We start from the raw sequence: 72,089 nt of genomic DNA, 5'->3' as shown, positions 1-72,089 counted from the left end.
GGTCTCTGCACTGCTTTTTGCAACACCGTTGTTTTGAGTGTTCACAAATGAGTCAGATGCAAGTTGGATAGAGTGAAAAATAACCGTCTCTGATTTTTTAAACTCATTTTATCAACAGAATGTTCAGACCAAACATCCTTAAAGACACAATCTATGTCAATGTGGGAAATAAATTGGTGAACTCTATGTCACTATACATCTCCCTAGGTAATTTCCAAATGGAGAATCCCTCCTACATGGACAAGAGGGAAATACTATCCATCCTGCTTACTTTAAAGTCCTGCAGACCCTATGGTTTACAGATAGACCGTTAACCCTAAAATTGCAAAGTCTGTATTTGTGAGAATGCCCTCAGACTCTCATAAACCTCAATTCTTCCAGTTAATGAGTTTCAAGTTTGGTTTGAGGATATGACCTCAGGGAATACCACTCTCTTCTGAGCTCCATAAGCTGAATTACTGGCTTTTCTTCTTTTTTAAAAAAATGTTTATTTATTATTGAGAGACAGAGAGAAACAGAGCATGAGCATGGGAGGGGTAGAGAAAGAGGAGGAGACACAGAATCCAAAGCAGGCTCCAGGCTCTGAGCTGCCAGCACAGAGCCCGATGTGGGGCTTGAACCCACAAACTGTAAGATCATGACCTGAGCTGAAGTTGGATGCTCAACCGAGCCACCCAGGTGCCCCTCCTGGCTTTTCTTCTGCTAGATTATATCTGAACCTGATCTGATATTCTTTGTCCAGTACATAGAATCACAAAGGCAGCTAAATGAAGAGAAGCCTCTGTGATTGAGTCTGGGATGACATGAGAGAAGTCTCTCTTGTGTTCCTTTCAGGATCTGGATGTCTCCCACTGTATTTTGTGAGTGACAGATTTCAGTTGATTAAGTGTGCTTAAGCTTCTCTATCTGCCTTCACCCACTGTGACTTGCCAATAGGTCAAATTTATGTCTGTGCTTTCTCTAGTTAAGCTATAGAAAAAATGGTTTTCTTGTGCATAGAGATCCCCAGACCAAAGACAACTTCTTATACCATGGTAAGACCAAAACCAAAAGAGTACTTTATTCCAGAAAAAGTTAGACCTCCATTGTTTCTCTAAAGTTTCCCCTTGTTCCCACCTAGAGACTTCTAGGTCTGGATTCCTTTTTCTGAGCTAGGCTTTTTTTTTTTTTTTAAATGCCTGGATCTTCTAGGGAACTCCTTTTGCCTTAAGTTCTCAAATCATCTTTTCCTTGTGCAAGGGTCTGAGTTCTGGACCCTTAGGGCATAATGATTTTTTTAATCTACTGTGAGGCTTTTATTTCTAGTTGTTCTTGGAATCCACTAAATAAATCTTTATGCTCTCTTAGAAGTGTTGAGTATACACTGACTATAAAATGTGCATTGATCTGGGAAGCTAAGACCAAGAGCTAAGAGGTTCCTAGTCGGAGAAGATAGTGAGATTTAGTGACCTAGGAGGGTCCTCCTCCTCTTCTAGACCCTAAATGCATGAGCTAAAAATAGTTTATTTTTCTACTATTATTATTCATACCATCGTCTCTGGTCAACAGAATTATTGATGAAAGAAAGAAGGGGAAGACCACACATCAGGGAGGTTTCTGGGGACAATATTGAGTTATATGGAGTTTGTTTTTCATGCACACAGATTGCAAGCATGTGGCCCTTCTCTCCACTCATGTGTTTGTTCCTGGGATACCCAGAGTCTTTATCTGCTGACTGACTTAATTTCTTCATACTAGTTGCCCGGAATATTTCTGTCTTCTAGCACTAGCCCTATCTTTTATCAATCTACCCATCCATTCATTTATGCAATTAACTAACATTCTCTGTCTGATTGCATGTAGAATAGGTAAATTGTGTGACATTTCTCCTTGGAATGTCTTCAGTCACCTATTTCCATGGAAATTATATAAGATTATTGGATCTAAAGAAGGTAATAATTTATAATCATTAAATGCACGTTGCCATCAGAATTGATTGAATTTGGGCACGTATTAATTTAAGTGGAATGAATTCACAGTAGTATAGATTTAGATATAAATCATAGGGTGGAGACTGATGATTATTTTGGATTATTCTTAAAATGATCCAGAAAATGCCATCTCTTGTTCCAGTTCTCTTTAAGATGAGATCTGACAAACATATAAGATACCAACAAGTGATCTGTTTGACAAGTGCTCGAACACAGCTGCCAGAGTTAATTGGTAAGTTTGCACACCTTAGTAAGAGGATCTCATTTGGGCTCCACTTTATTTTTCATTGTTTTGTCAGTGTAAGTTCCCAAACTTCCCTTCTCTTTTTACTGGGTTTAGAAATAGGCATTTGACTTCAATGTATATTGAAGCAGCAGTATGTCCTCTTGCAAGTTAAGAGAGCAGAATTTGAAATCAGTGATTGTCTTTAATTGCAAGGTTTAAATGATGCCTCTCTCTTCCTTGTCTCTAGTCAGAGACATCCCTGTGCCGGGGGCAGGGCTTGCAGATCATGGAAGCTCACATTGTGCAGGATTAGCATGGGGAAGAGGTTTTCAAATATTGAATCTCTAACTCACAGCTTCTTGAACATTCTTTGGATATGCCGGGGTTTACTGAAGCTGAGTGTTCTGGAACAAAAATGGAATACCATTCAGGCTTATACTGAAAGTTAAATATGGAAAAACTGGGGCAAATATCTAGCCCAAACTAGACAGTATCAGACCTGTAAACACAGAGAACACACTGATGCTTGTCAGAGGGTAGGGGGGTAGGGGAATGGGCAATATGGGTGAAGGGGCATGGGAGATACAGCATTCCAGTTATGGAATGAATGAATCATGGGAATAAAAGGCACAGCATAAGGAATATAGTCAATGATACTGCAATAGTGATGTGTCGGGACAGATGGTAGTAACTACACTTATGGTGAACATTGCATAATGTATAAACTTGTTGGATCACTATCTTGTACACCTAAAATGAATGTAACATTGTCAATGACAGTAGGAAAAAAATAGCTGAAGCTTTATGTTTAACATTAAAAAAGTCCCGAGGCTTAGATTGATAAATCTTGTTTGGGTCTCCAATTTGAACAGCTAGAATTTATATCAACTCTACCTGACTCTGTGTCCAGAGCTTATTCTATTATTGTACAGTGCTGTTTCCAAGTTCCTCCTGAAAAAAGTAAAACTTCTGTGCCCAACATTTAAGGATTAACCAATCTTTGTAGTAATACCTACATGTGCAGATACCGTGTTTCACTTGGTCTTGTTTGGGTCCATGGTGCTGGGTAGTTTGGAAGTTCCCTGGATGGTTCTAGCATGCCTCCAGGCTGCAGAATTCAGGGAACACATTTGTCTGACCTGACTTCTCCAGATGCCCTCATTACTCTTCTCCCTGCCTTGACTTCAGCTGATACTTGGCTAAAATTTTTAGCCTTCAAATTCTGACCCAAATGCTACTTACTTTTCAACCTTCACCTTAATTTCTACTTCCTCCATTATATGCATCTTGATTATTTCCTTCTATGCCTGCTTGGGTTATGGAAATAAATGATATCATGGTTCTTGCTTTTCCACAGTTTTCCTTTCTTTGGTTTCAGTTCCTATGGTCAACCATGGTGCAGAAGCAGATGCTTCTCCTTCTGACCTATTGTCAGAGGATCCACAGGCGTTCATTTTGTAGTGGTTGTGAAGGGCTGGCAGGAGGCTTCTCCTCTGCCACACTCACTGGCACCTAAATATTCCTCTCTCTTCCCTAGCAGGTGTGAGCCAGTAGCACATTTCTGTCCTCATGTGGAGGGTTGCTTAAATCTGTTCATCTACACACATATTCATCTCAGTTAGATAATTTATCAGTTTGTCCACTTAATTAGTCATATATTCTTTCATTTACTCATTCATTCATCTGTTCTACCTGTGAACTCATTCATCAGTTCGCCTATGTCTCCATTTGTTCTGCTGGCTGAATACACTTCTGTGTCCTGGTTTTCCAAGCATATTTCCCAACATCCAGAACTAAATTCCCTTGCTAGTTTTTTTCAAACCCAGCTTGAAACCTGACCATCACTGAACACTCAGACTCTACTCCTCCATAAGCCTTCCTGCTTGGCAGGAAGCCTTCTTACTTGGCAACTCCTTACAGTAATCATGACCTATCCAGCGAACTCTTAATCTACCCATCTCCCCCAGAGTTTACCTGATGTCATGGTCTGATGATAGTATTGCGAACAGAATTCACCACAACAGATTCTACTCTTGTGGGGCCCATGAATGTCTTGGCTCCTGCTCATCCAGGGTTTCCCCTCTTTCCCTTTTAAGTATTTAGACAGGTTTCCATACTCCAAGTTCTTCTCAGAACCTAACTTCAAATGATCTCTTAGTTTTGTCTGGTGTAATCCTCAACCTAGGGTGGTGGCTCCAATTAATTCATATTCTGCAGTGATGGATAAGCAGATGAGGTCTTTTTTTTTTTTCTTATATGTAAGTTTGTTTGTAAAGTTTTGTTGAAATAAACAGTTTATTGCGTTCTTCAGTAGCAAAGGCTTTTCTCTGCATTTGGAATTTACTGTGTTAAAATTTTTTTTTAATTTGAGTATAGTTGATGCACAGTGTTATATTAATTTCAGGTGTACAACATAATGATTCAACAAGTTTATACATTATGCTATGTTCACCACAAGTGTAGCCACCCCTTGTCCTGATACATTTCTATTGCAATATCATCTACTATATTCCTTATGCTGTGCCTTTTATTCCTGTGACTTGTTTATTTCATGACTTGAATCCTGTATCTCCCTCTCCCCTTCACCCATTTTATCCAACCATCCTCTGGCATAGTTTTAGGAATTTTAATCTCCTTTTTTATCTCTGTTCCTCAACATACATAATCACTTGCACACTTGTGCACAACGCCACCCCCCGGCTACCTACATTGCACATTTCAACTGGTTTCTTGAATCAAATAATTAAATATATCAGGGACATGTGATATGCAGAATAAAATAAATATAGGAGTTTTTTGGTTTTTTTCTCATTTAAAATTTAAGTATGTGTTTGTTTGTTTAATTAATTAATTAATTTATTTATTCCATTTTATTTTTTAAAATTTACATCCAAATTAGTTAGCATATAGTGCAACAATGATTTCAGGAGTAGATTCCTTAGTGCCCCTGACCCATTTAGTCCATCCCCCCTCCCACAACCCCTCCACTAACCCTCAGTTTGTTCTCCATATTTATGAGTCTCTTCTGTTTTGTCCCCTTCCCTGTTTTTATATTATTTTTGTTTCCCTTCCCTTATGTTCATCTGTTTTGTCTCTTAAAGTCCTCGTATGAGTGAAGTCATATGATTTTTGTCTTTCTCTGACTGACTAATTTCACTTAGCATAATACCATCCAGTTCCATCCACATAGTTGCAAATAGCAAGATTTCATTCTTTTTGATTGCCGAGTAACATTCCATTCTGTGTGTGTGTGTGTGTGTGTGTGTGTGTGTGTGTGTGTGTATACATACATATACACACCACATCTTCTTTATCCATTCATCCATTGATGGACATTTGGGCACTTTCCATACTTTGGCTATCATTGATAGTGCTGCTATAAACATTGGGATGCATGTGCCCCTTCAAAACAACATACCCCTTGGATAAATACCTAGTAGTGCAATTTCTGGGTTGTAGGGTAGTTCTATTTTTAGTTTTTTGAGGAACCTCCATACTGTTTTCCAGAGTGGCTGCACCAGCTTGCATTCCTATCAACAGTGCAAAAGAGATCCTCTTTCTCCACATCCTTGCCAACATCTCTTGTTGCCTGAGTTGTTAATATTAGCCATTCTGACAGGTGTCAGGTGGTATCTCATTGTGGTTTTGATTTGTATTTCCCTGATGATGAGTGATGTGGAGCATTTTTTCATGTGTCGGTTGGCCATCTAGATGTCTTCTTTGGAGAAGTGTCTATTCATGTCTTTTTCCCATTTCTTCACTGGATTATTTGTTTTTTGGGTGTTGAGTTTGATAAGTTCTTTATAGATTTTGGATAGTAACCCTTTATCTGATATGTCATTTGCAAATATCTTCTCCCATTCTGTCGGTTGCCTTTGAGTTTTGCTGATTGTTTCCTTTGCTGTGCAGAAGCTTTTTATTTTGATGAGGTCCCAGTAGTTCATTTTTGCTTTTGTTTCCCTTGCCTCCAGAGACATGTTGAGTAAGAAGTTGCTGAGGCCAAGATCAAAGAGGTTGTTGCCTGCTTTCTCCTCAAGGATTTTGATGGCTTTCTGTCTTACATTTAGGTCTTTCATCCATTTTGTGTTAATTTTTGTGTATGGTGTAAGAAAGTGGTCCAGGTTCATTTTTCTGCATGTTGCTGTCCAGTTTTCCCAGCACACTTCTGAAGAGACTGTGTTTATTCCATTGGATATTCTTTCCTGTTTTGTCAAAGATTAGTTGGCCATACACTTGTGGGTCCATTTCTGGGTTCTCTATTCTGTTCCATTGATCTGAGTGTCTGTTCTTGTGCCAGTACCATACTGTCTTGATGGTTACAGCTTTGTAGTATAGCTTCAAGTCTGGGATTGTGATGCCTCCTGCTTTGGTTTTCTTTTTCAAGATCGTTTTGGCTATTTGGGGTCTTTTCTGGTTCCGTACAAATTTTAGGATTGTTTGTTCTAGCTCTGTGAAGAATGCTAGTGTTATTTTGATAGGGATTGCATTGAATATGTAGAATTGCTTTGGGTAGAATCGACATTTTAACCATATTTGTTCTTCCTATCCAGGAGCATGGAATCTTTTTCCATTTTTTTGTGTCTTCTTCAATTTCTTTCATAAGCTTTCTATAGTTTTCAGCGTATAGATTTTTCATCAGTTATAGCATTTTAAATTTCATTCTGACTATTTTTTATTTATTTTATCTCTGCAGAAAGGGATTCTAATCTATTTTCGACTCCAGCTAGTATTCTTATTATCGTGATTCTACATTCTGGTTCAGATATCTTGCTTGTATCTGTGTTGGTTAAATCCCTGGCTGTCATTTCGTTGTGCTCTTTCTGTTGGGGTGAATTCCTTCATTTTGTCATTTTGAAGGGAGAAAAGGAATTAATGAGGTAGAAAAATTAAAATTAAAAAAATTAAAATTAAAAAATTAAACACACACACACACACACACACACACACACACACACACAAATCTAATAAATGATGCTAGATCCTAGGTGTGTTTTGGTCTGGGTGTTGAAAGTGGTCTGACAGATTAGAGGGAAAAAAAGGGCAGGGGAAAAAAAGGAAATTGAGAATTTGAAAAAATGAATACATTGAAGTAGACTAAAATGAGACGATGGGAGGAAAATAGAATTTGAAAGAATTTACACAAAAGTAAAGAATATAGTAGAAAAAATTAAAGAAAAATCTTTTTAATAAAAATTAAAAATAAAAGTGAATTTTTCTCTTCCTGTATTCAAGAAAAAGAAAAGAAATGAAAAAGAGAAAAAGGAAAAAAAAGAAATCATTTGAAAATTTGAAAAAGTGAATACACTGAAGTAGACTAAAATAAAATGATAGAAGTAAGATAGAATTTGAAAGAATTTACACAAAAGTAAAGAACATAGTAGAAAAATTAAAGAAAAATGTTTTTAATAAGAATTGAAAGTAAAAATGAAGTTTTTCTCTTTCTGCATTAAAGAAAAAGAAAAGAAATGAAAAAGAGAAAAAAGAAAAAAGGAAAGAAAATTGAATGGATGCACCTGCTAACAGATGGAAATAGGACTGAAATTACTTCGTTTTCCCCTAGAAGTCAGACTATGTAGCGCTTTATAGTCCATAAACTAAGTAGGCAGTGAGACTTGTGGTCTTGAAGAGGGAGGTTGGCCCAGTTGGGCGGGGCTCAGTGTAACAGCTCCGTTCTCCACTAGATGGCGCTGCTAGCTTATTGGGGTGGATTGTTGTGGTGCTCGTAGGTGCATGTGCGCATGTGTGGGAGTGGTGAAAATGGTGTCACCCAGCTATCCAGTCTCTAGTATCGGAACTCTGTTCTCCCTATCAGCAATCGTGCACCCGTCCTCTGTCTTCAGCTTTCATCCACTCCCCGCTTCTTCACTGTCTATGAAGCCCCAGGCAGTACCTCTCTCCTGAGTTTTGTCTCAGATGCGGCTATTTTCCCCGGCCCCTTACTTCTGAAGGACTGCAGTTTTGACCTGGTCTGCCCCTCTGCGGGAGGGTCTCACCCAGCAATGGCTGAACAATGGCCAAATGTTGGTTGCACCCAGGAACACTTGCTGGAACCTGCTGCTGCCAGAGCCCTGAGACTGCAGCCAGGTGCCAGCCTGCCCCAGAAAAAGTTCGCAAGAGAGTGTAGCAGCAGCTTTTCAGGGATTATGGAAAATCACAACACACATCTGGCACCAGACTTCAGCCTTAATGGCCTTGTTCCAGCACCAGCAAATGTGGCCATTTTCTGGGATCTGCTGGGACCAGGTGGCTTCAACAGTATCTACCAAATGTCCTTCCAGCAATGGAACCTCTTTTCTCCGTGTGTCCTGAGAACCTCCTGGACCTCACTCTGTTCCTGGGGATTCGCCCTTCCCACCAGAGCACCTCCAGGTATTGAGCTGCAGAGTTGCAGACTTTGTGCTTCCCTTGTTTACAGTCTTAATGAAATTTAAACCCTCTCCTTTCTCCTTTCTCCCTTTTTAGTTTAGTCCCTGTGGCTGTTTCCAATTTTCCACTTTCTCTCCTGCTGCTTTTGGGGAGGGGTGCTTTTCCAGTATCCTCCCCCCTATCCCCCCCACCCCCTGTCTCCATCCTCTCTCTGCCTGCAAAAGCGGCCCCCTGCCCACCACCGGCTTCTCTCACCCCAACTTCACCTCTCTGTGCCACGTACCTGCTGAATTCTGTGGTTCAGGTTGTGCAGATTGTTGTGTTAATCTTCCAGTCAGTTTTCTAGGTGTGTAGGATGGTTTAGTGTTGGTCTGGCTGTATGTCATGGATGCGAGACACACAAAAAACGTCCATGCTGTTCCGCCATCTTGGCTCTTTTGAGAAAGAACCAATTTCTCACATGATCCAGGCTTCAAAACAAATGGCAATTAAAGGAGTAAGAAAATTTATATGGGCTAGTAAGAAAAATTATATGAATTTCTCCAGAGCCATTGGGTCAGACGAGTCACATATGGAAAGAACATAGATGTGCTGATTCAGGGTTCAGAAGTTGTTCATGAGGCACTGGATGATGGAAAGGTTCTAGGGAGGGGAGGGTGAGTAGATAAGAAATCTCTGAAAAAGACAAGCAGGCTGAGGAGAGAGAGAGACATATACAGAGGATGAGATACAAACTCTGAAGAAGAGATGGCACAAAGGGTAGGTGAATATGTCATACTTCTGTGTTTATTCCATGGGAGTATCTTCTATCACGGCTGTAGGAAACCACACCCCACCACTGAGCCCATCCTCTTGGGACTGTCTGCTGAACCCCATATCCAGGTGCTGCTGTTTGTGAATTTCTTGGTGATTTACCTTCTGACTTACATGGGGACCCTGGTGATGCTCCTGGTGATCCTCCCCTCCCTGCCCCCAAGAAAGAAAGTACTTCTTTCTCAGTCACCTCTCTTCCCTAGACCTTTGTAACTCCTTTGTCACCATGCCCAAAATGCTGGAGAATCTCCTGTTTCAGAGGAAACCAATCTCAGTAGAGCTGACTCAGGGTGTGTGTGTGTGTGCGTGTGTGTGTGTGTGTGTGTGTGTGTGTGTGTTTTGCACTCAGGGATCAAAGCCTTTCTGCTCTTTGTGATGACCTATGACCACTATGCTGCCTGCCATCTGCCACCCACTGTTCTCTGGTCAGCTGATAAGTAAAAATTGTGTGTGGGTCTGGTTTGGGTCTCATGGAGACTGAGATTTGGGATGCTCATGTTCTGCCTTACTTGAGCTGCGAGCTGCCTTCTTTATTCCCTCTGTCCTGCTCTCATATCTCTGCCAACTTTGCAGTCCTGGTATGTTCTGCCATCATTCATACCCTTTTGACCATCCTCCTGATCCTCTTCTCTTACTCCTGCATTATTGACACCATCCAGAGCATCAGCTCGACCTCAGGCAGAAGCAAGGCCTTCTCCACCTGCTCCTCCCACCTTACCTCAACGATCTTCTCTTATGGTTTAGGTTTTCCTTACTGTCTTGTGCTAACCTCTGGTTGCCCACTGGAGGTGGTTTTCTCTATGCAGTACAGTGTGGTCACTCCCCTAGTGAATTCCTTTCTTTACAGCCTGAAGAACAAGGAAGTAAAAGCAGCTCTGAAAAGAATGTTTCAAAAAGGTTTGTAACAGCTCAGAGAACAGAGAAGAGTCAGAAGATGACTGGGAAATAGGGCAGAATTGCATCTAGATGGTTGGCTAACAAGCATTAAGAAAATTTTTCTTTCCTAATGTCAGCCATAACAAAATATCTTGAACAAGCCTCTTTGCTTTAGGAGGCTTAAGAAAAGGCCAAGAGCTATTTGCTTACTTTAGCTCATATTTAATTTGTTCATGCACAGTACAATGGATCAGATAATTATTTCCATCAAGAAAATTGGTACATACTTGTTCTTTCTTCATCTGTGGAACATTCTCAGTAGATTTACTACTGATAAAAATGTCTGTGACCTGAATTCTTATTTAAATCCACAGTGGTTTGAGATGTAGGGGCAAGCTTTGCTAGAAATAAAAGACCCAGTGCCTCTGGTAGTGACATAAACTTGAAACTCAGGAGTTGGGAGTCTGTTTGGGGATGAGCATGGACTGGAGAGGCTCCTAGAATGACTGGGAGAGGGAGCATCCAATTAGGGTGAAGTCAGATGCAGACATTTTCCATACTCTGTACATCTCCCAACACCTTTACCTGGTGGCAACTGGGAGAGAATCCACTCTTTCTGGGGTGGCCATCAGCCCCGCTGTGTCCCTGGGGCACCATTGTTGGGATGCTGAGGAGGTGCTGAGGCCAGGTGGCAGGTCATCACCAAAATGCTGGGATACTGCCTTGCCTCCCCCGGAATCAGATTAGCTGCTTCTTTTAGTTTACATTTACACTTCCAGTTGGCTGAGCCTAATAAGAAGCCACCAGCCTGGAAATCTGGGAAATGGCTCTGCAAGCATCTAGTCAAAGTAATAGAAAACCAAGTACATAGGACAAAAATGGGGTTGAGCGTCATCTGAAAATAAATTGGTGAAATAGATAAACTTGCAAACGTGACCCTCCTCAAGCAAGAAACAGAAACTAGTATGGATAAAATCAGGAGTGAGAAGAGAGGATGGAAGGGAAAATGGGAATAAGAAGGAGAATTTAAAGAAGGCTTCAATATGGGTCAGAAGAAAGAGGGAAGGGGGGAACTATCCTTGGGAAAACAGTAAATAGAAAACTCTGGTCTATAGATGTACTGGCGCCCTCAGGTGGCCTGAGGGATTTACTACACCAGTGAACACAGGAGTTTAAGGGGAGGTAGGATCCTCTTACTCTGTGCTGATACAAGATATGATGTGGGGGCCGTGGCTTCTTCCCCAATATCTGGAATCCTCAGAAATTTCGAAGGAACTTCAAGGCACAGTCTTCATTTGGTGGACTTTTCTTCCATTTTTATACCCATCCCATCTCATGGTGTCTCTGTTCCCACTTGTGCACTGCCCTCTACAGACCTCTTCCAGAACTAGGATATGCTCCAAATTCATCTAGATTCTTTTTTCTAAAGGAGATTGACTTAAAATAATTTTATATAATAATCAAGTGAGACATTAATTGAAAATAGACACTCATCTAATTTTAGAATTACATATAAGACTTGTTTCAGGTCTTTCCACAGTTTGCCTTATTGCTTATCCGTTTTCCTATTTTATCTACTTTGGGAATCTCATGCATTTTTAGCCAATATCCTTTTTCCCTTCAGTGGCGTTATTGTCTTCAAAAGAGCAACAGTTAATTTCTCCAACTGCAAAAAATGGAAGCCAAAGGGCGGTGGAACAATATCCTCAATGTGCTCTAAGAAAATGATTATCATCATAAAATTTTACACTCAATAAAATAGCTGTGCTATGCAAGGCAGATTTAAAGGCATTTCAAACAAAAAATAAGAACATCTGCCACCAGAACTTCATCAAAGGAGATCTTTAAAAGTGTTCTACAGGCAGTAAGGTTAAAATCGCAGATGTAATTTTCAAAATGCAGAAAGGAATGAAGATAAGACATTGTACACATATGGGTAAATCTAAAAGAATATTGACACCAAAACAACAATAATATCTTATAGGGCCTTATATGTTTGTACAGGAATGTAATTAAAATTAGTAGAAAAAATAACATTTACATTGGGAGGTATTGAATTAAAAGTGGTCTAAGATAGTTTAATTGACAAAATGAAAGTAAAACTATCAATTAATATTAGGTTTTGATAATCCAATGAACTGTAATTTCTAGGGTGGCCACCAAAATTAGAGAAAAAAGACTGTAAAACTTCTAAACAAATGATTGGAAAAGAATGGAATGATAAAGCATCCACAGAAAGGAAGAAATAAAATGTTAAATAACTTAATTGACAGAATAGAAAAAAATAGTAATGATATAGAAAATTGAAACATGATTAGCAAATTTGCCTAATGTACATATTACCCTACTGCACTGTGCTACACAGAAGCAAAATAGTATATGTTTTCTTAAATTTTATTTTAATTCTAGTGTAGTTAATATGCAGTGTTATATTAGGTTCATGTGTACAACATAGTGATTCAACAGTTCCATATATTACTCAGTGGTCATCATGATAAGTGTACTCTTAACCCCTTTCACCTGTTTCACCCATCCCTCCACCCACCTCCCCACTGGTACATCTGTTTGTTCTCTATAGTTAAGAGTCTGGTTTTTGGTTTGTCTTTTTCCTTTGTTCATTTGTTTTGTTTCTTAAATTCCACATATGAGTGAATTATATGGTATTTGTCTTTCTTTGACTTATTTCACTGAGCATTATATTCTCTAGCTCCACGCATGTTGTTGCAAATGGCAAGATTTAATTCTTTTTTATGGCTGAATAATATTCCATTGTATGTATGTGTATATATATATATATATATATATATATATATATATATATCACATCTAGGCACTTGGGTTGCTTCCATAATTTGGCAATTGTAAATAATGCTGCAGTAAACACAGGGTGCATATATCCTTTTGAATTAGTGTTTTCATGTTCTTGGGTAAATACCCAGTAGTGTGATTATTGGAGTTGAATCATTCTTGATATCAGTGTTTCTCAGTGGTCAATCAATTACTTTCTTCAGGATTACCTCAACATGCAGAATATAGGACATATCCTCTATTCAACTGGAACATTTGCCTTCAGCTTTATTATGCACAAAATCATGACACAAAACACAGAAATACGGTCCTGCACATGGTCTATGGTATTTTCTGTCATTTATGAAGATCCCAGATGAGTTCTGGGACACCTGTAGTTCAGGTTCAGTATGGGACTGCTTTCCTCTTCTTCCTTTTATTCTGCACATCTCCTAACTCTTGGTGGCTCTGTGCCTACCCAGCACCTTCAAACTACCTTCTACAAAACTCCTTTGACTTTTCTTCTACAGGATATTTGGCTAAAAGCCATAATTATTATGATTATTATTATTTTTTCAACATTTATTTATTTTTGGGACAGAGAGAGACAGAGCATGAACGGGGGAGGGGCAGAGAGAGAGGGAGACACAGAATCGGAAACAGGCTCCAGGCTCTGAGCCATCAGCCCAGAGCCTGACGCGGGGCTCGAACTCCCGGACCGCGAGATCGTGACCTGGCAGAAGTCGGACGCTTAACCGACTGCGCCACCCAGGCGCCCCTATGATTATTTTTAAAATCAATCTTATGGATAAAGGACCTAAATGTGAGACAGGAAACCATCAAAACCTTAGAGGAGAAAGCAGGAAAAGATCTCTCTGACCTCAGCCGTAGCAATCTCTTACTCGACACATCCCCAAAGGCAAGGGAATTAAAAGCAAAAGTGAATTACTGGGACCTTATGAAGATAAAAAGCTTCTGCACAGCAAAGGAAACAACCAACAAAACTAAAAGGCAACCAACGGAATGGGAAAAGATATTTGCAAATGACATATCGGACAAAGGGCTAGTATCTAAAATCTATAAAGAGCTCACCAAACTCCACACCCGAAAAACAAATAACCCAGTGAAGAAATGGGCAGAAAACATGAATAGACACTTCTCTAAAGAAGACATCCAGATGGCCAACAGGCACATGAAAAGATGTTCAGCGTCGCTCCTTATCAGGGAAATACAAATCAAAACCACACTCAGGTATCACCTCACGCCAGTCAGAGTGGCCAAAATGAACAAATCAGGAGACTATAGATGCTGGAGAGGATGTGGAGAAACGGGAACCCTCTTGCACTGTTGGTGGGAATGCAAATTGGTGCAGCCGCTCTGGAAAGCAGTGTGGAGGTTCCTCAGAAAATTAAAAATAGACCTACCCTATGACCCAGCAATAGCACTGCTAGGAATTTATCCAAGGGATACAGGAGTACTGATGCATAGGGGCACTTGTACCCCAATGTTCATAGCAGCACTCTCAACAATAGCCAAATTATGGAAAGAGCCTAAATGTCCATCAACTGATGAATGGATAAAGAAATTGTGGTATATATACACAATGGAGTACTATGTGGCAATGAGAAAAAATGAAATATGGCCCTTTGTAGCAACGTGGATGGAACTGGAGAGTGTAATGCTAAGTGAAATAAGCCATACAGAGAAAGACAGATACCATATGGTTTCACTCTTATGTGGATCCTGAGAAACTTAACAGGAACCCATGGGGGAGGGGAAGGAAAAAAAAAAAAAAAAGAGGTTAGAGTGGGAGAGAGCCAAAGCATAAGAGACTGTTAAAAACTGAGAACAAACTGAGGGTTGATGGGGGGTGGGAGGGAGGGGAGGGTGGGTGATGGGTATTGAGGAGGGCACCTTTTGGGATGAGCACTGGGTGTTGTATGGAAACCAATTTGTCAATAAATTTCATAAAAAAAAATAAATAAATAAATAAAAATAAAATAAATAAATTTCTGAAGGACAAAAAAAAAATAAAATCAATCTTAATCATGGTTGATTATTTTTGCCAGTATCAATTCTTCTTTTAAAATATTTTCTTAAGATCTTTAATTGTAAAACTCAAGAATTTCATATAAGATAAACATGTTTAGGCCTCTTGCAACATTTTATTTCATTTTCAATCTATTTTCCAGTTATGATTCTTTAGGGGGATTTTGGCCAATTTATCTCTTCCTTTTATTGGCATGTTTTAACAAGTTTTATAAACTATGCAACACTCATTTGTGATTCATTTCCTTTTTGAGGATTCTTGTCTTCCTTTTGCTATTTTCATCCATACTTTATATGGTTTTATGAAACAAAATGGTGCCTACTCAAATCTTGTTCCCATATGTTAGTAACATTTTTCTCATTAATTTAAATTAAGAATAAAAATGTGTGATGGAGATGCCAGAGCATTTAAAATTTTTGTTGCACTTCATTATTATAATTTTTTTTGTAATCAAAGATTGTTAAATATTATATAAATAACACTAACTTTTAAATTTGTAAAATGCATTTAAATAATGCATTATTTAAAAAGAACAACCATTGGGGTGTCTTGGTGGCTCAGTTGGTTAAGCATCCAACTTTGGCTCAGGTCGTGATCTCACAGTTGGTGGGTTCGAGTCCCGCGTCGTATTGGGCTCTGTGCTGACAGCTCAGAGCCTGGAGCCTGCTTCAAATTCTGTGTCTTCTACTCTCTGTCCCTCCCATGCTCATGCTCTGTCTCAGTCTGTCTTTCAATAATAAATAAACGTTAAAAAAAAAAAAAGACAACCATCTAAATAAAGCTAGCAACACAGAAATAGTTAAAATTATTTCCCTCTAAATTTGTCCACAGAAAATCTTTTTATAATGGATTCTTAGATGCATTTATTAACATACCATAATTATACCTAAAATTATATCATGAACATTTTCTCATGACTTCTTATTTTATTTTTATTTTTTTAAAGTTTACTTTTGAGAGAGGGAGGGGGAGAGAGAGAGGGAATCAGTGCTGGCCCAATGGGGTAGAACTAGGAACCATGAGATCAGGACCTGAGCCGAAACCAAGAGTCAGACACTTAACTGACTGAGCCACCCAGGTACTCCATGACTTCTAATAAAAAAAGCTCCATATTTAATTATCATCCAGTTCCATTAAGCACACAATCAAATTTGATATAATAATCCTACTGTCATTAACATGTCTTCAGCCTTTTACTATGATACCAATTTCTTTATTTATGCTAATAATTATTCCAAATTATATTTAGGATAGGTCCAATGAAATGTTCAATACTACATTAAACAATTTTAGCATGAAGTTTCCCTATTAGTGGTTATTTCAAGAACCTGAGCCCTGCCCAAAGTTTATGAACACCATTAAGATTTCTGATACTATTCAATTTAAATGAGACATATTAAATCAGTCCAATAGTAAATCAAATAGATTTGTTGGTTTTTGTTTTTTCCCGTTTTATTGAGGTATAAGAAACAAATAAAATTGGATATATTTAAAGTATATAATGTGATGATTTGATATATGTGTACATTGTGAAATGACTATCAAAATTAACTTAATCAACATATTCATCACCTCATGCAGTCATCACTTTGTGTGTGTGTGTGTGTGTGTGTGTGTACAGAATGCTTAAGATCTGCTTTAAGTGTTTTCATGCATACAATTCCATATTACTAACTATAGTCACCATGCTGTACATTAGGTCCTCAGAACTTATTTGTCCTACAACTTAAAGTTTTCATACGCTTTGATCTACAACTCCCATTTCCCTTCTGGCAACCAATCACCATTCTAATTCTCCATTCCTATGAAAGAGGTTTTTGCTTTTGTTGATTATATTCCACAAACAAATGATACCATACCATATTTTTCTTTTTCTCTCTGACATTGTTCATCTTGCACAACGCCCTCCAGCTCCATCCATGTTGTTGCAAATAGAAGGATTTCCTTCTTTCTCATGGTTGAATGATATTCCATATTTCATATATATCATATCTTCTCTATCCATTAATTGGTAGATGAACACTTAGTTTATTTCCATATCTAGGCTATTGTGAATAATGCTGCAATGAGCATGGAAGTGCAGATTATCTCTTTGATATCCTGAGTTCATTTACTTTGGATACATAACCAGAAGTGGGGTTCCAGCATTGTATGGTAGTCATTTTTTAAAATGTTTATTATTATTTATTTTGAGAGAGAGTATGTGTGTGCATGTGCGTGAGCAGGGGAGGAGCAGAGAGAGACAGAGAGAGAGAGAGAGAGAGAGAGAGAGAGAGAGAGAGAATCCCAAGCAGGCTCTGTGCTGTCAGCACACAGCCGGTCGGGGGAACTTGATCTCATGACTGTGAGATCATGACCTGAGCCAAAATTGACTCAGATGCTTAACTGACTGAGCTACCCAGGTGCCCCATGCTAGTTCATTTTTTTTTCTCTTTTTTTTAAATTTTTTAAAAAAAAAATTTACATCCAAATTAGTTAGCATACAGTGCAACAATGATTTCAGGAGTATATTCCTTAATGCCCCTTACCCATTTAGCCCATCCCCCCTCCCACAACCCCTCCACTAACCCTCTGTTCTCCATATTTATGAGTCTCTTATGCATTGTCCCCCTCCCTGTTTTTATATTATTTTTGTTTCCCTTCCCTTATGTTCATCTGTTTTGTCTCTTAAAGTCCTCATAGGAGTGAAGTCATATGATATTTGTCTTTCTCTGACTAATTTAACTTAGCATAATACCCTCCAGTTCCATCCACGTAGTTGCAAATGGCAAGATTTAATTCTTTTTGATTGCCGAGTGAAACTCCATTGTGTATGTGTGTGTGTGTGTGTGTGTGTGTGTGTGTGTGTGTGTGTGTATACCACATTTTCTTTATCATTCATCCGGCAATGGACATTTGGGCTCTTTCCATAATTTGGCTATTGTTGATAGTGCTGCTATAAACATTGGGGTGCATGTGTCCCTTCAAAACAGCACACCTATATCCCGTGTATAAATGCCTAGTAGTGCAATTGCTGGGTCGTAGGGTAGTTCTATTTTTAGTTTTTTGAGGAACCTCCATACTGTTTTTCCAGAGTGGCTGCACCAGCTTGCATTCCCACATGCTAGTTCATTTTTAATATTTTGAAGAACCTGCATATTGTTTTCATAATGGCTAAACCCATTTACATTCTCACTAATAGTGTACAAGGGTTCCCTTTTCTCCACATCCTCACCAACACTGGTTATTTTTTGTCTTTTTTTTTTTTAACGTTAATTTATTTTTGAGACAGAGAGAGACAGAGCATGAACAGGGGAGGGGCAGAGAGAGAGGGAGACACAGAATCTGAAACAGGCTCCAGGCTCTGAGCTGTCAGCACAGAGCCCGATGCAGGGCTCGAACTCATGGACCGTGAGATCATGACCTGAGCCAAAGTCGGACGCTTAACCGACCAAGCCACCCAGGCACCCCTATTTTTTGTCTTTTTGATAGCAGCCATATTAACAGGCGTGAGGTGATATGCATATGGTGACAGACTTGTGAGTGATATCTTCCAGGGAATCACCAGACAGGTAAAGTGTAATGACTGTTCTCTGGGAATGGGTGTGTGTGTGTGGGTTCTTGAAGGGGCTCCATTCCTGCCCCTCCCCTGCTCCTCTAGTCTGTTGATTTTTACCATGATTGAGGGATGTTGTTTTTCACATCTATTGCAGAGCTGGGGAGGGTGGGATGGGAGTTGGGCAAACAAATCAAAGCACCACAAAGGTCTCTGCTGTTACCAAGATTCAGCCACTTTTCTTCATTAAATGTTTCAAGAATTGTTGCAAACCTTTCGTTAATTTCCAGAGTTTAGAAAAAGTTGATTCTGGCCATTTTTGCCTGTCCTCTTTACCTTTATGGAGGAAAGAATTTTAGGAGGAACTTACTCCACCATTTTTTCAGACTTCCCTCCTCAAATGCATTTTACATATTACCTTTGAATTCCTGGACCTTGGTAAATTGCTAAGTAGTTCTAACTGTTTGTAGGTTTCTTTGGATTTTCTACATACTCAATAATGTCACTTGCAGGTTAAAAACAAGTGACTTTTTTTTTTTCCCATTTTTATGCTCTGATTTTTTTCCTGCCCTATTGAACTAAATATAAATGACAGTGCAATGTTGAATGGAACTAGCAATAGTATAATTCTAGTCTTGTTCTTAGGGGAAAAGATTTCAATGTTCCACAGTAAAGTATTATATTAGTGGTAGGTTTGTTACAAATAATTATGGCTTGTTTCCTGAGAGTTTTGTTTTGTTTTCTAAATCAGGAATCAATGTTGAATTTTATCAAAGGGTTTTTCAGCATCTCTAACATAATTATCATCTTTAGTTTGTTAAGTGGTAAAATACTGATTCATTTTTCCAACTTTTTGGGGAATAATTTTAAATTAAGAAAAGGTTAAAATGATAGCACAGAGTGTTTTTGTATGCCCTTCTTTCCCAGCTTCTACCCAGCTTTCTCTAATGTTGACATCTTACATAACCATGGTACATTTCTCAAAAAATTAATATGAGAACAATACTGTGACCTAAATTACCAATTTTGTTTAGATTTCACCAGTTTTCGCCACAAATGTTCTTTTACTGTTCCAGAATACAATCCAAGATACCATGTGCACTTAGCCATCATCTCTTTAGTCTTCCTCAATTATGAGAGTTTCTCAGTCTTTCCTTGTTTACCATGGCTTTGATAATTTTCAAGAGTACTGTTCAGGTATTTTATAGAACGTCCCTCAAATTTGATTTGTCCATAGTTTTCTTGTGATTAGACTGAGGTAATGGCTTTGGGAAGAAAATCACAAAGGTGAAATACCCTTTACATCACGTCATATCAGGGAGTGTATGATTTATCACTGATGATGTTATGCTTGTTTACTTGATTAAAATGGTATCTGCGACTCTTGTCCATTGTAAAGTTATTATTTTTCCCTTTCTGTACTTTGTTATTTGGAAGTGAGTCACTAAGTCCAGACCACACTAAAGAGAAGGAGAATTACATCATCACCTCCTGGAAGTAACACTATTTCCATATATTATTTGGAATTCTGTAAATATTTGTCCCTTATCTCTAAGTTATTTATTTACTCAATCATTTATTTACAGAGGAATAGATTCATGGATATGTATTTTATTCTTTGGGGTATAGTCCGAGAGTACTGCTGTTTATTTTTTGCTTAAATAGTTTCACATGTGGGTATTGGGAGTTCTTTCAGATTGGCTCTTGTGTCATTTTGACAGGTTGTGATCATTTAAAAAGATTTTTTTAAATGTTTATTTGTTATTTTTGAGAGACAGAGAGACAGAGCACAAGCGGGAGAGGGGCAGAGAGAGAGGGGGACACAGAATCCGAAGCAGGCCATTTTTTTTTTTTAAACATGACTTTACTTCTGGAACTACAAAATGTGCTAGGTTCATCTTGTGTTTTCTTGTCCCAGCTCTAGAATCAAGGAGCCTTGGTTTCTTTTGTTAGAAAATGGTATTTAAACACCAAGATCTGATTCAACAATTACATATAGTACTTGGTGCTCTAAATTCTACACCTGTAACTAATATTACAATGTATGTTAACTGACTGGAATTTAAATAAAAAATAGGAAAGAAAAAAAACCCCACCAAGATCTGTGTGCTGTGTGTTCTCATTGCTATTGAGGGGTCACTGCTTCTAGGCCCTTCCATGGATATAGCTAGGAAATGAATATATGCATTCTAACTCAGGTATGCACATGTATCTATATATCTTTTCTGGATCCATCTATACATATATTAACATAAATATGATCTCATACTGATGATCTCAGACTCAAATCAGCACCACAGGGTTATGTCTACCCTTTTCTCCTTGATTATTTGTACTTTCTCTTCTAGTGAGAAAGTTGGGCTTGTGCTATCTACAATTTATTTGCTTATTTTTTTCAACTCTATTCCTACTCATTATCTATCTACTTGTCATATTCATTACTGGTCTTCAACTATAATTTCTCATTTTAGAGCTATCAATTTTTGCCATATGTATAGATTATGGATATATACATACACACATTCTTCTAAAGCTATGTACATATAATTATACATGTTAGATATGTTACATGTAACTTTAGAAAAATTTTTAATAATTTATAAGATTGTATGTAAATTTTAGGTGGTTATTAAAATTATAAAGACTATCATAGTGTGTTTATGTTACATTGAAAAGTGAAAATAATGGAATACAGGATTATGGACACTGTGGGCAAATGGAATTTAAATTGTCAAAAATGAAAACAGTGGTTTAGAATAATGTGTATGAAGACTATTATTATTTAAATTTATTCTGAAATTGCTACATCCTTTCCTAAAATAAATATTTGAAATAAAGTGCTTGTTCCAAATAAATTTTCTGAAGAAGAATTGAGGATTGTTCGTTACAATCTTATGTCTCAGGATATCTATAACAGCTGTGAGAATAAAGATACTAATATTTTTCTTTGAGATAAAATCCATGTACCATAAAATTAACCATTTTAAAGCACACAATTCTGACTAAGTCTCAATAGTTAATTTTTGCTTTTGTTTCCCTTGCTTCAGGAGACATATCTAGTAAGAAGTTGGTATGGTCCATGTCAAAGAGGTTACTGCCTATGTTCTCCTTTAGGATTTTAATGGTTTTCTGTCTCATATGTAGGTCTTCAATCCATTTTGAATTTATTTTTGTGTATGGTGTAAGAAAGTGGTCTGGTTTCATTCTTCTGGATGTTGCTGTCCAGTTTTCCCAACATCATTTGTTGAGTAGACTTTTTCCCAGGGGATATTCTTTCCTTCTTTGTCAAACCTTAAATGACCATATAGCTGTGGGTTCATTTCTGGGTTTTATGTTCTATTCCGTTGATCTCTGTGTCTATTTTTATGCCAGCCCCATACTGTTTTGATCACTACAGCTTTGTAGTATAGCTTGAAGTCTTGAGCTTTGATGCATGTAGCTTTGCTTCCCTTTTTCAAGGTTGCTTTGGCTATTTGGGGTCTTTTGTGGTTCCATACAAATTTTAGGATTCTAACTCTGTGAAAAATGCTGTTGGTATTTTGATAGGGATTGCATTAAATGTGTAGATTGCTTTGGATATTTTAACAATATTTGTTCTTCTGATCCATAAGCATGGAATGTCTTTCCATTTCTTTGTGTCATCTTCAATTTCTGTCATCACTGTTTTACAGTTTTCAGAGTATAGGTCTTTCACCACTTTGTTTAGGTTTATTCCTAGGTATCGTATTGTTGTTGGTGCAATTGTAAATGGGATAGATTTCTTAATTTCTCTTTCTGCTGCTTCATTATTGGTGTATAGAAATGCAACACATTTCTGTACATTGATTTTGTATCTGCGACTTTACTGTATTTGTGTATCAGTTCTAGCATTTTTTTGGTGGAGTCTTTCAGGTTTTCTATATAGAGTATCATGTCATCTGCAAATAGTGAAATTTTCCCTTCTTCTTTGCCAATTTGGATGTATTTATTTCTTTTTGTTGTCTGATTGCTGTGGTTAGGACTTCCAGTGTTATGTTAAGTAACAGTGGTGAGAGTAGACATCCCTATCTTGTTCCTGACTATAGAGGAAAAGCTCTTGGTTTTTCCCTGTTGAGGATGGTATTTGCTGTGAGTTTTTCATATATGGCTTTTATTATGTTGAGGTATGTTCCCTCTAACCCTATTTTGTTGAGGGTTTTTAAAATCATGAATGTATATTGTACTTTGTCAAATGCTTTTTCTGTATCTATTGAAAAAATCATATGGTTCTTTTCTTTTATTAATGTGGTGTATCACTGATTGGTTTGGAGATAAAAAGCTATTGCGCAGTGAAGGAAGCAATCAATGAAACTAAAAGGCAACCTTTGGAATGGGAGAAGATAATTGCAAACAGCATACCTGATAAAGGATGAGTATCCAAAATCTATAAAGAATTTATCAAACTCAGCACCTCAAAAATGAATAATCCAGTTAAAAATGGGCAGAATACACAAATAGACATTTTTCAAAGACATATAGATGGCCAACAGGCACATGAAAAGATACGTAACATCACTGATCATCAGGGAAATACGAATCATCAGGGAAATACGAGTCAAAATCACAATATTACCTCATACCTGTCAGAATGGCCAAAATCAGCAACACAAGAAGTATCAGGTGTTAGCGAGGATGTGGGGAAAGGGGGACCCTCCTATGCTGTTGGTTGGAATGCAAACTGGTGTAGCCACTCTGGAAACAGTATGGAGTTTCCTCAAAACTTTAAAAATAGAAATACTCTATGACCCAGCAATTAAACTACTAGGTATTTGCCCAAAGAATATAAAACTACTGAGGTGCCTGAGTGTCTCAGTATGTTGAGTATTCAGCTTGGCTTAGGTCATGATCTCGTGGTTCGTGAGTTTGAGTCCCACATCAGGCTGCTGCTGTCAGTGTGGAGCCCACGTTGGATCCTCTGTCCTTTTCTCTCTCCGCTCCTCTCCTGCTCATGCTCTTTCTCGAAAGTAAATAAATAGTTTTATTTTATTTATTAATTTTTTTAATGTTTATTTATTTTTGAAAGAGAGAGAGAAGAGAGAGAGAGAGAGAGAGAAACAGAGCATGAGCAGGGGAGGGGCAGAGAGAGAGAGAGAGAGAGACACAGAATCTGAAGCAGGCTCTGGGCTCTGAGCTGTCAGCACAGAGCCTGACGTGGGGCTTGAACCCACGAACTGTGATATCATGACCTGAGCCGAAGTCGGAAGCTCAACGGACTGAGCCACTTAGGTGCAATAGATATTTTTTTAAAAAAGATAATAAAAATACTAATTCAAAGGGGTACAGCAGCATTATCTACAATAGCCAAATTATGGAAAGAGCCCAAATGTCCATCCTCGGATGAATGGATAAAGAAGATGTGATAAACATATACAATGGATATTACCCATAAGAAAGAATGAAATCTTGCCATTTGCAGTGATATGGATGGAGCTAGAGAGTATAATGTTAAGAGAAATAAGTCAGCCAGAGGAAGACACATACCACATGATTTTACTCATATATGGAATTTAAGAGATAAATGAGCAAAGAGACAAAAAAAAAAAAAAAGAGAGAGAGAGAGAGGCAAACCAAGAAACAGATCTTAACTATAGAGAACAAACTGATGGTTACCAGAAGGGAGGTGGAAGGGGGCATGGGTGGAGGGTGATGTATGGAAGCGTTGAATCACTATTTGTACACCTGAAACTAGTATTACACTATATGTTAACTCCCTGGAATTTAAATAACAACTTAAAAAATACATAAAGTACACAATTCAGTGCCATTTAGTACATTCACAATGCTGTGTACCCACCACCGCTATCTAGAGCCAAAAGACTTTCATCAGCTCAAAAGAAAACCCCGTACACATTAAGAAGTAACTCTCCATTCTTCCCTCCTTTACATTCTCAGGCACCTACCAATCTGCTTTCTGTCTCTAGAGTTGCTGATTCTGCTGCAATATCAGAATAAAATAGGGAGTGAATTTTTCTAGTTTATTGAAATTTATTGCTGAATTACCTATGTCATCATTTCAGTTCTACATTCCAGTGTATGCCTTGTCAGAAGGTGCATTTGGTCTCTAAACCCGTAACCTGAGAAAAGTATTAGTTAGGGACCAAATCTGAAAACTCCCATCTTAGGCCAAAGGGCATAGAATCCCTTACTGAGGTAAGCAGCAGCATATGTTAGCAATTTTAGACACATCACAGCGGAGTCCCCAAACCAGGGCTCTGGTGATAACTTCCTATGGATGAAAAGAAGCAAGTCACAACAATAAATATATCCTAATTCTATTTATATAAAGTTCAGGGGCGCCTGGGTGGCGCAGTCGGTTAAGCGTCCGACTTCAGCCAGGTCACGATCTCGCGGTCCGGGAGTTCGAGCCCCGCGTCCGGCTCTGGGCTGATGGCTCAGAGCCTGGAGCCTGTTTCCGATTCTGTGTCTCCCTCTCTCTCTGCCCCTCCCCCGTTCATGCTCTGTCTCTCTCTGTCCCAAAAATAAATAAACGTTGAAAAAAAAAATTAAAAAAAAATAAATAAAGTTCAGAAACAGGCAAAAGTAAATTATGTAAAGAAAACCAAAGGAAATGATTAAAAAATTCAGAGGAGTAGTCAGTTTTGGGGAGTGAAGGAGAGGTAGTAAAATGAATAATTTCTTTAAAAAAATTGTAGTTTTTGAGAGAGAGAGAGCACACACACACACACACACACACACACACACACAAAGTGCTGGGGAGGGATGGAGGAAGAGAGAGGGAATCTTAAGCAGGCTCCACTTCCAGCATGGAGCCTGATGCAGGGCTCCATCTAACAACCATGAGATCTCGACCTGAGCCTAAATCAAGAGTTGGACGCTCAATCGACTGAGCCACCCAGGAGCCCCTAGAATGAATAATTTCTTAAGCTGAGTAGTGGGTATGTATGTTTTCATTTCATAATCATTCTTTAACTGGTACATATATGCTTTATACATTTTTTTGTAAGTGTGATATTTTTTGTAAAGATAAAGTGATAAAAGTAATAGAATAGAGTGCAAAGGTGTTAAGTAAAAGCAAAGAACATGATGAAATCAGGGTAAAATTGACAAACTTCTCATGAACTGTCACACTGCAAGACTCCCTCTCTGGCATATTTGCTGCCTTTTTTGTCACCTGTCTTAGAGGAAGAAACTTCAGGCATGCTTAGGAAATGGTGTTCCTGGGAAATTAATATTGAAAATTTTCCCATAAATTCAACCTTTTAACACTAAGCACTCAGGTGTATAATAGGATCATTACTAGTTATTTTTGTCTCTTGGGAAGGCCAAAACGCAGGCAGAATCTCCCGAATTTCTGCAGGCCGGAAATACAAAAACCCTTGAGGGAATGGTAAGAAGAGCTTCTCTGAGGCCTAGAGAGGATCCTGTCGCTGATCAGGCAGTATAGTAAGCAATGGTGTAGCACTCTGGGCATCAAAGTTCAAGGTCATTGCCCCTCCAAAGGAGCAACTGCTGAGCCTTTAGATTTGAAGGGATGTCTTCACGCAGTTATGATTTCATATCTTTTATTTATTCTAAAGGGAATTTGACTGAGTCTCTTGGTATCTTTCTGTGACAATTACTATCATTCTGTGACGTTTGCGCACTGATTATAACCAGCCTTCTTCTCAGGTGCAGTGCCGTAAACTTCCCTTCACCATAGAAAGCTTGACCTTGGAGGGTTCACTGATGCTTCACCTTAGGTCAGAGAATCCAAAGAAGGCCTTGAATATTCTGTTGTCTGTGGAGCGAGATAATGTATTTGGAGTTTTCTGGAGTATCAGATGAGAAGAGGCCCTTTCTGTGAGTTATCAATGGCTAGATGAGGATGAAAAGCCTGTATAACTGACAACTGGGACAAAGTGAGTTTATGAAAGTAGCTTGAGAAAAATGTAAGCTAATATTAAGTGAATTCAATAGTTTGTACTTACTTTTCCCCTTTTTTCTCAACTACAATGAATTAGAGAATAGTAAAATGTAGATTAAACAAATCAGAAGCAGGGGTGCCGGGGTAGCTCAGTCGGTTCAGTCAGACTCTTGACTTTAACTCAGGTCATGATTTTGCGGTTCGTGAGCTTGAGCCCCATGTTGGACTCTGTGCTGACAGCTCAGAGCCTGGAGCCTGCTTCAGATTCTGTCTCCCTCTCCCTGCCCCTTCCCCCACTTGCACTCTGTCTCTCTCTCTCTCAAAAATAAGTAAACCCTAAAAAAATTTTAAACAAATGAGAAGCAATGTGAGAATGGGTTTGTTTGTTTATTTATTCATTTACTTATTTATTTATTTAGAGAGCACACACACACACACGTGTATGTGCAAGTTAGGGAGGGGCAGAGAGAGAGAGAGAGCGGGAGAGAGATATTCTTAGGCAGGCTCCACGTCCAACAAGAGAGCCTGACGTGGGGCTCAATCTCACAATTGTGACATCATGACCTGAGCTGAAATCAAGAGTTGGACGCTTAACTGACTGAGCCACACAGGCGCCCCTGGGTTTATATTTTATAGATAAAAATGAATTAGTTGGAGGTGATGCAGTACCTTAAATCCAGCAAACCACTGGTCCCTAAACAGTAACCAATTGTTTGACAGCCGAAAGATGAGAGGCAAGGACAATTTCAGAATTCACTTGTGATGAGATCAAAACCAGATTATTTGTCTAAAGCTCATAGCCTGTACTCTACAAGCAAAAGAACACAGATAAGGTCAGCTTATTATAGAAAATACAAGTCTGAGTGAAGGCTAGGTGAGAAGTGAGGTTCCTAGAGACATAGAGCCTCCTTGCAGCCTCTCTCACTGGAGATCTGGCCATCACTCCACACATACATAAAAGTTCTTGGAAATTTTAAGAGTCTGAGCTCTGCCTCAATATGATTATTGTTTCTCTGCAGAACTTTCAGCTTTTCATGTGTGTCTCCTGTGGTCACCCAGTTGGAAGTCTTTATCTTTCTCACCGTTTACCCTTATCTATGACTTTTCTCTTTTATAGATCCAGGGCCCTACATTCTTCTCAGATGTGTATGCCCAAAACTCAATAAAACATAATGATAGATGGGGTGCCTGGGTGGCTCAGTCGGTTGAGCGTCCAACTTCAGCTCAGGTCACGATCTCATGGTCCGTGAGTTCGAGCCCCGCGTCAGGCTCTGGACTGATGGCTCAGAGCCTGGAGCCTGTTTCCGATTCTGTGTCTCCCTCTCTCTCTGCCCCTCCCCCATTCATGCTCTGTCTCTCTCTGTCTCAAAAAATAAATAAACATTAAAAAAAATAATGACAGATCAATGAAACTAATGACTTTTCTTTTTTTTTTTTTAATTTTTTTTTTCCACGTTTATTTATTTTTAGGACAGAGAGAGACAGAGCATGAACGGGGGAGGGGCAGAGAGAGAGGGAGACACAGAATCGGAAACAGGCTCCAGGCTCTGAGCCATCAGCCCAGAGCCCGACGCGGGGCTCGAACTCACAGACCGTGAGATCGTGACCTGGCTGAAGTCGGACACTTAACCGACTGCGCCACCCAGGCGCCCCAACTAATGACTTTTCTAAATGAAAGCCTAAGGTGAAATATTTTAGAATGAGAAAAGTGAACCAATATGTTCATCACAAAACTTTCTTATTATTTAATAATTTGTTTGCCTTGAAAAGAAATTGAACCATCCTTCCTATAATTACTTTGTGTCATTGTCACATGCACTTCTAATTTAGGTTGCGGCATCTGACATTGTAAGTAGTTAGGAGTACAGCTTACTATTGTAAACTCACTTAATATCCTTTTGTATGCAGATATGTTCCAGTTCTCCACCATGCTCTGTTTTCATTTCAGCACCTGATATGTTGCAAATACTTTTCCAAAGTTCTTGCCAGAGCTGCCTTCACCTCCTTGTTCTTCAGGCTATAGATGAGAGGATTCAGCATGGGAGTGACTACAGTATACTGCACAGAAAAGATCAGCTCAAGGGGCGCACCTGAATTTGGCATTAGATGGCGGAGCAAACCTGAGCCATAGTAAAGGGTCACTGCGATGAGGTGGGAGGAGCAGGTGGAAAAGGCCTTACTTCTGCCTAAGGTGGAGCTGATGCTCAGGATGGTGGCGATTATACGGGTGTAGGATAAGAAGACCAAAAGGAAGGTTCCGAGTCCATGTAGAAGAGTGGAGCAGAGCAAGGCAATGAGGTTGCTGGAGATATCGGAACAGGACAGTGAGAGGAGAGAGGGCATTTCACAGCTGTAGTGGGGGATGATTTGGGCCTTGCAGAAGACCATCTTCACAGCTAGGAAGATGTTGATGAGTGCATCCAGAAAGCCCAGTCCCCACGAACCCCACACAAGCTGCATATACAGCTGTTTACTCATGATCTGTCCATACAGCAGAGGGTGGCAGATGGCAGCATAGCGGTCATAGGCCATTGCAGAAAGCAGACAGGCTTCAGTTCCTGCAGCAACAAACACAAAGAAGACTTGAGCAAGGCAGCCCTCTACTGATATTGTTTTCTTTTGAGACAGAAGGTTCTCCAGCATCTTGGGCACAGTGACCGAAGAGAAGCAGATATCGACAAAAGAGAGGTGACTCAGGAAGAAGTACATGGGTGTGTGCAGGTGAAAATCAATCCTGATCACCAGCAGCAGCATCAGGTTCCCCATGATGGTCAGCAGGTAAATCCCCAGGAAGAGCACAAAGAGTGCAGCCTGGACGTGGGGATTGGCAGAGAGCCCGAGGAGGATAAACTCCGTGATGGTGCTGTAGTTCCCCAAGTCCATTTACAAAGGCCTTTCCCTAGAAATAATACAAAACACCACAGGAGCCAAAGGTCTATTATCCCCCAAGGAATTTTCTAATTGCATTGCTTCTCTTTTCGTATCACTATTGCCCAGTGAACAGTTTTGTTTTCTATTATAACCTGGGTTTCGTGCAGCCACTTAGAACAAAAAGATGATTAAGGTATGGTCCTTGTTCTTAGTATTCTCCATGGAAGAACATGGACATGAAAACAATGAATGCTACAATTAATGAAATGAGAGCTCAAACTGATTTAGTGAGGGTCAATAATGATAGTTCTCTGAGCGAATTTGACAACACTTTTAAGAAAGTGTATGATTAGTGCGTTTCTCACATATATTTAGTTTGCCTAAAAAATACAGTCAAAGGCTCAAGACTGAAAAATCAGCTCAGTTTATGGGTAGTTAAAACATGGGTAGTGCTGAAAAGTTGATGCCCAGGGAATAAGTGAGCATCACAGAGCAGTGGCTAAACATGTGGGCTCCTGCATTAGACTAAGATCGAATCCCAGGTCCACCACTAATTAGCTATGATTTTATGTACAAGATACATAACGCTCTTACTTCAATATCCTTGCATATTAAGAGAAGATAATAACAGTACCACAGAGGGTTTTTAGGATATGAAATTATATGAAAATAATAATTTAATCCCATTAAATATGAAATTATATACAAAGCTCTTCAAAAGCATCTATTCTGTGCTGCTGCTGCTTCTACTTCTCCTCCTCCTCCTTCTTCTTCCCATTATTTGGGATTTTAAGTCTAGGCAAAAGTCACCTATATTCTTACATCGGTAAAGCACTATCAAAGACCAAAGTTGTTGCTGCTGATGCTACAGTCATCGTTACTACTTTACATGCCTTTATCAAGAGAAGTGCAAGAAATCACATTGAAACCATTACCAGCAGCTTCCCTCCTCTGCTCATCACCTCCACCAGAAGGCAAGTTAGAAGTTTAGAATTATTTTGGTGTTGAGCCTGTCTCCACTTGGCAATTTCTGCGGTGCCTTCACTCAGAAAGGAGGGCATGTAATTGCCAATAGGCATAGCTGCAGGACTGCAGAGATGATGACAAGGGGGAGATAAAGTGTTTGGGATTCTGTGTAGACCTCAGGGCCCACCTTACGAGCATTACTAGGATGGGTGTGTATCCCAAAACAGGCCGGATCTCGAGAAAATTAAGAGAGGAAAGCTTGAAAGGGTTTCATGCCAGGGAATACTTGAATGGGTATCCTGGCCAGAGCAGCAGCTGGGAGAGAGGACTCTGCCCAGTGCTATGCATTCTGGACCTCTCTCCCAGGAAGTACAGGAAAAAAAAAAATGGGGGATGCGTTCTGTAGGACTAGCTTCTGTTGGAAACACCCACTGTTGCTACTCTCTGCCTGCAGAAGGAAGGCTCCACCCACTAACTTTTCTCGGTTCATACTCATGGGCCTGTTTTAAAACAGGAGTAGAACATCAAATCCTTTATATTCGTCTGTTGTGACTTTCATCCTGAGACATTGTCCTCATTCTTCATACTCTGAATTTCTCCTTCATGGCCAGATGTGCTCATGTCCCTTGCTGTGTTTCTTGAAGGCTTTATGTCTGAATTACAACAATTCTCTATTTGCATAAATATCAGTATTTACCAATGACTTCTGGCTTTGACCTTCTACCCTGAAGTCTGACCTTGGGTTACCCATAGGATTTAGTAGGGGGTGGCCCAGCCAGTTCCTTGTCCTGACCATTCCCAGTAAGTGCAGAGCTCAGCCAAGGGAAAGTTGTGATTCCTTACTTGTTAACTCCTTAGCCAAAAACCCAGCCTCAAAATCCTTCCCATACCCCAAACACACATTACCTGTATATCCTGTTCGATAAGGTAATTTGCTCTTCAACTTGGCTGCAGGACTTTTATTTAGATTCATTTAGTGAGAAGGAAGATGGCCTGGAGAAAGTGGCTTCTGTCTGGTGTCATGATAAAATTTATAAAATCCTATTGATGATGAAATGCTTTACTGAATTCTAACAATAAATTTATATAGCCAAGGGAAGTTCCTTCTTTCAAAGAATCTCACATACTGTTAGTTTTTCTTGTTTCTAACATCATGTCTCAGTTACACAAAGCATTGTTTGGGTTTAATGAGTTCACAGAGCAGCCATGTGTAGACAACTGGTTTGTTTTGATTCCTCACCGGGGCGACAGCGTTTATAATTCTATGGTCATAACCTGAAGTCACATTTAGTAGTAAAAGGCTTTTGTCAACACTGATTTTATAAGGATGAGTGGGGATCTCTTAGGTGTGGCCTTTGGAACATCTAGGTGATGCAATGACCTTTAATCATTAATTCTAAATTCTTCTGAGTCTAGTGGGAGTCGAAAGTAGAAAGAGTGGCCAGAGGGGTATTTGCCTGGCTCCCCAAGCAGGAAAAGAGTAGTTTTAAAATGACACTCTCAGTTCTTCTCAGGTTAGTCTCTTTGGGACTTCTTAGGCAAAATCAAGTCCAGTCAAATTTGGTGTGTAAAAGTGATTTGTTGATCAAAAAGGTAAAAAGACTAAAAAGTTCACATGCACAGTTGTTTGCCTAAACTCCATCCAAATCCATTTGCTTTAGAATGCATTTAGAATCCTATACAGGGCCCTGCTACAGTTTGAATACTCCCATTTGGGAGTATTTAGGGAAGCATTTGTGTAAAAGTTAATTATAGTCTTTAGTATGAATAGTCTGTTACACAAATCAAAATTTCCATTTATTTATTTACAATAAACTATTAGGTTTTCAGTCAAACTAGACTGTTCTAGCATAATATTCCCCCCTCCCCCCACTGTTACTTATCAAATAAATGAGCAAAGGAAACACAATTCAAGGATATATGGAATAATCAAGAACACCTTTTTTAAAAGAATGTTTCCTTTTTTTGTTAATCTATATTTGTTTTTAAGTATTTTGTTTTTAATTATTGTTATGATCAGAACATTTATTCACACATGTATCTCAGAAATTATACATATAAGAATATGCATATTTAAGGCTTCTATGGGGCGCCTGGGTGGCTCAGTCGGTTAAGCGGCCGACTTCGGCTCAGGTCATGATCTCACGGCCCCGTGAGTTCGAGCCCCGCGTCAGGCTCTGTGCTGACAGCTCAGAGCCTGGAGCCCGTTTCAGATTCTGTGTCTCCCTCTCTCTCTGCCCCTCCCCTGTTCATGCTCTGTCTCTCTCTGTCTCAAAAATAAACGTTAAAAAAAGAATTAAAAAAAAAAAGGCTTCTATGGAAAGATTATAGCAAGAAACAACAGGGATTTTGAGGGTTTATTTGAGTCTGTCCTCTGCCCCAGTATATGAACTTACTTTCTTCAGCATCTTTAGTTCCTCTCCAAGGGCCACTCAGTTGAACTTCATTATTCTCCTGCCACATAGTTGAAGTCTACTTCTGTTTTTACTCAACCATCCAGAACCTTCACTTAAGAGTAAAGTATGCCTTTCTTTTTTTTTTTTTTTTTTTTTTTTTTTTTTTTTTTTTTCAACGTTTATTTATTTTTGGGACAGAGAGAGACAGAGCATGAATGGGCGAGGGGCAGAGAGAGAGGGAGACACAGAATCGGAAACAGGCTCCAGGCTCTGAGCCATCAGCCCAGAGCCCGACGCGGGGCTCAAACTCACAGACCGCGAGATCGTGACCTGGCTGAAGTCGGACGCTTAACCGACTGCGCCACCCAGGCGCCCCTAAAGTATGCCTTTCATTGACTTTTCTTAAACCCAATTACTAATTATGATTAAAGACACACATATTTTACTAATACGAAGATCAAAGTAAATATTTGAGGAGTACTGAGAAGAATGAATCAACACTTTCATGACCTCATTTTCTGAATTGAGATAGTTATTTAATCCATTGTTTCCTTCTATTTAGACTAAAGTTAATACTTTTCTAATATTTTTGTTTTCATTTCTTATGCACTGCTTACTTATCTCATGACGTCTGACATAGTATAGACCTAGAAAGTTTTTATTAAGGTCAACTCACACAATGTATGGCTGGTATATTATTCTGATTTTTTTATCATCTACTAGCTTTTCTTTTTCACCTGGAACATGGCAAATACGTTCCCAGTGTCCTTCTCGCAGCTGCCTTCACCTCCTTGTTCTTCAGGCTATAGATGAGAGGATTCAGCATGGGGGTGATCATACCATACTGCATAGAGAAGATCAACTCAAGGGGGGATCCTGAGGTTGGCACAAGATAGCGGAGAAAACCTGATCCATAAAAGAAGATCACTGCTATGAGGTGGGAGGAGCAGGTGGAGAAGGCCTTGCTTCTCCCTGAGGTGGAGCTGATGTGCAGGATGGTGGAGACAATGCAGCCATAGGATGAGATGATTGGGAAGAAGGTCCCAAGTCCATGAAGCAGAGTGGAGCAGAGCAGCACTAGGAGGTTGGTAGAAACATCAGAGCAGGACAGAGGAAAGAGAGAGGGCACCTCACAGCTGTAGTGGTTGATGGTATGGCTCTCACAGAAGTCCAAGTTGGCAGCAAGGAGGATGTTAATAAGTGCATTCAAAAAACTCAAGCCCCATGAGCCCAATACAAGTTGCACACACAGCTGTTTTCTCATCATCTGTCCATAGAGCAGAGGGTGGCAGATGGCAGCATAGCGGTCATAGGCCATCACTGAGAGCAGAAAAGCTTCAGTCCCTGCGGTGATAAACACAAAGAAGCCTTGAGCCAGGCAGCCCCTTACTGAGATAGTTTTTATCTCTGATAGGAGGTCTTTCAACATCCTGGGCACAGTAGCTGAAGATAAACAAAAGTCCAGGAAAGAGAGATGACTGAGGAAAAAGTACATGGGTGTGTGGAGGTGAGAGTCAGCCCTGATCACCAGCAGCAGCAGCAGGTTCCCCATGATGGTCAGAAGGTAAATATTCAGGAACAGCACAAAAAACAGAGCCTGGATGTGGGGGTTGACAGACAGCCCGAGGAGGAAGAATTCAGTGATGGTGCTGCGGTTCCCCAAGGCCATTTACAAAGCCCGTTCCCTAAAAATTATATGAAAAATCATGGCAGTGAAGTTTCTTCTATCCTTCAATCAGATTTTGCATTGCATTGATTCTCTCTTATTATCACTATTAATTGGCAAATAAATGTTCAGCTTCTACACTAGGCCACTAGTTTTATGTCGGTCACTTTCAATGTAATGGGGAGCAAGGCATAGTTTCTCTCATTTTAAAGATCGTGCTTCAGGGTGATACATTTGCAAAGACAGGCAATTAGAAACCATGGTGATGGTGCGATGGCAGCTGTAGAAATGAGTTTTGGAAGATTCAGTAATGAGTTAATATTGAGGTATTTGAGCCAAGATTTTAAGGAAATGTAAGCTTCCTCTAAAGAGACATGTAAATTGAGAGAAAAGTGTGCCCAAAGGTAAAGAATTAGGAAAGTGAATAGTTCTTAAGAGCTGTCCCCTGGAGTGTGAATGAGCAGCATCTTTAGTCACTCACAGGTAAGCATCGGCCTGGGTTCATCCCAGCTCCACCGCTAACTGTGAGGCCTTGTACACGTGACTTCACTGTTCTGTACCTCAGTTTTCTTGTCTGTAAAGTGAAGCAATAACAGTTCCAACCTTATAAAGTTTTTGCAATGATAAATGTATATGAAGTATTTAGAAAAATGTCTACACAAAAAGCCCAGGTATTATTCTATCACTATTATTGCCATGGTTTACAACTGTAGGCAGAAGTCAGATAGTAAATCACTCTTAAAGGTGATACTTATCAGGAATTAAATTTTTGCTGCAACATTCACCGCACTTGTTGTTTCCTAAAGGAGGCGTAGAAAATAATGTAGAGATCACTAAGGTGGCTTAACAGTGACATTTTGAAATCACTTTGGAATGATTCCCTTCCAACATTAAACCATTTTACAATCATGAGGGCAATTTCACTCAGAAAGGGAGGGTATGTGACTGTTTTCAAAAGGAGTAAGTAGTTCAAGAAGAAACAGGCAACACCAGGCCAACCTCTGCTTTAAGAAGCAAGATGCAAAGTTTCAGCAGAGCTCAGCACCCTAAGAGGAAGAGAAACTCAGGCCAGAAGAAAGACCACATGTGGTAACACCTGACTGAGAGTCCTTAACAGTTGTTGGGGGAACAATAAAAAACAAACAAACAAAATAATGAAAGACTTCAACCTTAATACTAGACTCCTAATGTAAGCCATTTTGGTTTGTTACAATTACATTTGCTTTTGTTAAGTAGATACAGAGACAGATGCTGTTAGGTAGGTATATAGAGAGATAGATGAGTAGGTAGATAGTAAAGAATTCCATAAGAATTCTAAAGCATATGTATGTTAAGACATTTTCATACAGCTCCAAATTAAAGAAGTCTGAAGTTAGTAAAACTTTCTGACTCTTGCAGTTAGGAGACCTGTGTTTGGAAAAGGTAAATAAAAATGTTTGTGTTCATTAAAAAAAAAAAAGGAGTAGCAACCAGCATTCTTCACAGAGCTAGAAAAAACAATTCTAAAATTTTTATGGAACAAGAAAAACCCCAAATAGCTAAAGTGATGCTGAAAAAGAAAATCAAAGCTGGAGGCATCACAATTCTGATCTGCAAGCTGTATTACGAAGCTGTAATCATCAAGACAGTATGGTACTGGCACAAAAACAGACATATAGATCAATGGAATAGAATGGAGAACCAAGAAATGAGCCCACAAACCTATGGCCATCTAATCTTTGACAAAGCAGGAAAGAATATCCAATGGAATAAACACAGTCTTTTTAACAAGTGGTGCTGGGAGAACTGGACAGCAACATGCAGAAGATTGAAACTAGACCACTTTCTTATACTATACATAAAAATAAACTCAAAATGGATGAAAAACCTAAATGTAAGACAGGGGACCATCAAAATTCTATAGAAGAAAACAGGCAACAACCTCTTTGATCTTGGACACAGCAACTTCTTACTTGACATGTCTCCAGAGGCAAGGAAAAAAAAAGCAAAAATGAACTATTAGGATCTCATCAAGATAAAAAGCCTCTGCACAGCAAAGGAAACAATCAACAAAACTAAAAGGCAACCGAGGGAATGGGAGAAGATATTTGCAAACGACATATCAGATAAAGGGTTAGTATCCAAAATCTATAACGGATTTAGTCAAACTCAACACCCAGAAAATAATCTGGTGAAGAAATGGGCAGAAGGCATGAATAGAACACTTTTCCAAAGAAGACATCCAGATGGCTAATAGACCACATGAAAAGATGCTCAATATCACTTATCACCAGGGAAATACAAATCAAAACCACAATGAGATACCACCTTACACCTGTCAGAATGGTGAAAATTAACAACTCAGGCAACAACAGATGTTGGTGAGGATGCAGAGAAAGGAGATCCCTTTTGCACTGCTGGTGGGAATGCAAACTGGTGCAGCCACTCTGGAAAACACTATGGAGGTTCCTCAAAAAATTAAAAATAGAACTACCCTATGACCCAGAAATTGCACTACTAGGTATTTATCTAAAGGATACAAAAATGCTGATTCCAAGGGGTACATGCACCCCAATGCTTATAGCAGCACTATTGACAATTGTTCAAAAATTATGGAAAGAGTCCAATGTCCATTGACTGACTAATGGATAAAGAAGATGTGGTACACACACACACACACACACACACACACACACACATGGAATATTACTCAGTGATCAAAAAGAATGATATCTTGCCATTTGCAACATGTGGATGGAACTAGTGTGTATTATGCTAACCAAAATAAATTAATCAGAGAAAGACAGATATCATATGATTCACTAATTTGTGGAATTTGAGAAACAAAACAGATGAACATAGGGGAAGGGAAGCAAAAATAAGATAAAAACAGAGAGGGAGACAAACCATAAGAAACTCTTAAATGCAGAGAACAAACTGAGGGTTGCTGTCAGGGTGTTGGGTGGGGGAATGGACTAAATAGGTGGTGGGCATTAAGGAGGGCACTTGTTGGGATGAGCACTGGGTAGTATATGTACGTGATGAATCACTAAATTCTATTCCTGAAATCATTATTACACTATATATTAACTAACTTGGATTTAAATTAAAATAAAAAAATTTAAGAAAAAGGAAGAGCAGCTATAAATGAGACAGGAAGTATAAAGGACTCTGGGTGCAACTTTGGTACTTGCCCTTACATTATTTTCTGGGATAGATGCAGAGAACTCTGGAAAAAGAAGGAAACAAATTATGTGAATAGAAATCATGTTGGTGCCCAAAGGAACAGCTGGGAAAGAAGACCCTCTCCAGAACAATACACTCTGAACAATTCCCCTAGACAGGGTAGGACAGGAAGAGTGTAAGAGAAGAAGTTTGGGAATGTATCCATGTATCCACTTAGTCCTATGACAGCTTGTGCCAGGCAGAGTCCCTGTGTTCAGTTGAAATCATCATAGCTACTGAGCCCTGCCCCAAAGGAGGTAGATCTCACCTTTCTTTGTCCAGTCTGGAAAGGCTGCTTATAAACATTCAGTACTGTATATACCACAGTTGGGTACCTCTCTGGTCTTGATCCTGAAATACTTTTTCAGTGTCTAAGTTTCAACTCCCTTTCTCATGCCCAGGTGATGCTCCTCTCCTTAGATTCCACTTTTTTCTAAGACTCTGTATCTAGTTTATAGCATCAGGGAGTGCAGTTAAGCAATGTTATGCATAGTTTCCAACTATGACCTGATAGCCTACAGCCTGTCCTTTAGGTAACTTTCAGGATTCACTGTGGTGCCCCAGCCTGATTCCTGGTTTATGCTAATCCTGAGTTGCTTGATAGCTGATAATGCAAGGTCTAGCTAAGACTTAATTACCCAGCAAGGGTGACTCCTGAGCCCTTACTTATCAATTCCTCATCCCTGATCCCACCTACAAAGCCCTTTCCAGAACCCAAATCCTGATTACCTATGAATTCTGCCCAACAAGACAATCTGATGCCCAAGAAGGCTGCAGAAGTGTGATTTAAACACAGCTTCTAAGAAGTTGAATGAACTATAGAAGGTAGCTTTTGCATCCTCAAACATGGTGAAGTTCATAAAATCCTATTGCTACTAGATTCTGAACTAAAAATATTACTAGATTGTAAACTAAAAATATGAAATAGTCGCAGCACAGTTGCTTCTTTCAATGATCTCAAATGCCTTCATCCAAGCGTCTCTTCATTCAGATTTCCAGATGTTTCTTTATAACATGTCTCAGCCACTCATTGGGTTATCTGGTCTAACTAATCCTCAGAACACCTGTTTAGACAGTTTGAGCATTAACCCTCTGGCTGAGAAGCTCAGGGGAATGGCAACTCTGTTATTCCCACTAGTCACAATTTGAAGTCAATCTTGTAGTCAAGAACCTTAGCAACTGTACTCAAGAATTCATGGAGCTTGCTTAGATGTGGAATTAAGGAACTACTGGTTTGATGTATGTATTATGTATGAACCTTTGTTAATCTAGAGGGAGGTGGTTGGAGACAGATTGGTCCAAAAGTATTTATTTGATTGGTCCCCGTGAAGCGATGGGAACTTACTTGATAGTGAGTCGCTGACTCACTAAATTGATTACCAAATAAGTAAAGAGAAAAAAAAATCAGTGAACTCATTTTTGTAAACAATTTGACTCCCATTGTATGATGCATCTGTGTAGATTCAGCCTACATAATAGCTCTGTTAAGGTTTGAGTGCTCACAGATTGAGATGTGCAGAACTGTTTGCTTAAGTTATCAGAGTCCTGATATAAAACAAATGTCCATTTGTTTATTAAAATGAGTTTTAAGACCATCAGTAAAATTAGCTCTAGGATAAAAATAATCCTTAACATTTATTATGTTACAGGAGGGTGGGAGAGACACTTGTCTTTGTCTCGTGTGTCGAAAAAAGGAATCTCACCAACATCGGAGAGTGAGCAAAGTGATAGAATTTATTGAGGGGAAGTATAAAGCTCTCAAGAGGGAGAGGGGTCTCACTGGGTAACCACTGAGGATTTTTGTCCCTGACTTTTTATTGGGACCTTATCAGAAAGCGTGAGACTCCACTCATGGCGCGTCACCCAGGAATAGGTTTATCATTTTTTCCCCCTCAAACCTGTCTGCCACTTCAGCTTCCCACCTGAAGCTGGAGCCTGCCTTATCTATCCCTTATCTATCCCTGCCTAATGTTAACCCTTTCCCTACTCAAACAGAAAAGCCAGCAAATAAAGTTCCAAAAAGATCGGAAGACTTGTCTAGATTAGTATTGTGTGATGAGAAGTTTCTGTGGTGATGGAAATGTTCTATATATGCACTCTCCAAAAAAGTAGTCACTAGGCACGGGTGGTTATTGAGCCCTTGAAATGTGGCCAGTGAGACTGAGGAACTGGATTTTTAGTTTTACTTAATTTTAATTAACAAAAAATTAAATTTAAATAGTCTTGTGTGATTAGTGGCTATCACATTGGACAGCTCAGGTCTGGACAATTGTTTCTCTCCAGGAAATCAATGCCAAGTAATTTTTATTTATTTCTCTGATTATAAAAGTTATATACATATATGTATAATGTTATTATATATTATATAATGTAAGAATGTTGTATATGACTCATACATGCATGTTTGTATATTTTCACATGTGCATGGTGTCTGTGTGCTTGCATGTAAGGAATATATACAAAGTATTAATAGTAGTTATCTCTGGATGGGCAGTATTATACATTATTTATTCTTTTTAGGGGGATTCTCTGTATTTCTATATTAAGTATCTGTTAAAATAAGAAATAGAGTGCCAGAACAAGAGTAACACAAGTTCAAGTAAAAGAAAACCATAATTAAGAAAATATAAAGCCCTTTTTATTTGACACATTTAGAGATGAATACTCTGGTATTAAGTCATTTTTCCTTTAATTCTGTTTGTCTGCTTATCTATCTCTATCTATCATCTATCTATCTATCTATCTATCTATCTATCTATCTATCTCTATCATCTATCTATTTACCTATCTATTTATCATGTATCTACTTTCCCTTCAAAATTGATTACACTCTTGCTACTCAACTCAATAATGAGCCAGCTTAGTAGCATCATGCGGGAACTTGTTAGAACTACAGGCTCTTAGGACCTGTGCTTGCCTTATTGAATTAGGATCTACATTCAACCAGATTTCCATGTCTACATAAAAATTTGGTAAATAGTGAATTAAATCCAAGTATAGTTTAGTAACACTTCTATGTAACATTTTAATGTGTAGATTTTCTTTACATTAAATACTTTTCTAAATGTAGTTTTAAAATACAGATTACAGTATTCCATAGCATGGGTTTACTTAACCTTTTTTTTTTTTTAACACTTATTTATTTTTGAGAGACAGAGAGAGACAGAATGCAAGCAGGGGAGGTGCAGAGAGAGAGGGAGACACAGAATCGGAAGCAGACTCCAGGCCCTGAGCTGTCAGCATAGAGCCTGATGCAGGGCTTGAACTCATTAATTGCGAAATCATGGCCTGAGCCAAAGTCGGAAGTTCAACCAACTGAGCCATATAGGTGCCTCAGCATGGGTTTACTTTAATCAAATAATGCATTCTCTAATATAACAGTTAAATAATTTATAGTTTTCATAGTTATCATGAAAACTGATAATTCTATGATAAGCAGTCTTGTGGCTAAAATTTGATGCAATAACCGATTATTTGAACCCAGACAAGCTAGGGAAAGGGATATGATCTTTGTGAAAACTCTTGATACATATTACTACATGATATCCAGAGACATTAAACCAGTTTACACTTTGGCTTAAAGCATATGACTATGCTTATTTTGTTAGATTTTCACCAACATTAAACATTGCTAGTATACTTAATTTTAAACATTTATTGGCCCGAAATTATATTTTATTTTATATTCACTAGAGTGAATAAATTTTGAATACTTACTGGATTCTATTTCTCCTATTGTGAGGTGCATATTTTGTATTTTGCAAACATTTGATTGGTATGTCTGTGTTTCTGAATGGTTTTAAAATTTTCTGTGAAGATTTCAATCCAAAGCTAGAAAGGGCAAAACACAAAAAGGAACCTGAGCTGGAGGAGAGTTAAATATCAACTAAGAGTATGACAAAAAAATTAGAAATAGAAATAGAAATAAAGTTTGAATAAATAAAGTTAAATAAAAAAATTTACTGAAATAGGCCACATTTTAGAGGTTTGAAAAAGTAAACTATCTTTTCTCGCATAGTGAAATTGAATTAGAAATCAATATCAGAAGGATAAATAGAAAAGTCCCCAAATACATTTTTTTAAAAGATACTCTATTTTTAAAAATATATTTATTTATTTTGAGAGAGAGAGACCACAAGATGGGGAGAGGCAGAGAGGAGAGACAGAATCCTAAGTAGGCTCCGTGCCATTGGCACAGAGCCTGAGGTGGGACTCAAACCCACAAACTGTGAGATCATGACTTGAGCTGAGTCAGACGTTCAGCGGACTGCACGACCCAGGTGCCCCCCACCCCCCATACGTTTCTAAATGCACATAGGTTAAAAGAGACATTGCAAAGGAAATTAGAAAATATTTTGAGTTGAAATAAAATGAAAGTAATATACCAAAATTTGTAAGACACAGCCACAACAGTACTAAGAGAGACAAGAAATCTTTTAATACATCTATTAGAAAAAGAGAGAGAGTGGAATTCAATTTTCTAAGCTTGCACCTCAAGAAGCTTGGAAAAAACCAGCAAATTATATACAGAACAAGTAGAAAGAGGAAAATAATCAAGAGCAGTAAACAAAATAGAAAGTAGATGTACAACAAAGAAAACAAGGAAAGCCAAAGTTGATTTCTTGAAAAGATCAGTGTAAATGGTAAATTTGCAGTATTGACCAAAAATAAATAAATAATTAAAAAATTAGTGATATCTGAAATGAAAAGGAAGAATTACTACAAATCTTATAGACATAAAAAGTTATTAGAAGGATGTTATGCACAAATATATCAAATACTCGTGAAAATATAAGTATCAAATATTTATATTAATAGCACGATTTCCTTGAGAAACACAACCTAACAATTCTAACACAAGAGAAAATATAAGGTTTGAACACTTCAGTATCTGTTAAATAAATTAAACATGAAATTACAATATTTTCCATAAAGAAAACTCCAATCTACATGACTTCACTGGTGAACAAATAGTACCAGCTTTACGTACAAATTCATGTATAGAATGGCGATTGTAGGAAGAATCCTCAACTTGTTTTATGAGGTCAATAATAACCCTGATACTAAAATCTGACAAGAGCGTGAAAAGAAAATAGTCCAATAATTATCACGAACATAGATGGAAAAATTACAAGCAAAACATAGCATATAGAGTCAAATAATTTATTAAAAAGATAATATATCATAATGAAGAGGGGTTCATTTTGCGAACGCAAAATTAACAGTCAGAAATCAATCATTGAGAGAGGCAAATCTAAAAAGAGAGAGGGAAACAAACTGTAAGAGACTTTTTTTTTTGCTGAGCAACTTTAAAGGTAACTTATTTACATTGTGATGTATCAAATTATATATGAAAATTAGTAATTTTATAACTGTGATAATAGCACGGTAATCAATTTTTTAAAAAATTATTCAAAGCTTATTTTTTCCAGCAAAAGTAAAATGATTGTAAATTGAAATTAGTTTCTTAAATTTTTTTTGACTTTTTTTTAATTCTCAAGTTAGTTAACATATGGTGTAGTCTTAGCTTCAGGAGTAGAACGCAGTGATTCATCTCTTACATATGACACCCAGTGCTCATCCTGTCATCCATTTAAACCACTTCCCAACCCCCCACCCCCATTAACCTACTTATGGTTATGAGACTCTTTTTTTTTTGATGTTTGTTTATTTTTGAGAGAGACAGAGACAATATGCAAGTGGGTTAGGGGCAGAGAGAGAGGGAGACAGAATCTGAAGCAGGCTCCAGGCTCCGAGCTGTCAGCACAGAGCCCAACACGGGGCTCGAACTCACAGCTGAGCCAAAGTCAGATGCCCAACCAACTGAGCCACCCAGGTGCCCTGAAGTCAAATTCATTTAAGGATGAGTTTGTAAAAGAGGCTTGAGAAAGGTATAAACTGACATTAAATTTTTCTGGAAATTCTCATTCCCTTAGCACCCTTTTCACATAATGACAGTAAGTCAGATAATTTTAAATATAAATGAAACATGCAAAACCATGTTAAAATGCATTTGTAATTTTTAGAACTATATGAGTTCTTGTAGCAGACTTGAACAATGGCTTTAGAATCATCAAACACAGCAGCCACTAAATATTTACCAGTTGCCTGCTTGACAAAGAAAGGACTACAAAGATGGCCTCAGGACCACTAAAGAAAAGAACAAAACCAGATGATTAGTCTTGATTACTGTTTGTAGCCTGTGTTCTACGAAGGAATGCACCCTCATGCCTTTAGAAGAAAGAGTGAGAAAATAGAAAGGAACTGGGGAACTTTTCCTGATCAGTGAAGATTCTATGAGAAATAGGAGTTTCTATATTGTAGAGTTTCTTACAGACTCTCACACTTGAAATTTGGTCACCAGTTCAGGTAGAGAATGAAGAGTTTGCTCTAAATGTGTGTGTGTGTGTGTGTGTGGAGAAAGCTAGAGCAAGTCATTATTTACATTAATAAGTGGGATCAATTCAAAGTTATTTCAATTTTTCTGTTACATAATAGTTAAGAACATGGACTCTAGATTCTGAGCTGCCTAGTTTGAATTCCAACTTAAACCATTTAATATGCATCGTTGGGTTATTTTTATTAACATCCTTTACTCTAAGTTTTCTTGTTCATATATGTGACTGGCCAAATTTACCTTATGTCAATAATAATGGGATAGTGAATGTAAATTATTTAAGTTCTGAGACAAATTAAGAGTTGCAAACATGTTTGATATTTGCCTCATATTAACAAAAGGATTTTCTAAGCTTTAGGAAAAAAGAATCTTCATATGGAAAGTTGAACGTATTTGATTACATAAAAATTAACATTTCTCTTTCTCTAAAAAGGAAACCCACAAAATTAAAAGACATTTTAAGGAGGTTTACAAGTTGGAATCAACTATGACAGACGATGTTTAATGTATTTATTGTATTGGTTAAATTGATAAGAACATCACCAACTGCATATATTAGTGGGCAAAATAGATGAATAATTAGACAAGAGAAAAGTAGTAAATAAATATGTAACATTGTTCGTGTCAGTAGTATCAAAAGAAATATAGATAGATACAAAAATTTAATTCCTGGCCTATAAGTAAAATATTTTAAAAGCAGTATAAATAATACAGGTTACATTGGAAAGAGAGACATTTGCATACGTTGCTGGCATCACAATAGTCGTAAAATACTTGGCAAAATAATCTGTTGAAACATGTCACAAGGCTTAACAAACATCATACACATTTGATCTAATAATTTCCAAGCATCAAAATAATTATAACAAAAATATATTTATGAGATATTTAATGCATTGCTATTTTTAGAACTGAAATGTCACCTGAACTGTACTGTAAAATATATGAAAGATAAATTTAAAAAAAAAATTTTTTTTTTCAACGTTTATTTATTTTTGGGACAGAGAGAGACAGAGCATGAACGGGGGAGGGGCAGAGAGAGAGGGAGACACAGAATCGGAAACAGGCTCCAGGCTCTGAGCCATCAGCCCAGAGCCTGACGCGGGGCTCGAACTCCCGGACCGCGAGATCGTGACCTGGCTGAAGTCGGACGCTTAACCGACTGCGCCACCCAGGCGCCCCATGAAAGATAAATTATAATAGTGAAACAATAAACTATTTTCCATGATGAGGAAATGCCAAGCACACTTTGGAATATAAACATAATAGATTATTAAAATAATTAAAATTAATATTAGTTATATTAACATAAAAGTCACTTACAATATAATTTAAGTAAAAAGCTGTATATGTAGTGATACATGTTGTATGAATTTTATTAGGTATAAAGATGTAAACATAATATAAAACATGTCAGTGGGAATTATCCTCTTGGACTGGAGTTGGTTACAGGGCTCACAGTGAAAAAGATGCTAAGTTTCCTCTTTTTTTTTTTTTTTTTTTTTTTTTTTAATTTTTTTTTCAACGTTTATTTATTTTTGGGACAGAGAGAGACAGAGCATGAACGGGAGAGGGGGAGAGAGAGAGGGAGACACAGAATCGGAAACAGGCTCCAGGCTCTGAGCCATCAGCCCAGAGCCTGACGCGGGGCTCGAACTCCCGGACCGCGAGATCGTGACCTGGTTGAAGTCGGACGCTTAACCGACTGCGCCACCCAGGCGCCCCTTAAGTTTCCTCTTTTAAAATGAACTGCCAACAATGACCAAATCCTTTTCTCCTTGGCTTTCTAACAGGTAATAATGATGAGGGAGCATCGGGTGAGCTGAGAACAAAGTACAGGCTAACAGCACCCCCAACCCTACCCCTTATGGAATATGTGTGATATTCCTGGACACTCCTGGCTACCCAAGAACAAAGGAAAGGGGTTTAAGTGCTTGCCATGGTAATGTGGGAAACAAAGGCAAATGAAAAAGTAATTCCCTTGCTGCTTACAGGCCATTGACAAGTCCTTGAAACAGGCAGTGACCTTCCTCTAGAAGTTCAGCTGCTTCCATGAGGACACTTTGCTAGGAGCAAAAGGGAATCTTGGCTTACCATTATCCTGACCCCTCAGGATCCTGTAAGTCTACTTTAACATATAAAAACTTCCATTATCTCAACTCTCCCAAGATATATGCTGGCAGTCATACTTCAAGTTTATGGCCACCTGATATATATCTGAAGGGTCTCATGATGAAGGTTTTACTAAACGGTAATAAAGGGCATTTTCTTAACACAACTAGCCCCTCAAGGTCCTGGAAACCTTGCTTCCAAAATTCCTTAGAGACTTACTCTATCCCTAACCCCCTCCCAACCTGAGGGTATATAATGAGTTACCCATCACAACCCCCATGCAGCTCTTTCTGCCCACGGGTCCTGTCCCCATGCTTTAATAAAATCACCTTTTTGCACCAAAGCCATCTTCAAGAATTCTTGCTTGGCCAGCAGCTCCAAACCCCCCACCATCACTGCAAGACTTCACCAATAGAATACATCTGCTGCTACTACTCCAACACACGTTGAACAATACATAAAAGAAATTCCGGCGTTTTAGAGAGGATGAGGGAATCTTGACGTCTTTGTCTCATATTACAATCTGTAGGGGATTATAATATGTTTGATGGACAATCATTTCTTCCTCTTCTTGCAGGTGAGAGATGGGTAGACTCCTTTCCTAGAAATCACATAAAGAAAGCACCAAGGAAATTATGTATAAATGTAGGAATTCATGAAAGAAGAGAAGACTGACCTATCATTTCTCTGTATGAAAACTTTTGATAACTTAAGGAATTCAGTTTCTTTCAAATCAGAAAATATCGGTTCACATTAATACAAATTATATGATGTACTAACAAAACGTTTTGTTTTGAATATAGCAAGAAATTAACTGAAAAGGGACAGTAAATGCTTTATAGTATCCATTATAGACTGTCACCTTTGCTGTCCATAGAACAATACCTCAGTATCCACAAGTGAATATATTTTTTTTAACATTTATTTATTTTTGAGACAGAGAGAGAGCGCATGAACAGGGAGGGTCAGAGAAAGAGGGAGACATAGAATCTGAAACAGGCTCCAGGCTCTGAGCTGTCAGCACAGAGCCCGACGCGGGGCTCGAACCCACGGACGGTGAGATCATGACCTGAGCCGAAGTCAGCCGCTTAACCGACTGAGCCACCCAGGCGCCCCTCCACAAGTGAATATTAAGCAGGTGTCAGGACACCTGGGTGGCTCAGTCAGGTGAGTGTCCAACTTCAGCTCAGGTCATGATCTCATGGTTTGTGAGTTCGAGCCCCGCGTGGGGCTCTGTGCTCACAGCTTGGAGCCTGGAGCCTGCTTTGGATTCTGTTTCCCTCCCTCTCTATGCCTCCCCCTCTCACACACTCTCTCTCTTAAAAATAAAACACTAAAAAAAATTTAAGCAGGTGTTAAATTGATCTACTATTTCTTGTAGCATAATTCATGTGAATATGAATAAAAGCACAAAACAGAGCAACAATTTTTAAAATTATATACGTGATGAATCTTCTGTTAAGAATGGCCTACTGATAAGCATTTACAATTATGATTTAAATATGAAATGCCTTTGAATCAATGGACTAATAATCGCTCAAATTCTCCAAAGCCAAGAGAAAAACATCCCGAAATACTAAAGGGGCTCAAATATTTCTCTCGTGTAAGAAATTTGGAAATATTTTGATGATAGAATCTAAATGAATTGTTACTATAGAAATGTATCATTAGGATAAAGGACATTTAGGAAAATTCATCTTCAGTGAATTGTCATTGGTTAGGTGGGTACCTAAGGGAATGCAAGATTCCTGCCGGGAGCAAAAATGTTGCTCTGAGCACTTAGATGTGAGCAGGCATCAAGGAAAGTAAGGATCTGCAAAGGAAAGGTAGAAGCCACCAAATATGTCCAATTTGCAAATCTACTCAGAACTTAACCTCTGTCTGCTTGTTTGGAAATAGGATTGCATTGCTCTGGTACTTCTGTTTTTCCTGTCACTGTCTCTTTCCCTGAGGCTGTGGGCACTACTTAAACCCAGGAAATGGTTAGCAGGTTTGCAAAGTTACTCTAGGAGGGCAATTTTCCACAGGCCTATTCCCACCTTAAGCTTTCTATAAAAACAAATGTTTGGGAAGTCTTCAGCCCCATTATGGTGACTCACTCATTTCTCTTCCTGCAACTTTAACCAGAATTCATTACCCAGTGGCCCTGTGAACTTGTTATGACTGTTCTCATTCAAAGATTCAGGCAATTTTCCATTTAGGAAAACCATGGCTTTCAAACTCCACTACAAATGATGATAGTTAATTTACATCACTCATCTTAATATATATGAAAATAAATGAGAAATATCGATGAACATGTTCTAAGCAAAATTTTATAGTGTTACATGAATATTTAATCAATTATTTTTTTTTGCTTTCAAGTAGGACTGACCTAAATGATCCACCATATAATAGGTCTTTGTTTTTTTTCTTAATCCTTTCTGATTAATTTTGCCAAACTGGACATCATGAACTGTCAGGAAGTACCCCTTAATGTCAACTCACTCGATGTTTTGCCACATATTTTTATTATAATTACCCATAAACCTCTCTCTGTATTCTGCCACCGGAAACATTATAAATACTTCCCCAGTGTTCTCTGCAGAGCATCCTTCACCTCCTTATTTTTTGGTCTGCAGATGAGAGGATTCAGCATGGGAGTGATCACACCATACTGCAGAGATCAGATCCAGAGTGGGGGGTGGATTCTGAAGTTGGAATGAAATAATGAAGAAGACCTGAGCCATAGAACAAGATCGTTGTGGTAAGGTGGAGGAGCAGGTGGAAAAAGCTTTGCTTCTGCCAGAGGTAGAGGTGATGCTCAGGATGGTGAAGATAATGTGGGCATAAGAGATGAAGATTGACAGGGAAGTTACAAGGCCATATGGGAGGAAAGAGCAGAATATGACAAAGAGGTTTGTAGAAACATCTGAGTAAGAGAGAAGGAAGAGAGAGGGCAGCTCACAGCTGTAGTGTGGGCTGGTATGGTTATCACAGAAGTCCATTTTCATTGCCAAAGGGACATTAATGAGTGTGTCCAGAATGCCCAGGTTCCATGAACCCTACACTAGCTGCAAATACCACTGTTTACTCATCACCTGGCCATTGAGCAGTGGGTGGCAGATGGCAACATAGTGGTCATAAGCCATCTCTGAGAGTAGGCAAACTTCAGTCCCTGCCATGATAGATACAAAGAAGACCTGAGGCAGGCAGCCCTCTTCTGAGATGGTTTTCTTCTTAGAAAGGAGATGGTTTTCTTCTTAGAAAGGAGGTTTTCCAACATCTTGGGCACAGTGACAAGAGAAACAGAGGTCTAAGAAAGAGAGGAAACTTAGGAAGAAGTACATGAGGCTGTGGAGGTAAGAATCAGCCTTGGTCACCAGCATCATTGTCAGATTCCCTATTAGGGTCAGGAGATAAATCACCAAGCAAAGCACAAAGAGCAGAGTCTGAATGTGGGGGTCAGCAGATAGTTCAAGCAGGATAAACTCTGTGATGGTGGTGTGGTTCCCCAAGGCCATTTAAAAAGGATGGCCCCTAAATATGATTATGAAAAGCATGGCAATGAAGTTTCTATTTTCCTCCAACCAATTTTCATATTGCTTTGATTCTCTTGTAATATCATAAACATTCAGAAAATATGTCTTAACTTCCATCATGGGCCAAGTTTTGTGTCAGTCACATGGAACATAAAGAATAAGATTTGATGCCTACATTTTAAAATGTCATAGTTGAGGGGCGCCTGGGTGGCTCAGTTGGTTGAGCATCCAACTTCGGCTCAGGTAATGATCTCACAGCTTGTGAGTTCAAGCCCCACGTCAGGCTCGTGCTGACAGCTTGGAGCCTGAAGCCTGCTTCGAATTCTGTGCCTCCCTCTCTCTCTGCCCTAACCCACTCACATTCTGTCTCTCTCTCAAAAATAAATAAACATTTAAAAAAATGTCATAGTTGAAAGAAGAATACAAAATAAAGACAAGCAATTAAATCAATATGAGTAACTGAAATGGGAACTTTAAGTTTGATTAAGAGAGAAGTCATTAATGTCATCTAATTTAAGGTAAAGGAAGAAAAATTTAAGGATAAGTATGATTTCTCTAGGAAGTCATGGAAAGGAAGGACATTTAACTGGAAGATCAGGATTGAGAAGTAGAAAGGCATATTTAGTAAAACGTGGGCACTTCTTAATAGTTAAGAGTTTAGAATATGGGTAGATAATAGTGCAGTGACTAAGGACGTAGGGTCCTGTGTCAGACTAAAATCAAATCCCGGCTCCACATTGTGCATGTTACATAACTGTCCTTGTCTTCTGTTTCCTTGCTGAAAATTAGGATAACAATATACCTCTGTTAGAGTTGTTAGGAGAATTAAATGTGATAACATATGTTAAGTGCATTTTAAAAACCTGTACACTATTTCTTAATGTACTGTCATCGTTATTTGAGATTACAATTGTGGCCTAAAACAAATAATATCCTCATGCAGAATTATCCCCTATCAGAGTTAAAGTTATTTTTGCCACTACTGCTCCTGTTCCTTACTGAAAGGAGTATAATAAAGTTATTTTGAAATCACTAAAGATAGATATTCTCCTTTTTCCATCTCCCGCCTGAAAGAGTTTGGGATTTGGAATCACATTGAAATGTTCAAGGGTTAAAGACCTTAAAGTTACTGAGGGCAATGTTACTCAGAACAAAAAAGCAGCCAGACTTGAGAGATGCCAAAGGAGAGAGAAGGTGAACTTGTGGCCCCAGAAAGAAATCACTTTCTGGGATGGTTGTGTGCTCCATGAACGGCCAGACCTCCAGGCAAATAAGGAAGAGGTCATATAAAGGAGTACCTTGCCAGTGTCCATGGCATAGATCACTCACTCAGACAAGGCAGAAAAGAGGTAAAGTAGGGACAGAATTTCAGGAGCCCATGATCCTAGAACTCTGAGAGCTTGGCAGGACTTCTAAATTATTCTGGAATTACCACAAGAAGAGATTCTTTCTAAATAACTTTCCTCTGTCCATTTTAAATTTTTTTTTAACATTTTTATTTTTATTTTTGAGACAGAGAGAGACACAGCATGAACGGGGGAGGGCCAGAGAGAGAGGGAGACACAGATCAGAAGCAGGCTCCAGGCTCTGAGCCATCAGCCCAGAGCCCGACGCGGGGCTCGAACTCGCAGACCGCAAGATCTTGACCTGAGCTGAAGTCGGACGCTTAACCGACTGAGCCACCCAGGCGCCCCTCCTCTGTCCATTTTAAGAAGGCTTCTTAAAGAGGGGAATAGAGCATTCAGTCATGCACATATTTAGATTTATCCTTTGACATTCATCCTGAGACACTTCCCAATACTCTAGTACCAACACCTTTCACTGTACCTTGACTTTGCCCAAACACTCAGGTTTGGTTTACAAAAATACTCTGCCTGTTTGAACATTGGATGTTATCCATCAGTTCTAGCATTGGTCAGATGTGTTAGAATTGGATCTTTGGGTCACTCGTAGGACTTATACAGTGGCTGAGTGTATTTCCTCTTCCGGCCATTCCTTTGTTGCCCTGGTCCCAATAAGTTCAAAACCTGACCAAGGTTAACTTTGAGTGCTTACTTTTCAACTGATCAGCCATCAACACATCCCTGTTCCATTTCCAATACCCAAATGCATGTTACCTGTACATCTTCTTCAACAGACGGTCTACTCCCTGATGTGGCTATAGGGCTTGTGTTTGATTCAACTTTTAAGAATGAAAAATGAGGGGCGCCTGGGTGGCGCAGTCGGTTAAGCGTCCGATTTCAGCCGGGTCACGATCTCGCGGTCCGTGAGTTCGAGCCCTGCGTCAGGCTCTGGGCTGATGGCTCAGAGCCTGGAGCCTGTTTCCGATTCTGTGTCTCCCTCTCTCTCTGCCCCTCCCCCGTTCATGCTCTGTCTCTCTCTGTCCCAAAAATAAATAAACGTTGAAAACAAACAAAAAAAAAAGAATGAAAAATGATTGGGAGAAGGCACTTTTTTTATACCTGGTTTTATGACTGAGGTTATAAAATTCTACTGATAATATTTTTTTTCATATTCTTCACTATTAGAGTGAAATAGCTACAGGGAGTTTTTTTCTTTCGAATTGTCTGAAACACAATCACCCTGCCACCTCTTCATTTGTTCCTCCGTTTTCCAAAAACCTTGTCTCAGCCATATATAGAATACTTTGGTCCAAGTAATCCTCAAAGCTGCTTAGTTTAGGTACCTTGAGGATTGACTACCAGGCAACAGTAGCCCAGAGAATGGTTGATGCAATGCCAATTATTCCCTGTAGTCAGAACTTGAAGGTTTTATAGTAAAGAGTACCAATGGGGTTCCCTTAAGTGTGGCATTTAGAACTTCTAGGTTGAAGCAAAGACCAAAACTGTCAGATGTGAACTCTTGATAGGGAAGTTCACAGGGGACAGAAAAGGCAATGGTTTTTTTTTTAACTGTCTTCCTTGTAAAAAACAAATATTTTTCACTTGACACTCTAAAGCAATTTCACCCAGGTAAATCTGCTGTGTACATGTGAGTTGAAGATAAAATGAGTAAAAAATTATAATAAAGGAAAGAAATCTCATAACTAGTCATTTGTCCAAACTGCCCAGTCAACTTTTTCTGGTGTGATTAACCCATATATATGAATCCATATATACTTTAGCCACATGATGGCTATATAACAATTTTCATGCTTAGTGATTAAGATTTCATTTAAGCAAGCATTTACTTATTGAATGTATCATGTATTGAGTCAATATATTATGATAAATCATAATGCCCACTTATTTATGATATACTATAATGTTATCATTCAAACTAGAATGCTTAATAGTGATTTTCATCCCCCCTGTCAATTTATTAAATAAACATAAACAATAGAATTGTAAGGAAGTTAGATTACAAGTCCATTTTAGAACATTGTCTTCCTGCAGGAAACGTATGTGGATGCTAAAATTATTTTATTTACATTAGTTTTTATAAAATTAAAATTAGGTATATGAAATATTTACATACATGAATATATAGTATTTATATCCCAGCCACATTTTCTGGGACCCACTTGAGTTCATCTGCATAGTGATAGATTCCCAGATCAAGTACCTGCATCAATTCACTTCTACAAAAGAGGGTAATCTCTAGAATAATAGGATCTTGCTCCAAGCACGCATACTCAACCCAGAAGTTCATGGAGTTAATGGCCATCAGGATCAAACTTAAACAATAGGAACTGGAAATCAGTGGGTAAATGCCCCAGGAGGAAAGTTCCTGAGTTATGTATCACACGGTTTTTCTGAGGGTCCCCAGTGAGATTGAGTTCTAGTTTCCCATTATAAAATCATTAACACATCCTTTATTGGTTTTTCTTTCTTGTCTCATGCCTCCCATTTCCTTACTTTGAATCCTCTCTAAAATACTCTACCAGTACCCAAATCCGTGTCTCATTAAATGCTTCTGGGAGAATGCAAAAGAAGATGGTACCAGATGAAGTTCTAGAGAACAGTGGGATTTTGGTAATACACCCCTTGCCAGTTAAGGGGCAGCAGGGACTTTTCCTAGGGGTAAGTACTATGGGGATAACCCCTTTAACATCCAATTACTATGATTCTTTTGATTTGAATGATGTACGTATGGAAGTGAAAATATTGGCTGTAGCTGTAGCAATTCAAAAATATGTGGATAATGATAATTATAAAGATTGTGGAGAACCAAGCATTTGTCACTTGAGCTAGAAGCCCTGAAATAGAAAATGATACTTTCAAATCAGTCAGCTATCAACTTAGGGTACACTGCAAATCCAAAAGTATTATATGGAAGCATTGAAAAAACCCTTATTTCCCATTGCAGAAGGGGAGACTGTACGAAAACAAAGTTCAAGATTTGATCTTAAGGTAGCTGAGCCATTAAGAAATCTAAATATGCAGCTCTAGAAGGTTTCCTGTGCTAAAGTAAAGGCCTTGATAAGGAAGGGACTAAACCCTGCAGTCAGGAATGTGAATATTTGGGTGGACAAAGAAACCCGGAATACATATTGTCTTAAATCTTCAGGCTTTCAGAAATGATGGTCTCTTCCAGTCCTCTTTATTAAAGTCCATCACTCTCACACTGCTTGGATGAAAAAGCCTTGCCTGAAGCACATGTTTCACAAGATGATGTGTGTCCTCTTCAGGGTCTGCCCTAACCTCCCCTCATTGCTTCTAGACCAATAACATAGGTTAGACCTCAGGACTGTAGGAAAATTTGGCATCTCTGTAGGAAGAAATAGCTTATTCACTGAAAGGGCAGCAAGATACAGTTAATATATACTAGCAGGAATTTGTGGAACACATATATCCTAAAGGTATTTGTGGGAGAAGGGTGACTTATTTAAATGGTAGCACTATCACATAATTTAAAATTTTAGGTCCCTGAAAGGGTGCAATGGAAGCAACCACACAATAGAGTAAATTAGCTGAAGTTGCCAGAACTGCCTCACACCTACTAAGGAAAGAAAAAAGACTTGTGCATGTTAAGTAGTTTTACTATTTATGGCTGGAGTATCCATCATCTGACTGTGTTCTTCATGAGGCCCTCCCTTTGCTAAAGTTCTAAGGAATTCATTACTGAAAAGAGCAATGGAATCACTCAGAACCTCAGGGGAGTCTGTCCTAGGTAGGCAAGGTTTGATGGTTGGAGATGCTGCCATGGAATTGGGGTACTTATTGCCAAAGGAAATAAGATTATGGAATAGCAGAGGCCAGATGACTGTCTTTAATAGTCAAGTGTAAGGTGAATACAATTACTGTGATGTGCACCAAGGCCATATTGGCAACCAAGGTGTTTTGGCCTGCAAACATCTGTACTGATGCATAACTGATCACAATGTGCGTAGTGGGGAGATAGGCAGCCAAAGAGCCATTATTTCTTTACTAATAATGGCCCCCAAACATGATCGGGAATAGTGAGTAGAATGCTGATGTTAGCTGGCACCATGAAAACTCATGGTTCCATGTCAAGTTTCCAGACGTGAACTAGTTTTAAGACCCAGAGTCCATCTCATTAAGGGGAAGCCAAACGTCCTTGAGGAAAGTCCTACAGTCACATATAGTATTTTCAAAACTGTTACTCAAATTCTTTTTCCAAACTGCTAATTTATCAGACTAACTGTACACTGAGAAAATAAAAATACTTAGATCTTTTGAGGGATATTATGCACAGGGTCTGAGCTAAACCCTGATACCTGGGACATAAAACACCATCAAGTCCTCATGGGCAGGTAGCCTCATGACACCCACTGTTATTGCACCAATGTTTCACCTAAATGTAGTTCACACCTATGGCCTCATAGAAATTTCCCCATGACCAGTTGATGGAGAAAGACAAAACCCAGGTTTAGTTTGTGATTGAGTTTGCTAAATTAATTAGTACAAGCTGAAAAAGCCTGATGATATATATATACCACATTTCTACTCAGGGGTGGCTCCAAGAGGTAATGAGGAGAAAGTCTCCCAATGGACAGAACTTTGGGTGGTGCACTTTAGACATCAACTTTGTATGGAGACAGAATTGATCCAAAATAGGGTTACACATGAACTCTTGGGTAGTGGAAAATAGCTTAGCTGAATGGTCAGTGGCCAAGAAAGAGGAATATTGAAAGGTGGGACAAAGAAGTCTTGGGAGAAGGAAAGTGGATGAATGTATAAGTGTTCATAAAATGTGTGGATCTTGGTTTCTCATGAACCAAGAAGGCCCAGGAAGGACAGGAAGGGTCAACAAGTGGGGGCCTGCCAACTTTTGTCCTTGATCACCTCAGCACTTGTACAATGGGCCAAAGGTATAGCTATAATACAGGGATGGAGTTATGCTTTGGTCCAATGGCATAGACTCCCTCTCACCAAGATTGACATAGCTGTTGTTGCAGCTTAGTGTCCAAGTTGTAAAAAGCAGAGTGCAATACCAAAGCCTTGATGTAGAACCATCTTTCAGAGACTAACCAGCCTCTTAGCAGTAAGTTAATTACATCAGACATTTTTTAGTCTGGAGAAGCCTCTAATTTCTTCCCACTTGTATTAACACTTATTCTAGATATTAGTTAACCTTCCCTTCCCACAGTGCCTCCTATCTAAGGACTGATAGAATACCTAATTTATAAACTTAGGGATCCTGCATATTGTTACCTTGTATCAAAGGACTCACTTTAGGGCAAAGAGCTGAGACAATGGCCACATGACCATGGTGTCCCTTGTTCCTACACTATACCACTCACATGGAAGCTTCTGGTCTGACAGAATGTAAAAATGGTGTAAATGGGTGATATGCCAGCTTGATTATCACACCCTCAGTGAACATCTTCCATGGAGCAGACTATACAATGAAGCAATGGCCATTATATGATGCTCTGTCCACATTAGCCAGAATACCAAGGCCTCAGTAACCATAGGGATAAAGTTGAATTAGATCTTCTCATCACCATTCCTAGTGACATGTTTGGGAAACTTGTGCTTTCCATATCTGACACTTTAGACTCTGGGGAATTAGAGATTGGAGGACTTTGGGATAAGCTAGGGAGAATGCTCCCATCAGCTAATGGTGTGACATTTCCACCAAGCCTAATGATACAACTGCTGCCTGGTCATTTTGGGCTTCTCATGACAAATAGGAAGTTATTAAATTTATGAGGGTTCTTTATCATGAGTATCCAGAGATGCTTCTACATAATGGGAGCATGAAGATGAATATCTGGAAGCTAGGTGGGTTCCCTGAGGACCTTTTGCTTCCATGTTTAGTGATGTAGTAAATGGGCAATTGCAGCAACCAAATCCTGACAGGAGCTAGGTCACTGGGCCTTAAATTCCTCCTTTCACTGGTCTGAACTGATGAGTTATTTAGGAATGTAAATAACCAATAATTCTTATTTTATAAAAATCAATTTCAGGATATTTCAAATATGGAAAGAGATACAGGACATTTTATGAAACAAAATGAGACCGACAGAATAAAAAAGTGAACTATAATAAAAAAATCATACTTGTGGCCTTCAGCTGGCTTGTCTATTAGGCAGTGAGTAGTGTCCTCCTATGAGAAAAGGAGTGGGGCTGGGGTCAGGGCAGCTCTCATCTACACTCCCCTGTGCATTTATATACTTGGAGCCCATAGGACAACATGGCAACAAAACAACCTGATATCAGCTAAGAAACAGAAACAAGAGTCAGTGAATCTGAAGAGAAATTGGATGTTCCCATTGGCTCCATAAGCACCTATGGACTATGGCATGAAAAGTAAAATGGGTCAATGATATTGAGAAGTCAGTGCTCATACAGAACTTTGAAAAGAGTGGATGGGCCCAAGTGACAGAAAACATGGATCGGATTTTTTACTGGGGGAGGTGCAAACAATCTGAAATGTTTTAGGGTCAAAACTGTGTACTGAAAAAAAGACAATCTCCTCAACAAATGGTATTGGGAAAACTAGACAGCTACATGCAAAAGAATGAAACTGGACCACTTTCTTACACCATACGCAAAACCAAATTCATAATGGATTAAAGACCTAAAGATCTAAATGTGAGACCTGAAACCATAAAAATTCTAGAGAACACAGGCAGTAACCTCTTTGACATTGGCCGTAGCAGCTTCTTATTAGATATGTCTTCTGAGGCAGGGAAACAAAAGCAAAAATAAACTATTGGGAGTTCATCAAAATAAAAAGCTTCTGCACAGTGAAGGAAACAATCAACAAAGCTAAAAGGCAGCCTATGGAATGGGAGAAGATATTTGCTAATAACATATCTGATAAAGGGTTAGTATCCAAAATCTATGAAGAATTTATCAAACTCAAAATCCAAACAACAAATAATCCAGTTAAAAAATGGGCAGAAGATATGAATAGACATTTTCCAAAGAAGACATCCAGATGGCTAGGAGATACATGAAAAGATGCTCAACATCACTCATTACCAGGGAAATACAAATCAAAACTACAGTGAGATATCACCTCACACCGGTCAGAATGGCTAAAATTAGCAGGAAACAACAGGTGTTGGAAAGAATGTGGAGAAAGGGGAATCCTTTTGCACTGTTGATGGGAATGGAATGGTGCAGCTACTCTGGAAAACATGGAGTTCATCAAAAAGTTAAAAATAGAACTATGATCCAGCAACTGTGCTACTAGGTATTTACCCAAAAGGATACAAAAATACTGATTCAAACATGCACCCTGATGTTTATAGAGCATTATCAAAAATAGCCAAATTATGGAAAGATCCCCTTTGTCCATTGTCCTGATGAATGGACAAAGATGTGGTACACACACACACACACACACACACACACACAATGGAACATCAGCCACAAAAAAGAATGAAATCTTGCCATTTGCAACTATGTGGATGAAGTTAGAGAGCATTATGCTAAGTGAAATAAGTCAGTCAGAAAAAGACAAATATCATATAATTTCATTCATATATGAAATTTAAAAAACAAGGCAGACAAACCTAGGGGGAAAAAAGAGAGAGAGGCAAAACAGGAAACAAATCCTTTTTTTATAAAGTTTATTTATTTTGAGAAAGAGAGAGATGGGGAGGAGGGGCAGAGAAAGTGGTAGAGAAAGAATCCCACCCAGGCCCTGCACTGCCAGTGAGGAGCCTGATGTAGGGCTTAAACTCACGAACCATGAGATAATGACCTGAGTTGAAATCAATAATTGGACACTTAACTGCCTGAGCTACCCAGGCACCCCAACAGACTTTTTTTAAGAAGAAAAGATTTTTTTTAATGTTTATTCATTTTTGAGAGAGAGAGAGAGAGAGAGAGAGAGACAGAGTATAAGTGAGGGAAGGGCAGAGAGAGAGGGAGATACAGAATCCGAAGCAGGCTCCAGGCTCCAAGCTGTCAGCACAGAGCTGAACGTGGGGCTCGAACCCACGAACCGTGAGATCATGACTTGAGCTAAAGATCATGACTTGAGCTAAAGCTGTATGCTCAACCGACTGAGTCACCCAGGCACCGCCCAATAGACTTTTAACTATAGAGAACAAACTGAGGGTTGCTGGAGGGGAGGTGGGTGGGAGGATGGGCTAAATGGGTGATGGGCATTAAGGAAGGTACTTGTGATGAGCACTGGGTGTTATATGTAAGTGATGAGTCACTAAATTCTATACCTGAAATTAATATTACGCTGTATGTTAACTAACTGGAATTTAAATAAAAACTTGAAAAAAACACACAAAAGAAATCCTGCATATTGGTTCTCTGATGATCAAATAGGCAAACCGCTTTTCATATTTGCCACATTTTCCAAACCACTGTGAACTGACCCAGAAAAATCTGATGAAGGATGTTAAAAGATATAGGACATAAGCAAGAATAAAATATTGCCATTGAGACAACATGGATGAAATGAGGGCATTATGCTAAATGAAATAAGTCAAAAATGAAAAGATAAATATTGTAACATCTCACTTATATATGGAATCCAAAAAAGTACACACAAAGACAAATGAGACAAGGATAACAGCAACAAAATGAACAAAAAAGAGAATAGATTGGTGGTTGCCTGAGGCTAGGGATGGGGGGTGGGCAAAATGGGTGAAGGGGGTCAAAAGGTACAATACGTGAACAAATCATAGGGATGTAACGTACAGCCTGGTGACTACAGTTAATAATACTGTACTGCATATTTGAAAGTAGCCAGGAGAAAGGATCTTAAAAGTTATTACCACGAGAAAAAAAATGTTGTGTGGTGATGGATGTTAATTGGACTTACGATAATGATCATTTTGCAGTATATACAAACACTGAATCATTATGCTGTACATCTGAAATTAATATAATGTTATGTGAGTTATACCTCAATAAAAAAAAAGAAAATGAAATTGATGACCAAAGGATTCACTGGGAAGAGTGCAGGATTGTGGGGCAAAAGGATGGTAATAGCAAGGAGGTGTCCTGGGGTGCCTGGGTGGCTTAGTGGAGTGTCGGGCTCTTAGTTTTGGCTCAGGTCACGGTCTTGCAATTTGTGGGTTCTGGCACCATGTGTTAGCAGTGTGGAGCCTGCTTGCGATTCCCTCTCTCTCCCTCTCTGCCCCTCCCCTGCTTGTGTGTGCACACAGTCTCTCAAAATAAATAAATAAAACTTAGGAAAAAAAGTTAAAATAGAAGGTGTTTTCAGAGAGAAAGGACAGGGCAGGATTATACCATGTGCTCTTTGGTAGACTTTGTTTAATGAGATGATGAGACTGGGTGATTTGACATTCTAGAAGACATTCATCCATCAGATGTTCACCCACTACGTGCAGGGTATTGGCCTAGCCTGTGCCTTTGGTTCAGTATGCAGTTTGTGCATTGAATAAAGGTTGGGTTGGAGTGGTGGTCTAAAATCTAGGCCAATCCCTACTTGCCAACGGTGAACTTGTGGGAGTGGTAACTGCCCACAGGAGTCCCTGTTTAATGTTCACACAAAGATTGTAGCGGTTCTCCTGGAAGCCCAGAGTTTCTTGAGAATGGTCATGTACAGCTCTTAGTCTCAGGGCACTTTTAGGGTAAATCCACACATTTCCCTTGAGTGGGGACAGAATGTGTGACTTCTGGAATATGGTGAAGGTAAGGGATGTCACTTCCTTGATTAGGTAATGTTATAAAGCAAAGTGAAGGGATTTTGCAGAGGTAATTAAGATCCTAACTCACTTGATTTTGAATTGGTCAAAAGGAGGGTTATACTGGGAGGGCCTGACTTAATCAGCCATTAAAACAGGGACTTGACCCTTTTGTGCAGAGAGATGCTCTCCTGCTGGCATTCAGGAAGTAAAGTGTCATGTTGTGACTGCCTATAGAGGGGCATGTGGCAGGGACATACAGGTGGCCTCCGAGAGCTGAGGGCAGCTACCAGCGAGTAAGAAGCTGAGGCCCTCAGTTGTGAAGTTGCAAGGAAATGAGTTCTCCCCCAAAATTTGACTGAGCTTGGAAGAGGACTTTCATCCAGTAGAATCTCCAGGTGAGAAGGCAGCCTGGCCAACATTACAAGTGCAGTGGAGGACTAGCTCAGTTGCAACTCTTGACCCACAGAAACTGCGATAGTGTAATTATGATACAATAAATGTATTGTGTTAAGCAGCTGAGTTTGTGGTAATATGTTTTTTAAAATGTTTATTTATTTATTTTGAGAGAGAGATATAGAGAGTAGGGGACGGGCAGAGAGAGAGGGAGAGAGAAAGAATCCCAAGCCCACTCCGCACTGTCAGCATAGAGCCTGACACGGGGCTCGAACTCATGAACTGTGAGATCATGACCTGAGCCAAAACCGAGTTCGACATTCAACCGACTGAGCCACACAGGTGTCCCTGCGGTAATATTTTTTTACAGCAAGAGATAACTAAACAGGTCGTGGCAGGAGAGGCAAAATTCTGGGGATGGCAGTGTTGATGACTGCTTTCTGGTGAGGATAGAATTGCTGATTAGTCCTGGAAATTGTTTTGGAAGCTTAATCACCTTAACCTGATTTTTGCAGTTAAGTACCAGCTACTGAATGCTAATAGATTTCATTTCTGCTTCAACTAACCAGAGAGGATTCTGTAATTTCACTAAAACCATTAACTGCTACAGCTTGCAAGAAGGTATCAATTCTCCTTGTGACTCAACTTCAAAACCCCTTATTGCTTCTAAATGTATTAATGCACTCAAATCCCAGAATGGTCTCAGTTTGGGGAGCGGGAAAATTACAAAGTGCAAAATGAAAGAAGAGGGCTTATAGTCGAAGTAAGATTTTGCTAATTTATATTGGGGAAAACTGGGGAATATACATGGAAGTAAACTCTGATGGTTGGACCAGGGAGGGAGTAAGATAAGTTAAATCAGGCTGTGATAATTGATATAGTGCCTTCACCCAGGATTCTTTACTAAGCAAAAGTATATATATATATTTTAAATAGTATGGTTGTTGAAGAAAACTGTTCCTGGCAGGTCTGGATATAGGCATGGAGAACTTCATTTCTAACCTTTGGATCTTATCTTTTAGATTTGTCCATGATCACCCCCACTGTAGGACCATCATAACCTCTATGCTTTCAAATACTGAAAACATATAATTTTCCCTAGTGATTCTGGTACATGATGTCTATTATACTTTTAGGGAAATCAGAAAGCAACATTAAGGGGATAAAAGTAAACCTTGGGGTAGTATGCTGATTCTGTGGCAGAAGGTGCCAAGATTGAGTAAAAGTGTAGATAATCGAGAAAGTGAGAGATTCTCAGCGATGGTATCACATTGTCACAAATGTATATACAGAAGACAGTTAATGCATGAATAGAGGGCATTGCCATTACCAGCTTGTAGCCAAATGCTGGGCAAATTCACCCTTTGCCTGGTTTTAATTACATGCTAACTGGGACATAAGCATTGCCTGTACTCTCTTCTATAGTAATTATTAAGCAGTACTTGAGTACTAGGAGATAGTGAACCTCAGCCCTTACTAAGAAAACTGTAGAAGGGTGTCTCTTCTAATTCTTTCTATAGTATTCCTATATGGCTTATAAAAAACACTGCACAGCTGACTGCTGACTACCACATTTTAAAAGCACTTCCATCGATAGCCTTTGCTATGCCAGACATGAGGGCAACATTTCAAGCATTCAGCAGGTTAAAGGTGACTGGTTAGTTAAAGGTGACTTGGCTTTTGTATCTCATTTTGGAAAGCCAGTCAAGTATACAGTTCATCTTCATGTGAAATGGACTCCATTATGCAATTACTGTCCTCCTGTAAGGGTAACTGAATGCTGCAGCATACTATCACAACCTGATAGGATGAGATTTAAATATGATCAGTTTCAAAATAAGTTGATTCATTACATTGATAATATGATAATTTCCTCTTTGGAAGAGGAAGCCAAGGGCATTTGTAAATTATAATGTGCAGAAGTAGTCAAGGATGGCTGATTTAGGGTCAAGGCCAATCAGGCAAATATCCAGGAATATCCCAGGTTGAGGCCTTTAGGGGCATTTCACAAATAGTAAAGAACAAATTACTGTCCCTTATGGGTCCCACTAATGAGAAAAAAGTATGAAGTCTTGTGGAGCTATATATATTCTGGTGGACACGTATACTGAATTTGAGTATCCTGTCCTCTGTAATATAGAGTGACTAGGGGGAAAAAAAGACTAAATTCAAACGAGCTGGAACAAAGGAAGTCTTTGAGGATATATAAAGGGCACCTCTGGGACTATCTAATCCTAACAGACCAAGGGTTTTATATGTGTATACCACTAAAACTCAGAGACTGCAGTTATTAGAAGTCTAATTCCGACGCTAAATGGCAGGTACTGGTATTTTGAATTAGAAGATTATGCTGTAACTTAGTATAAACCATTTGAGATATAAATACTAGTGTGCTCTTAAGCTCTGGTGGCAACAGGTCATATGGCTGAAGGACAAACTTACCAAGATATATATTTTGATATGAGTGATGTGAGAAAGACATTCAAATAAAGAAAGGGATGTACAACACAGTTCCTTGGAAAATGTAAACGTTATACTTACAAATATGTTGAAATGGAGTAAGTGCATCATATTCACGAGCAGGTAGCCTTTCTCTACCTCTAGGATCAATGATAGAACATCCTCTCCTGTTTGTGAGTGGTCGGAATTGTATGACTCTTCCCACTGACGTGTAATAGGCTGCTTGCTCCACCAGTGGGAGCTCCTATACTGAAAAAGACTTCTTATGGAACTCTGCTGCTCTTTGCCCAGCTGCTAAATTGCCATTAGCCCAGCTGTTTCCCTAGTTGAAAAAGGCAAAGGTACGTTTTAACAATACTTGTTCGCTCAGTACATGAGCATAGAATGTCTTTCCATTTCTTTGTGTTGTCTTCACTTTCTTTCATCAGTGTTTTACAGTTTTCAGAATACAGGTCAAAGGACCTCTTTGGTTAATTCTATTCCTAGGTATTTTGTTATTTTTGGTGCACTTGTAAATGAAGTTGTTTTAATTTCTCTTTCTGCTGCTTCATTATTATTGTATAGAAATGCAACAGATTTCTGTACATTGATTTTGTATCCTGCGACTTTACTGAATTCATTTACCAGTTCTAGTAGTTTTTTTTGGTGGAGTCTTTGGAGTTTTCTGCATATAGTATCATATCATCTGCAAATAGTGAAAGTTTTACTTCTTCTTTACCAATTTGGATGCCTTTTATTTCTTTTTGTTGTCTTATTTCTGTGGCTAGGACTTCCCATGCTATGCTGAATATAAGTGGTGAAACTAGGCATTCCCTATGACCCAGTAATCACACTACTGGGATTTACCCCCAAAATACAAAAACACTAATTCAAAGGGATACATGAACCCCTATGTTTACTGCAACATTATTTACCATAACAAAACCATGAAGCAGCCCAAGTATCCATCGATAGATGAATGGATAAAGAAGATGTAGTTACACACACACATATGTGTGTGTATGTGTGTGTGTGTGTGTATATATATATATATATATATATATAAAATGGAATATTATTCAGCCATTAAAAAGAATGGAATTTTTCCATTTGCAGCAACATGGATATGAGCTAGAGAGTATAATGCTAAGTGAAATAAGTCAGGGAAACAAATACCATATGATTTCACTCATATGTGGAATTTAAGAAACACAACAAATGAGCAAAGGAAAAAAAAGAGAGACAAAGCTAGAAACAGGCTTTTAACTATAGAGAACAAACAGGTGGTTACCAAAAGGAAGGTTCATGGGAGGTGGGTGAAATAGATGATGGAAATTAACGAGTACACTTATCATGATCACTGAATAGTGTATAGAATTGTTGAATCACTGTATTGCACCCCTGAAACTAATGTAACAGTGTATATTAACTATTCTAGAATTAAAATAAATTTAAAGAAGAAAGAAAAAGGTAAAGGTAATTCTGCACAATGGGATGAACTGAAAGCAGTGCATAGAGCAATATAAAAAGAACTGAATATTGCTCTAGATCACAGTCCTGACATAAAATGCTATGTAAAAAAGTGTGGGTATCACAAGCTCTTCGTCCATAGCCAATGGCCCAAGCGTATAGCTAATAAATGTTTAATGGATGAGCAATAAAGAGTACCATCTGTGAAGAACACAACTGTGGAAGGCCTGTGGAATTTCAGAAAGAAAATTAAAGTAGATCATATTGATGCTCACCAAAAGAACCCAATTTTTCTTTCAGAGGAGAATTGGAATGACAAGATGATGCCTTGGTCCACTGCCTGCAGGTAGTCACTTGGATACATGAAATGAGGCATGGTCATGTCCAAGTCATACAACAATGAGTTTACAAAAACATATTCCACTGTCATCCAGCAGAGTCACTAATGTGGAAGTTACAAATATAATTTACTGAATGTTAACAATAGATAAACTATCTGAAATTGGCCTTGGGAAAATCCCCAATAACAAGACTGACTCAAAGCTTACAGGTGAATGACAAAAGGTCACTGCTAATATTTCTGAAGAATTCAAAAGGATTTTTAACAAAAATAACTATTTCTTACTCTTTAACAGAAATAGCAGCTAAAACACCATTAAGGTCATGGAAATAGGCATTTTATGTCAATTTGGAGCCATAACCTACACCTCATTGGATCAAGGAACACATTTGAATATGACTCTTATACAAAAATGGGTCAAAAGAACACTTAACACCTATGGAGTAGTGACTTAATTGAACTAGAATGGGAAATTTACATATTTTTGTTAAAGACATGGTAAGATCATAAAGAGATTCCTAGCTCAATTGGGTGAATGTATGCCTCACAAGAAAATGAAGAGTGGCAAATGTAGAACCCTTTTAAAGAGATTTCTGCACATTGGAAAGTTTTTTGTTGTTGTCGTTGTTGTTGTTATCAGCTCCAACGTCCCAGGCCCTGGACTACATTTGCATGTTTGAGGTAAAGGGGACGTAGCTTCTCAAAATAATCTATCTACTATTCTTTTGAATTAGACTGTATTTATTCCTAAGGCACGTCTTGGTTGAATATTGATCTTGCCTCACACATCGAAAGTAGAATCGATTATAAGTGCCACCCTATAATAATCTTATGATGATTTACCTCCTCAACTCTCACATCTCTCTCTGGGAATGGATAAAGGAGAGGTTTTGATGAGGTTCCTATTGCCGCCTTATAAGCTTTTTTTTTTTTTAATCATTTATAAGATGCAGCATCTTCCACCCTTTTATTCTCAACTTTCTGTATCTGATAGTTAATGTGCAACTCTTTTAGGTAGCATTTAGTTGATAATCTCTTTTAGTCAGAGAATTTAGTCCATTTACATTTATCATAATTACTCATGTAATTGAATTTAACTTCCTACCTCACCACTGTCACACCTGCTCTATATTACTTTTTCTCTCCTTTCTTGCCTTCTTTTGGATTACCTCCCCCCCCCCTTTATTTTATCACTCCATTATTTCCTTTCTATTAGGAGGCAATCTTTTACTCTTGTTTTAGTTGTTACCCTGGATGTTACCAAATGTCTCCTATAAATTAGTACTTTTACCACTTCCTGGGCAATATAAGGATCATTGCACGGTTTTAACATGTTTTACCCCTCTCCAACTTTTTGTGCTGTTATTGAAATGTATTTTGATTATATGTGTGTGTGTACATGTACATATATGTATGTATGTGTATAATCCTCAAGACATTATTGTTGCTATACAGTTCAATAGTCATGCAAACTTACTCACATGTTTCAAACTTTCAGTAGGTCTTAATCCACTCCTCTATTTCAATGTTTCCATTTAGGAACATATTGCCTCTATAAAAGGAAATCCTTTCAGTATTTCTGTTGTAAATGTATACTGGTGCTGTCTTTAGCTGTCATTTGTCTGAAAATATTTCCCTTTCAATTATTTTTAAAAGCAGACTTTTAATAACTGTTTTTATTACCAGGTTAAGTCATGAAGTTACAAAATAATTAGAAATTTCTGAGAGTTTTATTGTTTTTAAAAAAGGGCTCATTCATTACATACATAATGTCTAGTATTTCATTGGTATACCACTGTTCAAAAGGTCCTGGCCAAAAAAGTCCCAAACAAAACACTCAATCCAATGTTTTAAGTCCCACTTTGTTAATTAAGCTTGTGTGCATATGAAGCCTCCTAAAAGAAAAGAGACACAAAATCAAGTAGTGCTTAAATTGTTAGCCAGATTCCAGACAGGGAGACCAAGTGGATTTTTTCTGGGTTACTCCACTTGAATTATTGTTCAATTACTCAGCAATGGATCCCTAAAGAAATGAAAAATTAACATGGTAAGCAGGTCACTGCATTATTTGGACTACATGTCATAATTATATTTAGCAAATTCAGATAGCTACAATAAAAATAGCCTCCATCATCTGTAGTTTTGAAGATAATAATTCTCCATCTGGCTGTTTATTTTTGCTGGACAATACAGAACTGATGAGCTATAAGTAATGCTGTTTTATATCATAAAATACTAGATTTTTAAATTTATGTTTGTAAGCACTTACTGTTTGAGTCAAAGTTAGGCTTGTTAAATGATTAAAGGCAATTTTATTACAGCAGCATGTACTTGTGTCTTCCTAAGAGAATAAAATGCATAGAAGAAACAGCTTTTATTTTTGTTTGTAACCTATAAAATCGAGCTATTTTGCTGATGTGAAATAATAATAACTAATTTTAGGACAATACTACCTTCTGAAAATGCCACACACCCACTTTTTAAATGCATCAAAATTATAGCATGTTCCATCTCAGACTTGGCCAGAGTAAAATTAGGCAAACAACTGATTGCTCAGCTGAAACAAAAGGTAATTAACATGTTGGGAACAAACTGTGAGCTGGGAGCATATAGCTAGATGAAAAGGCTTTTGATTTAAAGGCAAATTATCCCAAGTGGCCCTCTGGCGCAGGCAATTTCTACTTTCACACTCATCAATGTGTCTGTGATCTCTCACCCTTAATTTCTTCCTTTTTAAAGGGCTGATTTGGACTGACTTATTTTTTTTCCTACTTATAATATGTAATGCATTAACTTAATTACACATCTCTGTTTAAAATTACATTTTTTAAACATTTATTTTATTTTTGAGACAGACAGAGAGAGACAGAGCATGAACGGGGGAGGGGCAGAGGGAGAGGGACACACAGAATCCAAAGCAGGCTCCAGGGTCTGAGCTGTCAGCACAGAGCCCGACGCGGGGCTTGAACTCACGGACCGCGAGATCATGACCTGAGCCGAAGCTGGATGCTCAACCTACTGAGCCACCCAGGCGCCCCTAAAACAACATTTTTAAAAGAATAGATTTATTTTAGAATATTGCTCTTTTCCATTCTTCCATCTCATGAAGCAATTTGCTCACTTCTCCGTATTTCCCTTCCACACAATTTACATGTATCTTCTATCATCACTTAGCTTCTTGTTGTGATTTGGACTGACTTATTAAGAATGATGTCCTTAAGAGAAAAATCTTTTTGTGGTTATATGTAAACATGTGATAGGTTTGCAGAAGTTACAGTTAAAGAGGGTAGTGAAGTAGTCAGCTATGTTCCATTTATTTGAAGGTCAAACCAGCTACACCCTCAGGACTTTCTCAATGGTGCTGAGATAGGCAGTTGTTTTCAGGTTCAATCCCAGGTTATACTTTGCAGCTGCGTACATGATTTGCCTGGCAGAAAACTCCCCAGTGTAAGGTAAACCAGAATGTACAATGTCTTTTCTCAGATAGTCTGTTTTGGAACCCTGCTGTGGATATAATAGGAAAAGTTTGATGGTGCTTTCTACATTTTCTTTCTAAACTATTTTGAATAGACATGAGAAAGCAGTAGCTAGAATCTCTTTCATATTTAAGGTCAAAGAGCCATAGCTGACTACACACACACACACACACACACACACACACAAGCTGACTCCATATTCAGCATGGAGCCTGGTGAAGGACTCAGTTTCACAAGCCTGGGATCACCACCTGAGCTGAAATCAAGAGTCAGATGGGTGAACCAACTGAGCCATCCAGGTGCCCCATGATTTATATTCTTTAGTCACTCAAAGTAAGATACTGTCACTCCTTCAACATTCAAGTATAAATCAGGAATGACCGTAATGCTCCTCTTCAGAAAAATCTTATAAGCTTCTGGAGTTGTTGGTTCATTGGAAGCATCAGCAATGATCTTGGCTTTCAGTCTGGGTGCACTGGACTTGGTTACCTGCTTTTCATTGGCAGTAGGAATAAGTATGCCAGTTTGCTGGCAAGATACTTCCTTCCTATGGCTTTGCCTTGGAGAAACCCAGAATTGATTCACGTTGCAACTTTATTTTTTTAAAAAATTAAGTTTACTTATTTAGAGAGAGAGTCAGTAGGGAGGGACAGAGAGGGAGAAAGAATCCCAAGCAGGCTCCACACTGCCAGCACTGCCAGCACAGAGCCTGATGTGAGGCTTGAACTCACAAACCGTGAGATCATGTCCTGAGCAGAAACCAAGAGTCCCACACTTAACTGACTGAGCCCACCCAGGTGCTCCGATTCATGTTGCAATTTCAAGTCTTCTAGTTCCTTTTGGTCAATGCCATCTGAATTCCATATTCTCCCATTAGATTCACCAACACCAACACATTTAGCAAAATAATGTAACTATAGAGTGCAAAATTGCCAAAGCCCTAAATAAGAAATGTTTTCTTTCCAAACCCTGGTGTCATTCCAAAAATGCTCATGAAAAAAGCTTCACTGAGGAAGTTTTCAATCCCATGTAAAACACTGGCCAGTAGCGGAGATGTCGGCGGATGAGACCCCAACTGATGGATTTACCAGGATAGCAGGCATGTGCGTTAATTTGCATGCGCTATGCAAGCCCTGTGATGCTGGCATAGGTGTCAGCAATCTAGGACATCTCTCACTCACATTGCCTATGTCTGAGGAAAGCACATCAATTCCAGGACCAATAAAGCCCTGTTTTGTTAGTTCCACGGTGAACCCCCTTGTGATCTTTCCCCACTTCCTTACTGGTGTAGTTTTGGGGATTAATCTTAACACCAGCGTTAGCACCTCCAAATGGCACATCAACCACAGCACATTTAGACGTCATAAGGGAAGCCAAAACTTTTATCTTCCCTAGATTCACATCTTGGTTGTAACGGGAGCGTGCAGTGCCGGCTGTGCTGGCCCCATAGCCCCAGATGACCTCTGGGGAGCCGTTGTCTTTCGGGATGGGGACCAGCAGGCTGAGCACATGGTTGCAGGGCTTCATGGTTCGCAGGATGCCACGCACCCGGGGTGCAGCTTCTTCTCCTCACTCCCCTGGTTCTGGATGTGTGCCGCCAGCCCGTCCTCCGGGATGCCGGCCTCACGGTCGCAGAGGCTTTTCACCACCTTGAAGAGGTAGGGGCTGTCCTCACAGCCCGCTGCCTCCATGCTGTCACGTGGCCGGATGGCTGCGCAGGCCAGCGCAGCTGCCGCGTTTCTTGGTAGGGCGGCACGAGCTCTTGGAGGCCGGGGGGCGGGGTTGGGGGGAGTGGCCTTTTAAACTTCCCGCCTTCCCAGCAGTCTCCTTCCCTCGCGCCGCCCACCGCCTGACTGGGAGGAGTCGGCTGCACCTGATGGTCCTTTGCGAGGCAGGCCCACCCTGACCAAAAAATGGAGGCCATTAACCCAGGTGCCTTTCTTTCCCCACCCTTGGGTCGTCCCTGAATGGAGGTGGGGGTCTGCATGCTTAAGGAATTCAGCCCGCACCGTAGAGCTCTGGGCGCTCAGGCCTGGGGCAGGCCCTGCGGTGCAAAGAGGGCTGCGAGCGCTGGAGGTGGACCTGAGGCTGTGCGGGCAGGGGATTCTGAGGGCCCAGAGTTCTGTTTGGAGCCTGAGTTCCACAGTGTGCTGGCTGCCGGACTCTGCAGGACCCTCACCCTGTGGAGGGTGACGGGTGGGAAGGAAGCCAAACAGGAACCCCTAAGTCCAGGCCCCGGGCCACAGTTGGCCTGGGCCTAAAGGTGGTGCTGTTTAAAGGTATTTGTTCTTGGTCTCCGTCTGTTTTGAGAATTTTCTTTGTCTTGGGTTTTCAGTAGTTTATTATGCAGTGCTGAGGTGTGGTTTCTTTTGCGTTTATCCTGCTGGAGGTTCATAGTAGTTATTAGGCAACTCTCATTTTCAGACCCACCATTGTGTGCAGTGCGGGTTCTGGAAAGCGTATTTGACAACAAGACTTCTCTTAAATTCCGGCACTAACGGGAGACTGCTTGCTGTTTCTGTTAGCAGCCCAGCAATAGCTGGGCTTCTACTTTCCAGCTTTTTCTTGGCACTCCCAGAACTGGTCTCCTTATGCCCTCTCAGCAAGAAAGTTCCCCTTCTCAGCTCCACAGGCTCCCTCCTCTGAACTCCTGAGACAGCAGCACAGACAGGCAGCACGCCTCTTCAGGGAAGTGAGTCCCAGCTCACAGAGAATCTCTTGCAGGCTTGTAGTGACTGGCAATCCAACTTCATCTTTTTCCCCTAGCCCTGAGGACGGTAGCTACTTCCTGTAATTAACACCTCTGTATCACCATAATGTGCCCGTTTTGCTGTTTATTTATTTATTTATTTTTTTAAATTCAGGTTAGTTAACGTACTGTGTAGTCTTGGGTTTAGGAGCAGAACTCAGTGATTTATCTCTTCTATATGACACCCAAGTTCTCATCTCAACAAGTGCCTGCCTTAATGCCCATCACCCATTTAACCCATCCCCCTACCCACCTCCCCTCCAACAACCCTCAATTTGTTCTCTGTATTTAAGAGTCTCTTACGGTTTGCTTCCTCTTTCTTATTTTTCCTTCCCTTCCCCTGTGTTCATCTGTTGTGTTTCTCAAATTCCACATAGGAGTGAAATCATATGTGTCTTTCTCTGGCTTACTTTGCTTGGCATAATATACTCTGGTTCTATCCACATTGTTGCAAATGGCAAGATTTCATTATTTTTCATCACCGAGTAGTATTCCATTGTATGTATATGTGTGTGTGTGTATGTATGTATGTATATATACATATACATA

At 39.1% G+C, this 72,089-nt stretch overlaps 2 protein-coding genes and 2 pseudogenes across 2 annotated transcripts; all 4 read right to left on the bottom strand.

Moving 5' to 3' along the window:
* Nucleotides 1-28,449: 28,449 nt before the first annotated feature.
* On the bottom strand, nt 28,450-29,388 carry LOC115518691 (olfactory receptor 8S1-like). The gene has a single exon (XM_030322248.1). The coding sequence runs from the start codon at nt 29,386-29,388 to the stop codon at nt 28,450-28,452; it is 939 nt and encodes a 312-aa protein (XP_030178108.1).
* A 4,083-nt stretch (nt 29,389-33,471) lies between these two features.
* On the bottom strand, nt 33,472-34,407 carry LOC115518937 (olfactory receptor 8S1-like). The gene has a single exon (XM_030322528.1). It carries the CDS (start codon nt 34,405-34,407, stop codon nt 33,472-33,474), a length of 936 nt encoding a protein of 311 aa, XP_030178388.1.
* Nucleotides 34,408-48,674: 14,267 nt separating this feature from the next.
* Nucleotides 48,675-49,620, bottom strand: LOC115519002 (annotated as a pseudogene).
* A 19,028-nt stretch (nt 49,621-68,648) lies between these two features.
* Nucleotides 68,649-70,333, bottom strand: LOC115518587 (annotated as a pseudogene).
* Between the last annotated feature and the right edge of the window lie 1,756 nt (nt 70,334-72,089).

This window comes from Lynx canadensis, chromosome B4, assembly GCF_007474595.2.
Source record: "Lynx canadensis isolate LIC74 chromosome B4, mLynCan4.pri.v2, whole genome shotgun sequence".
NCBI lineage: Eukaryota > Metazoa > Chordata > Mammalia > Carnivora > Felidae > Lynx > Lynx canadensis.
The sequence above is the reverse complement of the archived record's forward strand: the minus strand, read 5'-3'. Positions and strand labels throughout refer to the sequence as shown.

Coding starts and splice junctions, on each gene's coding strand:
- LOC115518691 (XM_030322248.1), bottom strand. CDS start 29,388: ATGGACTTGGGGAACTACAGCACCATCACGGAGTTTATCCTCCTCGGG.
- LOC115518937 (XM_030322528.1), bottom strand. CDS start 34,407: ATGGCCTTGGGGAACCGCAGCACCATCACTGAATTCTTCCTCCTCGGG.